Here is a 72,089-nt window from a genome sequence, read left to right on the forward strand (position 1 = left end):
GAACGCTAGTTCAGCGTGAGCCTTAAAGAGAGGCATATGAGCTGTGCATTTCAGACCCAACAGAATACGCCTGGTACTGCATAATTTGAAACCTGACACAAGACCAAGGCTATCAATTTTTTTGTTTCTCTTCAAAACAAAGTTATAACCCATACTTTCTTTGGAAAGGCTTTTTCATACCTAAAAAATAACTGATCTGACAACGACAATAGACCAACACGAATTATAATAAGGACAAAACCAACAGATAATATGACACAGTGGCCCACCAGCATGTATAACTCCTACAAGCCAATAAGCCACCGGTTGGCAATACACACACTGCAATCAACATAAGCATGTAACACTATAGCATCTCAAAATAATGAATGAATGATCTTTCTTACCAGTTAGCAGTCTTCCCTGAACCATTGGGAATTTTAAGAAGTGTCTTTTTTTGAAAGTTTTTACTTAATTTCATCCATAACTGACTGCTAGATTGCCAGGCTATAGCAACTCATTGGGTACAGTTTCTTTCTTCTGGCTTCCCAGTGGACATTGCACATCTATTTCTAATCCAACCTGATCTTAAAGCTTTATGCAAAAACAAACAACAACAACAAAACACAAAAGCCTGAACCTGACCTGACATATTATGTGTCGCTGAATATATGGCTGGTTTAGCGCATTGCAATGAAAATTTTCCATTAATGTACATGAAAAACAAAATAATTAAAGATAGGAACATGCAGAGTTGCATATTTTGTTTGAGGCATGTTAGAATCAATGGCAACCTCCAGGGCTGAAAAATGAAGCCAACACAGAGGTACCAAAAAACTGCAGTTCCTCTAATGGCCACTTGAGGCTGGCTCCAGAAGCCAGTCAATCCCTATAGACCCCTGTGTTAAAATGGCCAACTTTACAGCAGAAATAAACAGGTTTACAGCCTGGTACAAAAAAACAGTTGTAGTCCTTATAGCTAATTTCACCGTTTATGACAAATGCACGGGGGGTGAATTTTTATACAACTTACCTGTTTACATTTTATTAGGGCTTAAAGTTTGACGTATTTAAGAGTAGGTTGCTTTGGGTGACAGGCCGTCAGCAGAACATGTCCTGGCTTCTCAGTCAGATCCACCCCTCAATCTTCCACAGTGCCAGCCTTTTGTTCAAATATGGTCACTTCTGGCTCCAAAAATCCATGATGACAAAGACCGAACTGCCAGACTCGAGACTCATAAACCAATGGCTTACATCATGGCAGATATATCCATTATTTTTACAGTTTATGATAAGAATTCACAAAGAATTAACATGTGATCAATTAGTTAATATGGGTTATGGTTACATTAGTGATCTATATGATGCAGAAATGGAGAGTGTATTTCATGTTGCAATGCCGTAAACATCATGTATTCACTTGGTGATTTTTAGACAATTATTTGCACCGTTTGTACAATGAATTCATGAGATGTGCTGGCTTTACCTTGTTATAACTTTGCAATTTTAGCAGTTTTCCTGTAAATTTACTGGGCTCAACCTCAGAGTCAGTTAGTAAGATAATTGGCCCTTAGGTTCTTGGTCAACTGAGATGTTTGAGTTTATGAGTTGATGTGTTTATACAGAATTAGCTTTTGCTCATGATTTTGAAAAACATCAAAATCTCATTAAACATTTTTTAATTTGTTTGAGAAACGAAAAGAAAAACAGACTAAAGACCTCTTTTAAAAAAAATAAGAACCCATTAAAATAAGAGGATTATTTACTATAATACTTTCACTGTGAAAATGTAAGAGGCTGACTAATTCCCCAGACATTGCTTATTTTAAGTCTGTCTGCCACTGATGAACACAGTGTGAAAGACGTTGAGCTCTGTTTTACTTTGAGTGCACAGAGGGGCACCTCAGCATGAGTCATGTCTCAACCTTAAAATGTGCTGATATATGTTCCCAAACTCTAAACAAATATCTGCTACACTCAGGTTAACTTGTCCTTAAGAATAAACAGTGGTGTAATGTAACAAAGTAGTAATACTTTGTTACATTACATTATCTGTTCTTAAGTTTTTATATTTCTGTCAACTTTCACTTTTACTCCACTACATTACCTAAATAAAATGTATACTTTTAGTCCAATACATTTACATACTGGAGTTAAAGTATTTTTCTCCAGTTTTACTCCAATATCTATGTTTTTCAATCCCCTAAGTAATTTTGTTACTTTGTACTACAAAATAAAATTGGAAGGTTTGGCAAATCAGTGGTCCTAGCTTGCAAGTTAGATCATAGGATAATCACATATAGGGCAAGTGCAAAGTGCTCTCAAAGCAACAGTTACATTTGGATTTTCAGTCAAGCCCAGGCTGCATGTCAGATTAGATGCTACATGCTTGCAACTACAATATACTCAACGATGAGATCTACTTTATGATGGAAGCAGAAAAATATTCCCACAGCGGAGGGGGTGAGTAATTCAAGGAGATAAAGATTTGTGCCAGGTAACTGGGCAGTTAAAGCTCTACTGCAGTGTGTCAGCCCTGGAGGTCAAAAGGTTTCTTTAAATGCTTTTAGTTGTGAAGAGGACCTAATTTTTCTTTAAGTGTAATGTACACTCCATTGTTACGGTGGTGTACAACATTGCATTACATAGCATCACTTCTGACACTTAAGTACAGTAAATATCAGATAATTTAAGACTTTTACTTAACTTCTACTTAAGTCATTTTTAGCAACATATCTGTACTTTTACTTAAGTATGGCTTTCAGGTACTTCATCCACCACTGGGAATAAAGACTGCTGGACTGAGGGTTTAGAATCATTGAGGCATTGCAGCTCTCCTAATGAAACAAAGACAACACAAATGTTTAGATTTTCCTACAAATGTCTTACAATCACAGAAGGGGGACCTGAGGCACATGACTTGACTCGAGGACTTGAAGACTTGCTTTTAAAACAATGAGCTCAAACTTGACTTTGACCTGGTATTCATGCAACTTATTATTGCCACACAAATGACATTATGTACTTAATGTAAACTTTTGTAGGTTAGGTTTAGGAAAAGACACATAGGCCGTCTGAGGGAAAATCCTCTGTTTTGTGACCCATCCACAACCTCAACTTGCCTTCCCATGTGGACTGCTTCCTTGTTATTCACATTTGCGCACTGGTCATTTGATCGCAGTCTAAGGGCCCTATTTAGATGGTCTAAAGTGGACAGCGGAGGGCGCATAAATCATGTCGCAAGTGTCATTGCTATTTAGATGCAGGCTCAGTTGTCATTTTCACGCCCTGCGCCCTCGTTGTCTAACTAGCAAATGAACTTGCGCTTCTCTGGGTGTTTTGGTCTAAAAATGAGGAGTGGTCAGGCGCAGTCATGGCGCATTGCTAGTTAGATGACGTAAAAAGCAAATGTGACCAACAAAAACCTGGTCTAAAGTCAACGGCGCAGTATTTCACTGTTAAACAAGTTAGTAATATGCGTCTCTAGGCGGGTGCACAACGCGCGTACACTCTGCTCAGACACACACGGAGTAGCCGCACATATGCAAAAGATAACAAATAAAAATATGATTACAATGTGAAGGGTTATTATTGTGCACATTAAAATATTTATCAGAAACACGTCTTAATGCTCAGTCATTAATCAGAATGATCTAATCACAGTAATAATGATCATCATAATTTGTAATAATGACAAATGAAATTGTGAAATTATCTGACCAATCAATCATTTTCTTGATTGAAAACCAAAGCCCACACATTGCATTTATTTTAACATGTTATACTAGGCTACATTATATTATATTATTATATTGTTATCTGAGTGCAAATAAGAGGCAGAACACAGCTCTAGGAAACGTGAAAACAATTAACAAACGTGGGTGGGGGAGAAAACGCTGAACAGGTCCTAGCTGCAGGATCAGCACCTTGGGGAGCTCCGCGGTAGTCCTGACAGCTGTGCTCTGTTATATGATGAAAACAGGTTTGAATAATATTCCACAGATATTTAGTAAGATCTTTCTTGTATTAGTGATCCCACACCTGCTTTACCTCGGGGAGCTTGGGTGCCTGTCTGCTGTCCCCGTAGATCGGGCCTTCACCTCCCGCACGAGGAGATCCGTCTCCTCAGCTGTAAAACGCTCACTCTTTCCAGTTGGTAGGTCCGCCATCTAACTAGCTCTCCGCCATGCGCTCCAATCGCGCCTCTTTTAAAGGGAATGAGAGGTGACACTCTGATTGGCTTATTGAATGATACGCCCAAAACACACCCATGACTAATTCACAGAGTAAGTCCAACCTTTTTAGACTCTTAACCATGGCGCACAGTCTAAAAACGTGCTGTCTAACTAGCAAGTGACTGGGACACGCCCATGTGTCGCACACCTGGCACTTCGCGTTTTAGACCATCTAAATAGGGCCCTAAGTGTGTTATACACAAATTACTGATTAATGATTACGTGGCTCACATGCGAATTGTGGGGCACAACTTCTCATACGGATACATATGTACAGTGCATGAGAACAGTCTTTCAGTGTGTGAGACTTGACTTAGACTTGAGACAGATGACTCAAAAAGACTTGACTTTTTGAAAATTAAATATTTGCATTTTCTAGATATTGAGAACCTATGATTGGGTGATTTCTAGTGCAATGCACAAACCTGGCAACCTACAGGACATGGCAGATTAGTGGAGGCAAACCATGAGGCAGCTATTGTGGAGGGGACTAGTCCAAAAATAATAAAATTTGGATTCAAGGATTAGGTTGATGATGAAGGTAGTAAGAGGACAACAGCTGTATGCAAGACCTGCAGCTGAAAGATCAGTGACATAACCACTGCAACATCTAACTTCATCTGTCACAACAACACCCTCAAAGACAAGTATATGAATGTGACTTTTTAGCTAACTTTAACTTATTGATTTGTCATCATCAGAATTTCCTGTAACTTGACTTGTGACTTGTTTGACCCAAGTAATGACTTGCCTTGTCTTGCTTGACTAATAGCAGGGACTTGACTTGCTTGATTCTCACCACAGTAACTGGGGATTTGCTTGAGACTTGAAGATTAGGACTTGAGACCTGCACATGTGTGACTTACTCCCACCTCTGCTTACAATATCCAGGATGGGGGCATTGCTCTATATAATGGATACCCTTGTAACCATTACACCAGTAGAATGGACTGAGACTGTGGGAATTTATCCAATGGCTAACACACTCTTAAATCTACAAAAAACATGTTTCTATTATCAGATTTTCCTTCCCAGATCAAATCAGACTTTGCAACTTGGGCTAGACTTTTCATTTACTATCTAAACATAGAGAGAAAACATGCACTCAAGGCAGAGTTTTAGATATTAAGCATGCCTGCTCTGAGTGGTTTTACTTTGTCTTTGATAGTAGATGGATATCGTGCAATATTGATGGCAGATTCCCTGGGGAGTTTGCTGCTTGTTTCTGCTGAGTGCTCTTTCCATGGTAAAAAGGAGCAACAGCTACAGCATAACAAAAAAATAAAATAAAAATAAATAAATATATATATATATATATATATATATATATATATATATATATATATTATAGTATGTATATACTGTATATACATACATTTACTGAGCCCGTTATGACCAAAATGAAAATAAGAAACTTATCATCATCCAACCATCCCTTTCCACTCAGTTACCTCTACAAGCTCCTTATAATTCTCCTAGCAATGACTTTGTAGGTAAAACATAGACATACGTTGTTTACCAACGGGTATCTCCAGGCCTGAAAAGTAAGGTCGATGCAAAAGTGCCTTAAACCTGCATTCTTTCTAATGGCCAGCAGTGGCCATTAGTGGCTGCAAACATAGACTGCATAAAATAATGGATATAGCTACTGTGACATCACCCACTGGTTTGCCATCTTGGTTTTTTGGGGCCAGAAGTGAATATTTGGACGAGAAGGTGAAGATAACCCTAATGCTAGCTTAGTTAGCACAATGCAGTGCTAATTTCTCATAAATTTAAATGATTTAAAACTATTAAAAACAAACTTTACTAACCAGAAAGATTTCATATCCAACTAAAAGGGTCTTTTAGTAAAAACAAGTGCTGAACAAAACTGTTTAATTGACCAAAACATTACAGTTAACTATCATGAACTAAGAGCTGAGCCAGGAGACAAAGCTTTTGATTTAGTGGTCCATCTACATCCCAACCCTCACCTATGGTGATGAGCTATGGGTAATGACTGAAAGAATGAGATCAAGGATACAAGTGGCCAAAATGAGTTTCCTCTGTGGGGTGGCTGGGCTCAGCCTTAGAGTTAGGGTAAGGAGTTTGGACATTCGCTCAGAGTAGAGCCGCTGCTCCTTCGCTTCAAAAGGGGCCAGTTGAGGTGGTTCAGGCATCTCATCAAGATGCCTCCTGGGTTCCCGGTATGTCCAACTGGTAGGAGGCCCCAGGGCAGACCCAGAACATGCTGGAGCGATTAAATGTTTTTTTTCTGGCCTGGGAATGCCAGGCCTGGTGACCTGTCCAGGGTGTACCCTGCCTCTCGCCCACTGTCAGCTGGGATAGGCTACTAATTTTCTCATTTAAAGTAAAAATCGCTGATAAAGCAGGGTGTGCTGTAGGGCGTGGCTACCTTATGTTTGACAAGTCATTACCACAGCGGTGTCCTCAGGTTCACAGTCAGATCCACCCCTCACCCCTCCACAGCTGCTTCCTCTCGTCCAATAATAGTCATTTTTGACACTGAAATACAAAGATGGTGTTGGCTAAAATACCAAAATGCCAACTTGTGACCATCGTAACCATCACAATGGTTACATCCACTATTTTATACAGTGCGTTTAAGACACATGAGGCTGCTTTAAGGTGCCAAACGATTTCATACCTATTGCAAAACTACAGGAATTAAGTGACTACTGTAATTGCTCTCAAAGAAAGCATTATAATGCATGATTCTTGAAAATGTGCTTTTCATTTTGTGCTTTTAAAAATAAGCATTTTTGGAACTGTACATGTGATCATGCTATATGATCAATGGCATGACATTGGGGCTGCAAAATATGATGCTTACAAAAATGGCAAAATTCCACACTTATTGTATTAAGTATATTTAATTGTACATGTATTTGATGTGACCATATCACCAGTAGTCTTCTACTTTCTCATGATAAAGAAGAGCAATAGTTGGGCCTGGAGGTGATCAGCGAAGCAATCTGCTGCGCAGCTCTACTATGAAGTAAGTGATTACTCTATGCGTTAAAAAAAAAAAAAAAAAAAAAAAATTCCAAATCAAGTACTTGAGAACTCATGCCCATCCTTACAATTCATCTTGTCTGGCTCCTCATTCCTTACGCTGTCATATAAGTCACTATTCAACAATACTTTTATTCTGAAAATAGCCCCAGGCCCTTGGTTATACCAGTTAGCAACTGTTTCATGTTGTTTTGTTGCTCCAGTGGTCCTGAAAATTACTCAGCACATAGAGGACTATTTTATAGGACGTGACAACCTTGCGCTGCACTAGACTGTCACGCCCAGCAACCATCAGACCCACCAATGTCCTGTCAACAAAATGTAATCAGGTTTAGAAAATGAGATTATAGGCTGCACTTTACATATCTGATTTGATTATTTCAACAGAAGTGCTGGATGCGGTGACAAACGATAATTCACTTAATGGCAGCCCCACTTCAAAAATATGCCTATAAATAGAGCCTATAGAGCGTTTGTTAATTAATCTTATGCCAAGACAACTGTATATTAAATAACCTATTAGATTTGTGCCAGCCTGCTGCATCAGAACACCACAATGCTGATACATCAATAAAGACAGGAAAAAGCAATGATACTGCACAGTGCTTTGCAGAGAGGTCAGCACCAGGTGTGAGGGCACAGCAGGGGTGGCCTCACATCTGGTCTACATCTTTACTTTAGACAACTAATGATTTGGAAGTTGCAGTGTGTAACTGTGGAGATAACATTTTATTGTTACATAGAATGGCATCTTGTACATGCTCTGAAGTTTTTACACAGAAAACCTGTAACAATAATTTTAACAATAACAATAATTTTTAATAAAACACTTTATTAAATATCAAACATTTTTAAGGATTATACAAAACAGTATAACAAGTAGTTAAAATCTGCTCCAACTCAATCAACTACAACAGTAAAATGTTACTTTCACATGCATCCATAGTAAAAATAATAGCAAAAACGATGCAATACTGAGATAAATTCTACACATTTTAAACCACTTGACAACAGGTTTTGACTACAACTCAGTGCAAACCAACAGATGTATTTCCTGTGCTGCACATGAATAGGCTTGACAAATGTTGGACCCAATTACAGTAATGCATGTAATAGATTTGTGGTTCTGCATTAATCTGCATTTCCATCTTTTCATGCTTTTATCAGGGAACAGATTGACGGGTAATACAGCTGTCTTGACAAAAAATGTATTAGGACTGAAAGATAACGTGCCTGTATGACATGCTGTAGCTGACAAATCAGTCTAAACTATCACACCGTCTCCATCAGCAGATTGAATTTACATGTTCCACACATACAGCTGAAAACTCCCGAACAAGCAGGTAAGCGCACCTTGAGTCTTGAGCTGAGACTCAACTTCAGAGTCCAATGTCATGAACAAATTGTCACCCTCAACTTTAAGTCAGTATGGATTAAAAGACCTAGAATTGCTCTAACCCAGTTACCAGTATATCACGTTGGCATCGTACATTTTGCAAACCATGGATATATTATATTTGTATTTTTTCCATATCATATCAACAATTCATAGTTCAGACATTGACATAGTTCAAATTACATGTATATGAGCTGAGTTTTTTATCAGGAGACACCTGGTGGGACAGCTGCAAAGCAGCAGACAGAAGCGAACCACTGTTAAAGACCAACAAACAGCAAAAGCAGATATTTTTAACAACACAATGGGACATTTCCCGCTGTGTTTGTTGTGACAAAACCATGTATTTTTTTAGCTGTTTGTGGCCACATAAAATTAAAATGCAAAGTTTTGACATATCCGCTACATATGAAATACACAAATTTAATATATATGATAGGTTACATTTAATGTAACCTATCCATGGTTTACAGAAATGTACATTACCAACATTTATTCTGGCGATTGGGTTGGGTTTAATCTCAATTGCCAGAAGAAAATTTTGGCAGGGTTTGTTTCGGCAAACCGTGAATTGGTTACATTTGCAAGTATCATATCAATGTTGCTAAAGTGATGTAATGTATAAGCTGAGTTTGTCATACGTAAATTGAGGGGATGGTGGATGGTGTTACACATAGGCCAGATGCCTGACAAGCTGCCGACCATGTTCGAGACAAACAAAACTAGTTGTTGTAAGAGAGTCATTATAGTGTTTTCAGCAGGGCTAACTGTGAATGCTGTGGAGATTTAATTGTTGCCATGGTCATCTACATCAAAATCAGTATTCAAATGTTCTGTTTATATATTCAATAATTACCCCTAAGATCTCAAATAACTCATGAAGTATGAAATAGTTATCCAATATTATTCTTTATGCATCAACATGAATTATTTCTAGATACTCTCAGACAAGGATATTTAAACTTAGTTATAGTTTTGTGACTCTGACTCGCTCTAATCTAATGTCAGTCACTAGCACTCCAGCACAACTGTTTGACCAGCCACTTTGACCTCACGTGACAGGCAGGGGTCGCGTTAACTGGATATTCTCGGTCATTGACCAGTTTTTTACAACAATGACTGGAAAATCTGTCATTTTGACCGGTTGCAATTACCACCCCTGCCACTAGTGTTTTCACACTGCAGAGAAAAAGTCATTCATCTGCTTCATGTAGCGTTGTTGACATTACGCCCTGGACACACCGGACGCGGAACCGAAGCAGGGCGCCCAGCAGCGGAGGCAGTTTTCAATCGGTGTCCATGTTAACCTATCTGACTGTCCACACAGGCCGCTGAGCAGAGCGGAGCGCCCGCGGAGACAGCGCTTCAGTTCGACGTCTGGTCTATTTTTCATGCGAGCCGCGAGCGCTTCCGTCAAGCTGGATAGAGCAGATCGTACCAAACAGGAAGTCGGACACAGAAAAACGAGAGAATCCGGCCAATTTTCAAAATAAAATAACAATAGCACGCACTGTGGAACGTGAGGAGAAAATACCGTGTTTATAATTTAAAAAAACACAACAGTGCATAACCAAACACATTTTTCAATACCCTAATCACATTACAATTTTAATTTTGTGTCACCGAGCCATACACTACATAACACCCTGGACACACTGGACGCCTTAGTGCCGTCCGGTGTGTCCAGGCCGAAGCCTAATGGCACGGGTGTGTGGATGTCTGTTCATCTTTTCATTCATGTCCTTATTAATGCACACTTTATAACTTGCTTGTTGGATTTATTAAAAACGAACAAATGAAAACTAAATGTCTTTGAATATCTTTATTATCATTTAAAAACAAAACTTAAAATGACCGGTAAAAATAGATTATGACCGGATTTTTATGACCCTGTCGGTCAAAATGACCGGCGACGAAAAAGTCTAGCGCAACGTCTGGTGACAGGCTTACAGAAAAGCTACAAAGATTTGCGAGAATCCCAAAAGGTGGATGCTAGATATTCTAAAGGAAACTGGCATGTAATAAATCTACAATGAGTTTTGCAAATCACCTGAAAAAACTATTTAGCTATTTTGGCTAATGTGCGACCTGCATGGGACAGCCCTAGTTTTCAGCAGATTTTTAGGTATCACACGTGGGTGTTTTCTTAAGGTGCTGACACACCAAACCGACATCAAAGAACTAGCGGCAACGAAAGCCAACGGTTGCTTCGTCTACGCCACCTCACGTCGCCCTGTGTCAGTTGCATTTGAACACACTACAAAGACTATATATGCGACAGCCAAGTAGCATGTACATTCTGCGCCTGCATGACAGGAAATAACGCAAAAGGGAAACCGGAAGTCCGAGAAATGCATGAGATAAACAAAGTAGCGGAGTGAGAGAGTGGTACATTCTGTCAGCGAGGGGTTTCCTATCTGTGCAGGAAATAAAACCTGAACAGCCAGTCAGAGTGATCTCTCTCACCGACAAGCTCCACCGCCGATTCAACATGCTCAATCGGCTGAAAAGCCGCCGCCGATGCTGAAGTGCCAACGGTGTGGGACACACTGCAAAAACTAGGGCGACAGGCGCTCACAGACGGCCCGACTTTGGTCGACGGACGACCGTTGGCTTGGTGTGTCAGGGCCTTTAGGGACACCTCACTGTGGTTGTTTTTGGGTGAGGCATTGCTGCTTTTCCATTGGGTATCGTACCTCTAAAACCAGGTTCTTCAAACCAAAACATGATCTTTTCCTAACCATAACCATTTGGTTTTGTGCCCAATCCTAACCATGAGTTAACCACAGTATACAGTGAAACTTCAATTAAAAGCCTAGTCCCAAGTAAACACCCAGTTCCTTTTACTAGCTTGGAGTGGCGACACATTTTGACAAATAAACACTTGTCTCAAGTAGATGCCAGTCTGGTTGCCAAGCAGTTAATTTTTTTTTTTTACAGAAGTTCTTTGGATGTATAAAACCTGGTTGGTGACTACCTCAATTATGTGTCCATTCCTTTATTATCCTGTAAGCTATTCATATTCCTTCAGTCCATAAGGGTCCTCAGATCAAAAGAATTAAAATGTTTCTCATAAAAATTAGTTCAAGTTGTGAGTAGTCCTTGAATGTCGCAACTCTCTGTCTGATGCGCTGTCTGACGGAGCTAGATCAAATGAATGATTCATAATTGATATGTAATTGAGGCCTTATTTTTATACAAATAATATTTTTACTGGTTTAAATAAACAATTTGATCATATTTCCCGATTTTTGCTGAGCAACAGTTTTTATTTAAGTTTTTACGGTAATTGAAGTGTAATGTTTCAGTGCATCCGCTATATAAAAAAGTACAAATATATAAGGTAACCATGGTTTGCAGAAATGAAATATTCCAACAAATTATTCTGGTGATTGAGCTAATTGCTCGGGATCATTGAAAGCTTTGAACACCCATTCTCAAATCTGCAGAACATGACTGTGTGATACAGTCACAATCTCCAGGACATGTGATTAAATGGACCACGTGAACTGTCAAGGTTCAGAATGACCTGTCAGTGTTACACAGTACAAATTCACATTTCATAATTACTTAGACATTTTTCATCCTTTGGCCATTCAGACTTACTCAGACATTCCAGGCTGCTAGGCTTTGAAATCCTAAACACCTCCTACCCTAAATATACTCCGGCTTTATTCAGTAGTTTACAGCTTGTTCCCTGCCTGGCTTGATCCAGATGGAAGTTAAGCTTACCTGAGTTCAAGGCATGAATAATCTAGCTGCCGCTGGCTCCATTAAAGATTTAAAGATTTAAGAATATAACATTTGTGATTTTGCCCTTGCTTCCTTACACAACTATCTCAGCCTCCCCTTTGATAAGGCAGAGCGTGCTGAGATTGAGAGCCAGCTTGGTGCATGCAAACAGGAGAGTGGGCATCGCCTTGTGGAATAATTGGGACCAGACACCATTTTGCCGACTGCTTCCATGCCTGCTCTGTCAATGGCTCCTAAAAAGCTCGCTGTGTAATGTCCCGCTGGTCCACTGCATCCTCTGCCTCTCTGTTTTTCTCTTTGTGTTCAGTCAGCCCCGTTTCTCAGAGATGTATGACATGTACAAGCAAGCGGAAAGCAGCGATCAGGCTCCCCGATGAATAAAAGAGAGGGCAGACAGAAAGCAGAGGGCATTAGCCATTTTTTCCTCCTGTTTCTGTCGCTTTGAGACAGTGGGGAAAAACGTACTGTACCTTAGGCAATGGTATGACTCAATGAGAATGCATGCTCACATGAACCCACCTACACACACACACACACACACACACACTGAGACCCTCACATCCAAAAGGGTCTCAGGGGGAAGTGAACATTCACCAGACAGCACATCCCACTGATGCCTGGTTAACCCTGATCCCTCTGCGCTTACCTGGCTTGCTGTGTGTGCACATGCGTGTGTGTGTGTGTGTGTGTGTGCACGTTTTGTTCTGGAAGACTGCCTCTGTCTCTGTGCAAGCTTAGTGTGTGTGTGGGTGTGTTGTTTTGCTGAAAACTGTGGGACCTGAGATTTCTCCTCTGAGATGTTCTTTTTAGCTAATGAAAAATCACAGTGTGTGTGTGTCTTTGTACACGAGTGCAAGTGTTTAAGTATGTGTATGCATGTTCTGCGTGCATGTGTGTTGCATAAAGCTCTATTCACACATTCTTTCCACACCTTGTTTATAATTCACTTAAATCTTTAAGTGGCAAATTTCAGTCCATTTCCAATGTTAACACAGTGATTATTTTTGGTTGAGATTTTTACACTCTGGAAAAACATATAGCACTCCTCAAATTACGGTTGAAGAGACAACATTTTCATGGACACAACTTCTAATATGTTGTATACATATACTGTTCAAGGTGCTATTTTTTTTACTGTAAATTATAGCCTAAAAATATTTTTAATGCTTCTTTTTGTTTGGTAACCACTCTGTTTCTGTAGTCTTCTGTATATGCGCCCTTTTGACACTGGTGATAAAACTGTTAAAGTAACTTCATGCAGAGACTTTATGTAGATGGGTCCAACAAACACTCACTTAAGTCAGGCTATGGTTATAGCTCAACTAGGCCATTTAATTGGACTACTGTTCTTGTCCCAAGATGCAAGCATAGGAGGGCAATCGATTTCTTGACTAATGTATGTCCGACACTGCTTCAATAGGTGGCGATATGCCCCCTTTTAGCTTGTTAGTACTGGACCTTTTTCAGGTTGACCTATTACATCACAGACCAAACATTCAACAAACAAGTTAGCTCTGGTCAGCTGGCAGCAAACTGATACCATGGTGGACAACTTTACAGCTCTGTACATTTAGTCCCTTCAAAAATGCATAGCACTGGATGTAGATTTGGCCATGTTGTTAGTGGCATCTTCTTCTGTTACACATGTAATGCTTTCAACCTAAAGATCAAAGCCTGGGGTGGACATTGTGGAGCATGCGCCGAGCGCCTTGGCCAGTTTGGGTCCAATTGACTGTATACATGAAGGAGCGATTCGTCTCCAAATCACTATATCTTGGTGTGTTAGTCCAACTTTGAGAATCTCAATTTAGTACGATGTCACTCAGACTAACATGTTCACATGTATTTTAAGTGTCCAATTTTAGTCAGACTAACACAATAAACTGATGTGAATTGAAATGATTTTCTTTTCACTGTCATGTAAACATACTGACTGACTTTCACCCAGGAACTTGGTGTTGAGCCAAACCATGATGTTTTTTTTCCTGAACCTAACCACGTGCTTTTGTTGCACAAGGAAATAAAGGTAAATATGTGGTGTTTTACAAACGCTGTTAAGTTAATTTTGAAAAAGACTGCACGCATTTAACAAGCAGAAACTGTACAAATACATCCAGCAAAGCCATTTATAAGGTAAGTGTACATGAGTTTTTGTTTTCATTAAATGTATAAATAGATCATTTATAAATAACATTAATTGATAATGGGAGAGTATTATTGATTTATTAAAGGAGGGGTTGTCCCCACAGAGAAACAAACAAACAAACAAACAAACAAACAAAAAAACTATAGCCATCAAGTAGGGAGGCAGAAGCCAGTTCCAGGCTGTCCAAAAACAAACAAACAAACAAAAAACAAAAATACCAACTATGTCGTGATCACTGGTTTGGTGGCTCACAGCAGCCTGTATTTAACAGAGAGTGTTCATCTCATCGTATAGGGTACAGAAGGCTCAACTTGCTCAGCTCTTGTAGGTGAGTAGGTGGGGACGATGTGACTACTGTAGCCAGACATTGGAAAACTCAGTGGGTGGTGTGATATAATTGTATCTGCCTGTATGATAACAAACTGTATATTTAATTTTTTTGTTCAAATTTGTTTCTAAATATTCAGCCTGAGTTAAGGGTAACAAAAATGTTTTTTATGAAGCTTTGTGAACAGATTTTGACAGAAATTTGTTTGTTTCCAGCTTTGGTGTCGAGTCTGTGTTGAGTCCCTTTAGCTGTCTCCAACAGCAGAGGTCAATCTCTGGTCTTCCCACAGGCTCTGCCTCTTTTCTTCAGGCTGCCTCCGTCTCTGTCAAATTCTTGTTTTACTGAAGAGAGCACAGCTGTTGGGAAATATGTTTCCTTAACACTTCCACATCTGCAAGTTTGAGAAGCTTCACATTTTAAAGTGAGGCAGCCCTCTCTGTGACTTAGTTAAGGGACCTCCTTGATGCTTTAAGTCAGCGTCTGCACCGCTAATGGGAAATGACACCCAGGGACAATAATAAATACTGAATACTCAATGCAACACATAGAATTAGCCAATTTTCTTGCCAATAGGCTTAGACATTGTGCTCAAAAGTAATTTGACAATTACATTGAGGAAATGATTCTACAGTGCATGGACCATAATCTATTTTACTTTTCTACAGAAATAATAGCCTCAAACAACACAGTCTATTTAAGACTATAATGCCATATCATGTATCCCTATCCCTTTCATGTACAGTAAGTATTAAGTCTAAAAAAGGCCTGCAAATAGAAAAAGTGATACTTGTTCCTTTCAGTATTCACACCTAATTAGCTTCCAAACAGCACATTTTAGAGCAGTGACGACAATAGGACTCTTTCCAGACAATATGCCAACTAACTAAAGCCATATTTTTCTTCACATTACACTGGCTGTTTGGCTATTCCGCAATCCCTAATGCTGTCTCCATAATTATGATTTAAGGAATGTGTCTTTTCCTCACATTAGCTTTGATTTGATTAATTTCTTTCTGTCCTTCTTTACTTCCCCCCCAAAAGATGAACTTTGGTGATCTCACTTCCTAAATGTCACGGCAGCACTGCGCAGCCTCAGAGTCTGAGGCTAGAGAGCATCATCGGCCAGCAGGCAGAAAGGCAGACAGACGGACAGACAGACAGATGAGCGTGAGAGACAGACAGGTAATTAGGCTGGCAGGTGGACAGACAGGCAGTCGGGAGAGAAGACAGGCCTCGTGGTCCAGAGGCGATGAATATGATATCCATGATCGTTCTTTAATCTCTGCTGAGAACAAACCAACACACGCACAGAGACACACGTAGACTGATGGACATACACACACACACACACACACACCCACACACACATACACACAAACATGGACAAAGTAGGCGTGTAGTGGCAGCTTGCTCCTGTCTGTCAGTCCAGTTAAACTGCAGTCAGGCTCGTGTCACCCTGAGAAACAATGAGCAGTGTTCCCCCTGTGTGCCCGTGACAACCTCAGACAGCTAACACACACACACACACACACACACAAATTGTAGTAGGCAAAAGAGCATTGTGGTTGTGAGAAGGAGAGAGGAAATGCAGATTTGAATGTGTGACAACATCTATATTTGAGTGTATGACAAAGAGAGAGAGCATAGATGTGGCTCGTCCCCTGCATCCTGCATCTGAGAGAAGTCCTTTTGGCCTGTCATTCACTGTCAGCTTGTATTAAAGGCTGAAGGAAACCCCTGGGAGAGAGAAACAGCAACGGAGATGCAGGGAGGAAAACTGCAGGAACGGCAGAGGGGACGGAGGATGACAAAGACGGAGAGAGAAGAGACAGGAGAAGGTAGGAAGGAGAAAGAAACCATGAGAGAAAGATCCGGTAAAGAGAGAGGGAGGGAGGAAGGAGTGAAAGGGAGAAAAAACAATAGAACGAAGAAATCATACAGAGCAAAGAAAAGGAAGACAAACAAAAAAAGCCAAAAAAAGCACTGACAGAAAAATCAGAAAAGAAGTAAAAAGCTATACAAATGAAAGAAGTGAAGATGAGAGAAAAGAAAAAAGAGGAGGCATTAGAGGAGGATAAGGAGAGGCACATGTTGAAGAGAAATGTGACAATCAAGTCAAAACAAAAGGTTTTAAAAAGTGTTGTCAAAGTTGGTGTGTGGTTTGGTGTTTTGTACAGTATGCATTCACTCTCTTACTTTCTGTTTATCCGTTGACTCTTATCATGACATGTTTTTATTAGCCTACTTCTGTTAGTTCAATGAGACAATTGGAAGCTATTTTTCGATGCTCTTCAGTGTCACTAAACTCTTAACCATCGAAACTGTGGATCTAACTGAGGCTGGAATGGACCTACCAGGCACAGGCCCAGGGGCCCAGAGTGGTCAAAGAAAGACCAAAAAGAGATATCAGGACTACAAAGAAATGTGAAAAAGCTACAAGAAGACACAAAGAAACTCACAACAACCATGAAAAGGGACAAAATAATAACAAAGTGACACAAAATGACTAGAAAGAGACACTTGGCATTTACAAAACATAGCATAACAACTCCAAAAGGGGGTGAAACAATCACAAAAACACACAAATGGACCTCAAAGAGACACAGATAAAACGCAAAGTGACTACAGGGGGGAAACAGCCACAAGGAGACACAAAATGACTACAAAGAGACACTTAACAACTACAAAGAGATGCAGAACAATCCCAAACACACAAAATAACGACAAAGAGAATTGAAATGACTACAAAGAAATGCAAAATGACTACAAAAGCACACAAAATAACCACAAAAAGACACAAAATGACCACAATGAGACACAAAAAGACTACAAAAAGACACAAAATGGCTACAAAGATGCACAAAGTGACCACAAAGAGACACAGAGCAACTACAAAGAGACACAAAACCCCCCACAAAGAGACACAAAATGACGAGACACTTAACAACTTCAAAGGGATGCAAAACAACTACCAAAAGGAGTGAAAAAAAACCACAGAGACTCAAAATGACTAAAAAGACACAAATGGACCACAAAGAGACACAAAATGGCCACAAAGAGACACTTTACAACTTCAAAGGGTTCCAAAACAACTACAAAAAGGGGCAAAACAACAACAGACACCCACCCACCCAATCCAACAGTGTACAATGCAGTACAATGGCTGATAGATTTGTTGAATAAAACACTTTTTGACCAATCTATTTAAAAAGAAAAAAGTGATCACTCTTGACTCACGTGAAGCTATCTGTGGTTTGCAACGCTGCTGACTTAACATGTCAAACTCAGTTTACTATAAATGGAGAGTACTCCAGAGCCTGTGAAAACAGTTGCATAATATTCATTGTGGCTCTGCGGGGAGCTTTCTGAAGTCTGAGGAAACAACTCAGCTTCCAGCACTTGAATAAACTGTGTTCAGGCTTTGATACTACAAATAGTCAATCAAAAGCCTGTTAAATAATATTGAAAGACACGTGTGTTAAAGCTATCCACAGTGCTGCTGTGATGCATTATGGGAAGTGTAGGGTACAACAATTGTGGAGCTTGACCCAAGAGACTAAAAGTCAGTCTCTTCCTCTGCTGCTAATTTGACCATACATTTAGTGTAATACTTATTCACTGGAATAGTCCTTTAAAACTACCTGTCATGTTTGTGTGTCCTTGTTGGATTGGTTCCCAGCGGTGCTCATTTGGCACACTTTCTGCATTGCTGCATCTCCCCGCGGTGTCTTTTACGGCTGCCACGATACCAAAGATGCCTAATGCTTCCTGATATTTGGATATTTTTAAAATCATTATGCCTAAACCGTGTCTGTCTGCGCTCGTTTGCAGCTTTAATTAAATCCCTCTGCAAACTTTTAGATTTTACATAGCTTCAGGAGGTATTTACACACCCTGGAGAGGTTTCGTCTCCTCTTGCTGGTTTGTAGAACAGTTTAACAACTCCGTTTTCAGGCAGTCTTCTGCTTCAGTGATGACGATAATGATGATAATGGTGCTGATGATGATGATGATGATGATGATGATGATGAGTAGCAGAACGTATCATGAGTGTGGACTGTGCTTATGTGTGCTCATCTTACATGGCTCCTCCTCTGTAAGGACTGCTGCTGCTTTCTGTGGCTCACCTGTAAGATGCTGATGAGACTCTGTGTGTGTGTGTGTGTGTGTGTGTGTGTGTGTATGTGTGTGTGTTTGGGTTGGTGGATAAGAGAGGGAAGGAGAGACAGATGAAAAGAAAGAGAGCAAAACGAACACGTGTGTAAGATGAAGGGAGATTGATTTTTAAGAGAAAGAATACAGCATGTGTGTGTGAGGGAGGTAGATAGATAGATAGATAGATAGATAGATAGATAGATAGATAGATATGTGTAAGAAAGACAAGGGGAGGGGGAAAGCAGGGAAGGAGAGAGGGAGAGAGAGAGATGCTAGATAAAGTGGTGGGGCGGGGAGGGGGCGGTCGGCACGCAGTGATTGGAAAATATCGAAGACGCGCACGCGCTAATCCGATGATGGGTCTCAGTTACCGGGGGGAGGGAGGGGTCTGTTTAAAAAAAAAAAAAAAAAAAAAAAAAAAAGAGAAAAAAAGGAGTAGGACCAGGGCGGGAGCATCTTGCGCTCGCGCGCCGCGTCCCTTCCTCCCGAGCCTTTTGTGTTTGAAACTCTCATATCTCAACATATCAATAATTCAAGCGCGCGCGAGAGAGAGCAGACGGAGCTCCCCCCCGCGCGCTATGAGTTCTGCTGCCTCGTCACTCGTCCAGGGCCCCTCCGCACCGCGCGCGACTCCCGCTTATTGTGTTTCCAAGTGACAGAAAAGCTGCTGAGAAGTGAGAAAAGAGGAAAAGAACAGGTTTAAACTGGCGACTCGACCGGAGATACGGGGGCAATAAACTGATTTTCAGGAAAAAAAGGAGAGAAGCCTAAAAATAAACCGTCTGGTTTCCCTTCCGCGAGGGAGAAACTGTTCGCAGTAGGCTAATTAAATCCAAGAAAAACGGAGTGGCAGAGTTGTAAAACAGGTTCATCTGGGGCACGACGGGAAACTCTTCCTACCTTACTTTTCTGGGGAATAGACCCGCGGGTTAAGGTGTGAAGACGACCGAAGAAGTTCATCGTTCTGGTCCGGTATGTTGGCGTTTTGCCTGCTGAGTGCCGTGTGGCTCGCGGCGAGCCCGGCCCGCGCTCAGAACGAGACGGAACCAATCGTCCTGGAGGGGAAGTGCCTCGTGGTGTGCGACTCCAACCCGACCGCGGACCCCACAGGCACGGCGCTCGGGATCTCGGTGCGCTCGGGCAGCGCCAAGGTGGCGTTCTCCGCAGTCCGGAACACCAACCATGAACCCTCCGAGATGAGCAACCGGACCATGGTCATCTACTTCGACCGGGTAGGAGAAATACATTTCTATTCTATTCAATTCTATTCTATTCTATTCTGTTCTAAAATGACAATTGTATCAAAAAAATCAAATAAGCAAAGTAAGTTTATAAATGTTTCAGTCAGTCTTGTCACTTTTGTGTCTGCTTTCATTATAAATGAATTCTACCTGATGAAGGCATGATGTCGATCAGCGCACATAGCCTACTAAGTTTCAGATTGTGTGTGTGGGCGTGTGTTTCATGTGTAGCGTGCTTATTGCTTGGTGTGGCCAGTTGTCAAATAGCCCATGGAGGAAAGACAAATTGATCTATCAGTGAATGGAAGATAAAAGATAAAATGTCACCTATCTTACAGGAAAACCAGAAGCAAAAAAGTAGGCCGTTCTTATTTCTGCGCCACTGACCAGTAAATGACCTCCCGATGACTGTTTCATGTGGTCTTTTTATGCAAATCAAAAAAAGAAAGAAAAGATAGGCTATGTGCAATAAAGGCTGATCGTAGTCTCGGAGCGTGTAAAAATAATAAAAAGTTCATAAACCAGGAACCCAGGTGAAAGTCAATGGCTATAGTAACAGTGGCTGGATATACGCGCAGCTGCATCGCGTGCACCTCTGATAGCTAGTGGTCTCGTGGACAGCAGCGAGCAGCTCCATTCGAGGAAAGTGCAGCGGAAATGAATCCGTCTCGGTAACGACTATTTTTATAGGTAATACATTTCCAAAGTGGCTGGGAAAGTATAGCCTGGTAGGCAAGCCTTTTGAATATTTCAACTTTTCTGAGCTGACAATACGGGATATGGGAACTGACATCTCGCCAAATAATTTAGTAACGGCAGGTCGCGAGGGCGAGGTCCTACCCGCCTGCCGTTAAAGGTTAATTCTCTCTCAAACTGCCGTTCAATTACACGCCATAGTTCGCCTCCATCCATAAAACCAGACATTTGGCTGCAGAAATGCATAATTGAAAATTCTATTTGAATGATTGATTAAGTTCCCTTTCATTTCCCATAAAGTTTGGAAGTTCTGACAGGAGGGGGGAGCCGAGATAAAAGCTGAGAGTTATTCCACTACATGAGTGAATCTGAATGTGTGGTCCCGGGGCCAGAGGGGCCCTTTAAAGTCCTTTATTTAAAAACACATGAGATATCAATTTCAATAGGCTATAATGGACATCATTCCCAAAATAGAATATATAATTTAATGGCATGTGGGTTTAATACAAACTAAGTTAATACAAAATAAACAAATCTTGAGAATTTTGTCAGAAAGCGTCCGCAGCTTAATGTGCGTCTAATTTTTGTTTGTAATGTGGAAACATTTGGGATTATCTGCTTTTTAAGATGCGGGCTATGTTTTTGGTTATTAATGTTCGTTTGGCATCTTTGTAATAAATTCTTAATGCATTCATGTGATCCCGCAGTGACTTAGAAGTGCAAATACTGTGAAAGACATAAGCCGGATAAAGCAATTTTTTCTTTCTTTCTTTCTTTCTTTCTTTCTTTCTTTCTTACTTTTTCAGGTTCTAGTAAACGTTGGGAGGAATTTTGACGAGGAAAGAAGTAATTTCATCGCGCCGCGCAAAGGGATTTACAGTTTTAACTTCCACGTAGTGAAAGTCTACAACCGCCAAACTATACAGGTAGCGCCTTTTGGTGTGTTTGTCTTTTATGTGGATGTGTGTGCTTGTGTGTCTGTGCGCGTGGCCCACATCAGGCGCCCCCGCGCTATCCCCCCCCCTCCCCCGCCATAATAAAAGTTCAGCCGCACTGCAAGTCATTTTGTAAGATGTTTGAGATGTCTTTCCCGGGAGACAACAACGGAGGCGGGCGTTAACAGATGAAAGCCAGTCGCCCGCCACCCGCCGGCCCAATCATAATTAATCAATACATGCAGAGAGGACAGAGCCAAACGAAGCGCGTGCAGCCGGCAGGAGGACGGGGTGCTGTGGTGAGCACGAGGAGGGGCGCGAGGCTCCAGCAGCTTTACTTTCAGCACCGTGGACAGCGACGTCTCCTCCTCTCTCTGCCTCTCCTCTTGAAGAAGCAGCAGCAGCAGGCTGACTAAGATTTTTGATTATTTAAGAGATTAAAACATTAAGTACATTTTGAACAGAGCAAACAGAGACAGGCATTTTAATTTTCCTGCTCGCACGCACAACAACACTCACATGGGTTTTATGCAGAAATAATAATGTTTTCCACTTATTTGTTTCTCGCACACACCGCCTGCAGTATGCCCCATCACAACTCTCCCTTTCATCCCACTAACAACTCGTTTTCACTCTGCCTTAGATGCAGTCTCCATATTCTTTTGATGTGTCAAGTGATGAAGCACTTGAGCAGTCTTAAGCCTATTCCCAGCATTTAACATGCGCGTGATGACGCTTTACAAGGCACACAGCGTTAATTACAATGTATCTCTTGCAAATTAAACTGTTGTGTAATTATGCCGTTGACTCCCCGGGGCTTTGGCATTATGTTTTGCTACTTATACTTTATTATTGGAGTCTTGAATTAATTAGCATGGCAGCAACAATAACAACAACAAGCAGGGCGGGCGATATGTGAGGAGGGGGGGTGTAAGCTATGTCAAGCTTGGCGAGTACTCCCAGTCATCTTTGTGTGACTGAACTCAAATAGACCGTGCATGGCTAACACTTGACTCATGGCACTGAGGTAATTAAGTCTGTCATAACGTGCAGAACACAATGGTGATAATGTCTGTCACATTACCATTAGTGCTGTTATTTGTGCTAATGTGCTGTGTTCTCAATATGAAACTGCGGTGTAGCCGTGACATAATGTGCACAGTCAAACAGCCAAACAGTGACTTTTACAACCAGAATCTTAAGGCTAGAGTGCACCACTTCAGTTTACGTCCTCTAAAGCCCCAAACATTTTTAAATAATAACATTTCAAAACTCATTTATAAACTTTAACTTTAAATGCAAGTAGGAAAAGCTGTGTTCCATCACGTTCCTGACATGAAACAGGTGTAGGTTGTCCTCTCTCCTCCGAGCATCCAGCCTGTGTGCTGCTCACCCTCAACCTCTTCCACTCATCCTCCCATCCATCCAGCGCATCTGCTGTGTTGAAAACTCCCACTGTTTGATTGCCTTAGAGGCAGCTACTGTGGTGAATGCGAGAGATGAGAGACAGCAGGGAAAGGAGAGCGGTAGGGATTGAAGGGGATGGAATGGAGAGGAAAGGATGAGAGTAAATGTAAAATAGTGGAGGGAGAAGAAAAGGTGGACTGAGGGACAGGGGAGGAAGGAAGTGAGGTGGAGGAAAAAAGAATGTGAATAGAAGCAGGGAGTGGAAGAAATGGAAGGCAAATGGGGAGCCGAGAAGGTGGGAGGATTGAGGGGAGGGGCAGAAAAAAAGGGTAGAAAAGAGGGGCACATCAGAAAAGAACAAAGGATGGGTGAGGAGAAAAGAAAAAGAGAAGGGTTAGGCAGGGCAAAGAGAGAGAGATAGTAAGAAAGCCAACCATCATGAGTAACTATTGATCAGTGGCTGCTGGGTAGATGTACAAAGGGAAGGAGAAACAGTTGGCTCCATCTCTCATCAGTCCTTTCCTGTGTCTGTCTATCTGTGAGGGGTAAGAGAAGTAATGTGGGTGTCAAAAAGCATCTAAAAAGCTATCTCTCTTTGCTTTTTGCCTGGCAATTAAATACAAATATTGCAAATTAAATACAGTTTATTCTCTGATCTAAAGTGAGCTCCTTCACACTCCCCATAATGCCACCCATCAGCGATGCCTACACTTCCACTAATGGATAGCTGACTTACATTGTTTTTGAAAATCACTTACAATATACATACCAAACACTTCTCTTTGTTACTGGGTATCATCTCAGGTGCAGCTATTTACATTTTCTCCATGTGCCACTGCTCTCTATTTGAAATTAAATTGAAACAAATGAATTCTATATCCCTTAGTGAACATCTTGTACCTGCAGCTTGGAACAGAGAGCTAGCAGATCAGAAAGACAAACAGATGAGGCGCTGGTAGGATATCAATACTCAACAATGTGAGGTGCTCTCTGGATAGAAGGGTGGGCTTTTAAATCTATTTCAAGTTTCTTTTTCAGTGTTTTCTAAAGACCATAATACTGTGTGTTGGAAATAAATTGAGGTATTCGACAGGGGTTAATGTTCCTTTTGTTAGAACAATGTGCGGCAACTTACACAGAATTTAGACATAAGCAAGCAGTCGTATTGTTACTTATCAGACAGTCACTTGTATTGTTATTAAATACGGCCTTCCACAGAGCACTGGGTGTAAATTTCAAAACAGATCATGGAAAGAAAAAAATCTTATTTGGCCAGGAGATATAAAGCATGAAATAGAATATTATTGAAAATAAATTTTATTGCTGTTTATTATGGTTTTGCAGAGTGAGTAATGGTATCTTACAACATTATTTTGAGCACCTAGCAATCAGAAAATGGCATTCATGAAGGCTCGGGGGTCACAGCAGCTCAGTAAGGGTGAAAGCTACACAAGGAGCACAACTAAAATGCCTCATGCTGTGCGCGTATTAAGCCTTTCTGTCACTATAATTTTCCCATTGAGAGGAGAAACCCTGGAGGCACCGCTTCAAGCTGCTGATAGCACGCTGCTCTGATAATAGGAAATTTTACCTTTTACGTACTGCTCTTTGGGTTATGAGAACTTATTTTACATTTTGACCTGGGGCAGCTGCATCTGTCTGCAACAAAGCAGAATCCTTTCAATATTTGCAGTACCAGCCCAGGTTTGTGCCTCGGTTTCCAATACGCACATTTTTATTCTCTAACTTGGGTCACCGGGGTCGACCCATGTTGTAATGAGATATTTCACTCCTGAGAGGTAGCAAACATGCTCCGTTTTTAAATGCAGAGCAGTTCTTTTAGAAGAGCAAATGCTTCCCCTGTTAATTGTAATTCATTAGGCAAGAAGATTCTTAATACCAAAATGGTGTAATATAATTTCAATTCATTACAATTGTGCCAAGCTGAAATCCGAATGTATGTTTTGCATCAGTGTTTAACCTTTTCATTACTTACTGATTTAACTCATTATCATGCAGTTAGTTCATACGGTACTAGTGTTTTAAAATAAATGATCATAGTATTTTAACAAACAAATGAAGTAAACAGTGCTGAACAGTGCTGGACCTAGCACATTTGGTACCCTAGGTAAGCTTTCTCGGCAGACGACCCCCAAAGAAAGTATTTAGTACAAACAAGAAAAAAGGTAATTAATCAACAATAATGAAAATGAACAAGGTAGATACTTAACAATAATAGTACATGCAAACAATAAAAGAAGAACACCTACAATTTGCACATTACGTCTTCTTCTTTTTTTTGTAATTTATTATTTTTTGTACTGCACCCCAGTGGCTTTTTCCTTTCTCTCTTTTCTCTAACTCTAATGCTGTCCACCATACCCATCAGTGTTTTAGCATGTTGTGTGATAATCTCTTACTGATGAACACATCACATGAACTGCACTGTCAGGACTAGAGGTGGCGCTCCTGTTACAGGCCAACCGTTAGCATTCATTTTTCACTCATGCTCAATTTCTTGTGAATTAAAAAATAATAATTTGCAGCCCCCCATCCCACTCTGAGTGGCACCCTAGGTGGCCCGCTATGTTGTCTATAGAAAGATCTGCCACTGGAGGTAACAAAACATCAGCATGTGGGTGGTAGGATATATTGAACAAAAAAAGCAAGAGACTATAGTTATTAGTTTCATTAATAACTATTGTTATCTTTCATAAGCAGCAAGTGATTTCTGCTGATTAAAATTTTGCTTGTCAACAGCAATCACTTTGAGGGCAGAACTATATGTGCTAAACAGAGCTCAGATAATTGTACCAGTTAGATATATTTTTCACAGCATATAAACAACACAGATACCAAGAAATGAATGTCAGTGTCTAGCTATGTAATTTTATATTTTGAATAATCTATAATGAATGTTGCGTGACTGCATTATATCAGGCTGCTCTGATTAAAATGGTAACAGTGTTGTCGCAAATTGCTTACGCCGTATAAGCACCGCTTCATTAAAGTGTTGGTGGATTCTGTTTAGAAAACACACACTTTTTAAAGATTGATACGTGTGTATAACCACTGAGACGAAACTTAGCAAAAGCCTCATCCCTTCTAGACATCCTTAAATATCATCAAAGGGTTTATTTAATATAGTCTGATTCCCTGTGCAGCTTTCCACTACAGCCAACAGACTGCTAAACACTGGCTAAACACACAAATGGCCAGCCTTGATGTATAGAAATGCAGGAAGCACATATATTAAAGTTGATAATGCTGTTAATTTATACACTTAATTTGTACACTTTATGTTGCTCTTTAAGACAGATTATATCAATGAGATTTGTTAATAACTGTTAAAAGTTACTTTTAATGTGTCACACGGACCAAAGACATCAAACCACATGCCCCTTTGCCCTGTAGGACAAGGCCATCAAGTGATGTGATTTTCTATACTTACCGGACTGTTCTAGCTGCTCTATTTTTTGCCTTTACCCAATTAATCACTGTATCCACATGACTGATTATATAACAATAATCTCATTGTGTAAATATTTTGTGAAAACCCCTGTAGTCAACCCTACAAATTGACGCCATATCGATACAGAGGTATTTAGTCAAAAAACACTGTGATAGTTAATTTATTTCATTTTGCCCAGTCCCAGCATAGACCAGGGACAGTTAATTTATGAAGTGTAATAAAGTGACTGTAAACAGTCTTTGACTAATTATAAAAAAGTGGGTTTAAACTGAAAACACACGGCTGCCATAGTGCAGCATCATATGAGACACATCAAGTGTTGCCCGTAGCACCAATAGGACGCACTGCACTGCACATCAGCAGAAGACCACACACAGTTATTACTACTTCTACACACAGTAATTAAACTTGATTCCTCACCTGAAGAGCCAGTCCTCATAGCTATGGCTCGCCAGACAGTAACTTTTGCCATTATCTTTATCATGACATGATTATGGGTTGTAAAGTTTAGGATATTTTTGACACTAACAGCTAGTCTCACCTCAACCATTCTTTGACACATATGAAAGACAGTGACAGCAAGACGTACAGGCCGGGATGTACAAGCACAGAGCAATAGGGAAAAAATGTTTTTCAGGGGGCGGCGAGGTTGTTAATAAGTCAGTAGTGCAAAGTGAGGCATGAGGGCAAAGTGTCGTGACTTGGCTGGGCATAGTACAATAATAATAGGTTTGTTTGGTGTGTTTTGATGCACAGTGTTGGGCAGCGGTGTGTTTTGGCATTTAGAGTTAAAGTACTCTGTACTCTGCTGAACAGGAAATCAGAAAATCTATGTGCTCTGTAGATTATCTACATATCTATCTTATTATCTCTCTCTTCTAGCTCCACAGCTAGCTCCAGCTCCACAGTAGTGACAAAAACACAAGATCCCTATCAGGCCATATGGGGGGTGGGTCTTTTAGTCTTTAAGCTTTATCTGTGACCGCCTCAACAATACTCACATGGTGTTTAAGACCAGCAGCACTTTGAAATAGAACAAAGTGAGAATGTTAGAGATATTAGGATGTGTCACTACACTCCCATCTTACTACAGCTGTGGGGAAGTGTGCGGCCAGCAGTGTGTTGATGTGTTGCACATGACGATGTGGGAACAGAATGAGGGAGCAGCATGATTTGTGCTATGACAAAGAAAAAAAAAAATAGTAATACACTGGTCCTCTGTTACTGGCTCAGACAGCGTTCATCTTATACACTGGAGATGCTGGAGAATGAGATGGAAGTCAAAGCAACATAAATAACCGCCTTATCTGTTCCTATGTTCTCTTGCCTTTGAAATGGTGAAAGGAGAAAGCGGGTGGGAGAGACGGGGTAATGGAGTTGGTTTGTCTGCAACTGGCCAGAGAGACAGTATATTCTGGGAGCTGGCAGGCCTCACCAACAGACTCTGCGTTTTAGCTGCTTGTTTGTGAGCTTCTTTCAAGGGTGGGCGTAGACAATTCTGCAGTAGTGAGGTAAAGTCATTTTTAGCGGTGTTGTGGCAACATGGCTCTAGGGATGGAACTGTCGGCCGCTCAGCCGGTCCACCACTGAAATGTCTCAACAGCTACGGGGTGGCTTCAATTTTGTACAGACATTCATGGTCCCCAGAGGATGAAGCCTGCTGTCTCTGATATCACCTGGCTTTTCCTCTGGTGCCACCAGTAGGTCAAAGTTTTCACTTATTTGGCTGGAGGCCTGTGTTGCGTGTCGCATCCCTATCCCTCTCCTAGTTTCCTCTCTGCTTCTTCACCACCAGCAACCTAATAAGAGGTGAAATGCACAAACAATCAGCTTAGAAATGTATAATTCTGAGATCCAGATAAACATTGTGTCGTCTGTTTGGGACTTGTTAGCAAAGGATGATTGAGTTGTTGGTCAGTAGAGTGCATGTGAGAAGTTACTTTAGGCATAAACACCCATGTCCTCATTGAAACCTAGTCATAAAAATACTTAAAAGCAGCTCAAGATCAGTCTGACGTTATATGTTATAATCACCAATTCAACCCAAGGAGAGTACTTTATGTCAATCATAAATGTAAAGTACTTACCTCAATTAAGTGATATGGTCATCCAACATTATTAAGAATCCAGGAATGAAAAGTGAGCCCTTTGTTTACTTGTATGTGTATGTGTGTATATTCCAAAAGGTCAAATATAAAAAGTCACATTTCAGCTCAAATTATTCTAGGGCTGGCAAAATCTAAATCATGATTATTTTGGCCACAATTATTTAAGATGATTACATAACACAAAATATTATATATAAATTGAACTTAAATTCAACTGAAAAAAGAGATAACTAACTAAATAAATAAATAAACAAAAATATAAATGCGAGAGAAGAAGGACAATAAAGCAGCATACATGGAAATGAATTATAATATAACATAATTGAATACATTTCTCTCTTTTTCGCTGATGGGCTGAATAAGTTGCATACATTATCGCTAGTCACTTTTTAGAAATAAAGTCACCAAGATGGTCTGAAAAGTCAACAAAACTAGCAAAAAATCACAGTTGGCAACACTCAGTGCACCACTGTAAAGGAAAGTCTGGATTTATAACAAAAGACAAAACGAGAGCATCACTGCAAAACATCCTATGGTATAATAATCATTTTATTTCGATTTTCACAGTCACAGTCTTTTGAAGACAAAATCATAATAGAAAATAAAATTTGATTAATCCCTGTATTACCCCACTGGTTCTCTTGTCTAATATGACATTTTAATGGATTTATCTGGGGGTTGATGCTGTGGTGACCATAGTGGAGACTTATTCGTTTAAATCATCCACTGTCAGAAGTTGAGGGATCTGATTAGAAAAATGTTTGTTTTTCATAAGTGAAGAATATTAAGTCAGGGTGTTGAGCAGAAATGGATGCAAATCAAAGAAATACACTGAATATATTTGTGAAAACATGTTTTTCCCAATGGTGTTGGTTTGTGGAGGTAATTTATAGATACACTAATGTGAAAATTATCTAGTGGAGAAACATTTCTGTGTGTTTGTACATTGCTTTTGTTTTAAGTGATTCACTTCTTACAAAGAGGAAACCTCTCATCTTCTGTTTTTACAATTTATGTCATTGTCTTTTTTGTACAGACACATGTGCACAGTAACACACAGTATCTGCAAGCCAGATGCTTGGTTTCATTTTTATCCAACCAACCTGTGTTCGGTCTCCTTCAGTTTGGCAGAACATTATAGAAAGCTGCGCTGGTTTGTGCTCATGTGTGAAAGAGGAGGTGTGAGAAAAAGTATTCTTTGAATATTCATTGTCTTTTAATTGAACAAGATTATTACAAAGACCGAACAAAAGTGAGTCATTAGGACTCTAGATTTAGTCCAAAAAAGTACATTTACAATTCTTGCCAACTGCTCTTTTGGCCTAAAGCAATGTTTAACTTAATCACTCACAGTTTTTTCCACCTTCTTAGATCAATGATTACAAAAGTCCTAGACAGTCCTAGACACTTCTTGAAGACAATGCAATAAGTCTCTCGGAAGTCTCTAGGGTGAATATTTGAACTTGTAAAAGTTCGAGGAAATCTCATTTGAGTCGTCTTTTGTAATCAAGGTAAAAACATAGTGCTGACATCAGGCTTTCAGGAAGCCTAACAATGTATTACAAGGCATGTGCCCTACAGGATGTATATTGTCTGAAGCACTGAGAAGTGTTGAATCATCCCTGTCCATATCTGTGTATAGCTAAATGCTTCACAGACTGTATGAGCAGCACTTTCAGTCTGTAGCTGTTTGTGAGACAGCGCTGGATTGAACATCTGCAGTTTTGCTGGAGAGATCTTGTCAACCAGTAATATCCGGAAGAAGCCATTTTTTAAATATCCCATGTTTCAGTAGTCTTTCATCAGATTGTCTCCTCAGCTCTTATTTGCCTTTATCTATCAAGCAATCGTAAGTCCAATTCCAATCTTGATCTAGTTGTAAGCTGTGTTCAACAAGTCAGTGTTTATTAGTTCAGTTGATGGGGTACCTAAACCTCTTGCTTGGACAACAGTTATGTTCAGTTCAGAAAACTACATGTTGTGTTGTGTTGCCTTAATGTGGCATTTGGGTAAGCAATGGTGCCAGATTTTGGGTACATATTATATCAAAGGAGCAACTGAGATTTTCCAGGACTGCAAAGTTGGCAAAGTTGATAAAAACTTGTGAAAAGCTGATGGTAAAAGTATTTATATTTTAACCAGTAGATTTGGACAGAGTATTAGGTTTGCTACATTCTGGCTGGTCATAGTGTGCCCTAGAAAAAAAAAATGTGTGGATTAGCAAACATGGGCCTTAGTTGTTCAGCCTGCTCAAGAAATGTCAGACTACTGGCTATTTCAACAGTGGCAGATGCTTGTAAGGACAGTTTGACCTCAAGCAGATTGCCCAGAATTGCCAATCCGATGCATGCATGTACGCACACACTGTTCATTGTTTATCATTAATTAAAGTTGGGTTTGGGTCGGATTTGGGCTAGGCAAGGTTTCCACTCTTGGACTTCGGTTGGGTTTGGACAGAAATATGTTTCCCAAGCAGCACTTAAGTCTACGATATGAAACTTGAATGGCAGGCTGTGTCAGTGCTGCAGAGGACAAAAAGCACTTTGTGATTTCCAGTTGCAGCTTAGCCAGACGTCACAACATGAAGGATTTACAGAGTTATGTCAGAACATTATGGCATGATTTCACCCTTGGTCTGAGGTACCTGTTTTTAAGTTGTAAAGCAGTGATAAAACAAAGCCAATATTATGCACATCATTATATTACAAATTGATTTCATGATTTGATTCATTTTATTCCCAGCTGACAAAGAGTAATATGAAGTACTGTCTTTTTTTATTTGTTGATGTGCTGTGTAAACCTAATGACAAGAGGCCAGGGCCTGCTTTCAGCATCAAATAATGAATTCCTCTAGGTTTTTGGTGCGTTCGATGTAAATACTGTTGAGGGCCATCTGCTCTTGTTGAAGTTCTCAACTGGCTTATCTTAATTAATTTTCCTCCTTTGGTGTGTTTTGACATTTGGCAGCTGATTCAGAGCTACATGATTTGCTTTTTACTAAAGGAGAAATATGATGGGTGAAGGCTTTGCCCAGTGGCTTCCTAAGATTAATGATGTTTTTCCCTTAGGCAGTATTGATGAAGACTGCTGAAGATCTGTTGACATTTGTAGGATCTGTGTTTTTGCCCTGGTCTTAAATGTAAATAGTTCAGAAAAACTTCTGACCTTTTGCTGTGGTTGCCTCCATCCCTTTGCATCATTTCTGCTTGTTTTTCACTCACAGATCTCTTCCCTTGAAACTATCCAAAATGATTTCAGTCTATAACCACACATCAACTGCACAGTAACATCCAATGCTGTATTTACACAGGAGCAAAGCAAATGTTCTTTCCAACTTTGTGCTACAGATGCACTCTTTTTATAGCTATTTAAACAGGAACAATTCAATTGGATAAAATGTAGTTTCTTATTGAAGAAGCACTGAGTAAAATTCAGAGCGTATGAGCAGTCTTGACTTGGTTCTCAATATAGAGGTGGCCGAGCAGGGGGCTAGCAGCTAACGATGCTAAGACCATAAACAGCGGAAAACCATAGCAATAGTGCTGACAGAAGTAAGTGTTAATCAGGGAGGAAACAGAGGGTGGGCATGTCGTCCCAATATCAGCTGTAACCACTGTATGATGGCAGTGTGAAGCGGTGGCAATGAGCGAGCCAATGGGATACACACATGCACTAAAGCCCTGTTTCTACCAAAGAGTCGTTTCAGTTTGGTATGCATTTTTTCTGTTTCCACTGTGAAAAGTTGTGGATGGTACCAAAGAACCATTCCTAACTGTCCCCATTTTTGGTACCTAACACACAGATCTGGTATTAAAAGGTGCAGCTAGAAACACTGCAGTCCGTTGATTGGTCAATAGCGGACATACTCCTGCTCAGGGCTGAGTTGTGGCTGGTTTTGAAGCTTATGTAACCACTGGTCATACTGTAGAAAGATTTACATATATTAGTAAAGTGTAACTACAAAATGAAAGGATGTTCTGCTGCCTCTCGCAGCATGTGGGTCCTAGAGAAAAACAACTTAATTTACTGGACCGACTGCCGGCAACTTCTTAGGTGGAGTTTTTACTTGTAATGTTACTCAATGCATGAGTTGATGGCGTGAATCTATCAGCACATCTTAAATTTCAATATGACAACTTTGACCATTCCATTAGCTTTTATTGTATCTCTTGGATGATACAGACTTTTAGTAATGAGTGGATCTTCAAGTGTTGTTCCTGTGGACTACAGCAAGGCTAAATCCCTGTGCTCTCCTGAGAGGGACTAAATGCACAAACCCACTATTTTTACATACCCGATTGAGAGAGACTCTCACTCTTACCTGTTTTATTGTGTTCTGAAAATGTTGGCGTGTGTCACTGGTGATGAGGAAATACAATGAGTGCTGAATGGAACAACCCTGGACAACAACACTGAAAAGTACTGTTTGCAGTGGAAATGCTAAATGGACTTAGGGTCTGGGTACCATGTCTGAAGGGTTACTTTTACTTTCAAAGGTACTAAACCAAAAGAGTTTGGTGGAAACGGGCTGGGTAGAGACTTCATTCTCTGTTCAGGTCACCATTACTACACTACGTCTTGCCATATTAGCGTTCAGAAAATTGCCCACAAAACCTTTATATTAGATTTATAAAACTCCATCCAAATCCCGACATATGGGCCGAACATTGTTGGAGGAGCGTGTGTTGCCATTTACATCAACGATAGCTTTGTTCCATTCAAGTGTCCCAGTAAGCCATAAATGAGACAGTGAGCCAGCAACATATTTTATTGTTTACGCCTGCGCTTTTCCTTCTGTGACATGTCAAATTTCCTTCTTTAATAGGCCTATGCGCCCACCAATTTATACCTTAAAACATCTGACTATATATGGTACTTAATAGAAAGCATCCCTCCTTGATTGGGTATACTTTAACAATTACACTGTTTGTATTGAGATAAAAATAAGTATCAACGCCTGTCACACTATGCTGGCAGAGGTAAAGAGGCTGCAGCGATCACTGCGGCACTGATGAAGGATGAGGATACTTTAAGACTGAAGAAACACTGACTGTCTTTTGTTTGCAGTAGCATTCTCTACAGTGGGACTGTAAGATTCAGTGCTTGCAAGGAATCTGTTGTAAGGCCAATGCCATATACAACACTTATCTGGAATGATGTTGGCTTGGGGAGCAATGACTTTCACTGTTTAAAACACAGATAAATAGTGGATCCAGAGTAATACAGCAATAATTTATCATCACTTACTGTATGCACTGACTAATGCTGTTATGTAATAGTTATACTAGGTGTGAAAGCCCCCCTAGACTGCACAGAAACATTCTTATAATATATTCAGGATATTCAGGCATTGTAACATGTTAACTCTTCTATTTATGCACCAATTCAATCCCAAACAGAAAAACTGCTTATTGGAAATGGTTACAAAACACAGCAATGCCCCACTGAGAGTTGCAGGGTGGTAATTGCATTTTTTGGATTGAATTTCGAAAAAGCACCTACTGTGGGTTTCCACAATATCTGCACCTCATAAGGTGCAACAACAAAGAATGGAAATCAAAAAATCAAAAAGCTTGTAAAAACCACTGAATAGACACTCAGAGTTGACCTAAATAATCTCCTGGCCAGCTCAGATGTTCCAGATTCTAAATATGAGCAGGCGTGTGCAGCAGGAAAAGCTTTTTTTTTTTTTTTCCAAAATGCAAAGCATTTGCTAGAAATGGTTTCCACATTTAAACTGTTGGCAGCAGGCAATTAGCTGTGGGTAATACTGCATGATTTTAGCCAGCATCACCAGATTTCCACAACATTAATTAAAACTAGCAGTGCTACAACAGATACAGTCGGTTTCTAGTCATAGTTAGGGCACATGGTCAGCAAACCTCCTTTCCCCCAGCATGTAAATGCTGTGAAAGCGCTTATTTCAAACTGGTATAAGAGACGTCAATAAATTTACTAGATAAGAATAATTAAACTTACCATAATATCAGTACACTACTGCAGCCATTGATGCTATGATGTAATAGACTAGCATGTTTTATCGATGTTACATAACACTATCAGCCTGTTTTAATGACGTGCTTCAGCGTTATCATGGAGGAATTCGCAACCTCAAGAACTACAGGTCCTTGAAGGCTCACAACTTTATTTTTACCAGTGGCTAAACAATCTTACATTGTTTGGACAATTCATGAGATCCTTTTTGCTTAACCAGAAACAGCCTCATAATTGCCATCACCAAACCCACCAGACTTTATTTAGATAAACTGTCATTTTAGCCTGTACGAAGCCCACATATTTTTACACCTAAGTGACTAAAATTAAGGGTTTATTTTATCCAAACTAGAGCTGGTGATTGTTAAAACAGTGGAGAGATGAAAATTGTCTCTGTGAGTTTTATTTTATCAACTTTGAATGCAGAGCGTTTTACGATGATAAAATTACTGTTTACTATTTAAATAGAGTCTGGTGGGTTTTATGATAGCAATTTGGGGACTGTTTCTGGTTAAACAAAAACGATCTTATTTAACAAAAAGGTCTAAATCTATAGGGATCCTTTTAATAATCTTATCAGACACCTGACTACAAATCTGAGCCTGTCAGTGGCAAAAACCAGCACTTTAAGTGGAAGTAAATCAACAGTGCAAACATGCCCTGATTGTTTACATTAAAGGCTGGCTGCAGACAAATTTCAAAAAATGTTCCCATCAGTCACTTAGACACAAAAACATTGGAAAATACATTCCAGGTTGAAAAGTGCCCTTAAGTCTGGATTTTTAGGTTTATTTGACAAATAGAAAACCACACAGCAGCTCTTCAGCATAGTAATTAATGCTTTGTTTTGTGGAGGTTCCCATAAATACCGACTGCATCTATCCCATATGCATAATCGTGCTTCATTGATCACTATTTTCCAGCGGTCCTGTCACTCAAACAGCAGGGAGCCTTTAGTTTTTGCTCTGCTAATTTGCTGCAGTAAGATACTGCTGATGAGTAAAGATCTTGTTAGCCCAAACACTGCGTGCTTCCATAATAAATAAATGTTTAACACTGAGGGAGCAGCAAGCCTTTATCGTGAAACAAGAATAGAAAGGGATGACACTGCTAGTCAGGTTAGTTTTTAGAATTTTAGCATCTGTTCCAACATAGTGAGTTTGTCACTTTGACATGGGTGTCTCTGTATGGTGTAAGACAATACAGATCCTATCTACAGTACATATATTACATCCACTGATGCAAGTCTTTGAACACTTTCCCGTTAGAGGCTTGCTTTTGTACTTTGTACCCATCTCCTGAATGACCCTGGAATAACTTTGCTACAAACTTTAGAAAACTTCCACTATAGGAAGCTTGGGCATTTAAAGACAGAGGGTGTCACAGGCTCCAGACAGACACACCATTATGTATTTATCCATCACCACGTTCATCTGCATCAGTCTGTAAAGAAGGAGATGGAAAGGAGAAATGCAAAGAGCGAAGAAGAAAAGGAAAGAGAGGTGAAAAGACAGACATCTTAAGGAAAAGATCTGGAGATGAAATAAAAGGGAGAAACATCAAAAAGAAAATAAGATGTGGAGAAAGAGAGACAAAAAGAAATAAAAACTAGTACAAAAAAAGTATCATTGTCATGTCAAGACAGTCGACTGGACAGGGATTGATGATGCAATAACAGGATGTCATCATGTCGTTGGCATTAAGTGCTGCACTGAGACGTCAGACAACTTCTATTTACATATCAACGAGCCAGATTTTCTCTCTATCTCCTTCTCTCTCCTCCAACAGTCTCCTGCCATTTCATCCCTTTTTTCTCCCTCTGTCTTTTCCTCTTTTTATGTATCTTCTTTCTGCCAATTCTCCCTCTCTCTCGCTGTTACTCCGTCTCTCTCTCTCTCTCTGTTACTCAGCCAGTTAATTGGTTCTTATGAATTAATGAATGCAGATCGATCGAGGCCGGACACGATGTGCAGCCCTATTATCATGCTTTTATATTTATGCTTGGTAATTTTAAGGGTGTAGTTGACAATGTGTGTGAGTGATTGAGGGAGAGGGTGGCAGGCAACCACACACAGGCACAACCAACACGTTCTTTATTCATACAGGTGTGTGTGTGTGTGTGTGTGTGTGTGTGAGAGAGATAGAGAGAGACAGAGAGACAGAGAGAGAGTTTGTGTGTGTGTGCTGACCGCAGTCTCATCCTTCCAAAGCCACTGTCACAGTTTTATTAGAGCTATACATCACTGGCACACACCACGCACTGACCCTGTGTGTGTGTGTGTATGTGTGTGTGTGTATTCGTGTGAGCGAGAGAGAAAGAGATGGTAAGAGAAGATGGAAAGAGAGATTTGAATCCCCCTTAAACTTTCACTGTTTTCTGCAAATCTTCAGCTAATTGTACATGTTGACAAAAATGTAATTTTTGGCTTTTTTTCCCCACATCACTCAGATGTGAGTTAAAGCTGCCATATTGCCAGTAAAGGCATCTGCAGTATTATGGAATCTAATATGGAGATGCCAAGTTATAAATGTTTTGATCACAGCAATAATTTCAAAGCAGCAGCTTTGACTCTAAAGAATGACTTGTGTGCTATTCTACTTTTGTTTTTGTTTTTTTTAAAAAAAGACTGGACTTTGGTGTGATGCCTTATTAAGGACCTGATTGACCTGCTCCCTGCACAAAATATAACAGGGCAGCTTAGCAGGATGTTCTTTATATGATACATAAAGTCCTGACTCGCTTCTTACAGTAAAGCCAGAATTCACAAGCGCTGCTGTGGCTCTGTCTGTTAACAGTCCCACTGTGCTTTAACAGAGCCAACATGGCAAAAAGCCATTACTTAACTTATAAATGGACCAAGCAATGTAACAGATTCCAGGTCTGACTGGCGCTTATGTAAGCAAGACAACAAGGGAGTGTGTTTAAATAATTGACCAGAAGAAATAGAGATTGTTTGTGTATATGTGTGTGTTATGTGTATGGAGGGAAACAATATGAGGGTTTGGGCAAGGGGTGAAGGTTTGTAAGTGTGAGTTCCGCATGACTGACTTGGGCGAATGCTTTGGTAGGTGAGACGATGTATTTTGTCTGCACGGTTTGTGTGTGTGCTTGTGTGTGTGTATCTGAGGGTAACAGAGTGATGTAGTGATGCTGGCTTTTCTTTGTCTGCCATCTCTGTCTCTGTTTGGAAGCATTACATGCACACTGGACAGGAACCATGTCTCCCCCTCCCTCTCCCTGTCTCCCTCTTCTGTTTGCCTTTCTCTTCCTCTTGTTTAATCCCCACTCCTTTTGCTCTTCTATCTATCTGTCTATCTATCTATCTATCTATCTATCTTATTGATGATCAAATAAGGCAAATAAGATGACTGTCACCAGTGGCAGTGGCCAATGTTTTTGTTGTTGTGTCATATCAGTTTTGCACATCATGGAATCCTGTAGACAATAGAAAACAAATTTGGGACAAAAAGGACAAAAAGGACGCAGTTAACTCACTATCCACGTATCAGGGCATGCGCCCTATTTTTTCCATTATAATGCTACATTGTGAACAACAAATCTATGTTGAAATCAAAGACTGTATAACAAAGATGGACGACATCACTGCTCCCCAAAAGTGAAGCCAAAACATCTCAATCTGGTGTCTGGCTGCAGCCCCCCACTTCCATGTTAGCAGATGTGAAATGGGCCAAACTGAAACATCCAAAGTATATGTCAAAGATGGTTTCTGTCATTTTAGGTAGTTCTTATCACACTGATGTATGTTTAAGTTAACATCTTTACACGTGAACATCAATTAGTTACTTCTTTATAGCATTAGTTATTCAATGTCATGACTCACAGCTGTGTTTGCCAATCAGTGTGCTCATGATCATTGGCACTGCTTGTGATTGGTCGGACAGTTGTATGGGTGGGAACTGCTACTGCAGAGACTGCTACTGCACAGATTTTGGCTCCAAATAATGACACCAGCTCAAGATGTTGGCGGCAATATCTGGGATATATTGACTTAATTTTTGCACAGTGAGTGGAGTTAGATATGCGTTGTCCATCTTGATATACAGCCATTGATTGAAATTGGAGGGTGGAAAGCTGGATAACATTAGCAGTTAGCCGCTAGCAGCCAGTGGCTGAAACTAACAGGTACTGGAGCTTGTATTGAGTTACATTAGGGTGAGTTAAAGCTCTATCCAGTAAAAATGAGAATGGGGAAGGTAAATTACACTGTTATAGTCATGTTGAAAGGTAATCTTCTCAAATGTAGTAGTTGGTGAGAATATTGAATGAATGCAGCTGATTGAGGGAGAAATTTGTTGATGTTTTCACAACAACAACAACAAAAAAAGGTATTAGTGAGGAAATTACAGATATGTAGTGAAAAGACCATTGAAGCAGTGATTTAATTTTTTGATGTGAAAGAAGGTAATAGGTCGTTTCATGTTTTTGTATGATTGAATTTGTGCTTACAAAAAGATAGTGTAATGAAGGGCTGAATGACTTCAAAACAGTTGAGTTGTTTTTTGTTACACTGATGTTTCCCCCTTCAACAAAAAACCATCCATATTGGCCATCATCCAAACAAACCATTTCTCAATCAGCGCATCCCTACTATCTATCTATCTATCTATCTATCTATCTATCTATCTATCTGTCTGTCTGTCTGTCTGTCTGTTCTGTCTATCATTCAGTCTTTTTTCTTCCCCCCTCCTCTTCTCCTTTCCTGTCTATTTGACATTATGATCTGGAGGTTAATGAGGCTAACTTGGTTGCATCTCTTTACACACATTGTTCTTCTTAGTGTCCGTTATCTGTATTGTAAGAATATTGTGCTCAGCTTGACATTTTGGGTGGGGGAGGAAGTACTTGATATTTTTAGGCTGGCCTCCTTCAGGTCTTTCTGCTTGATTTGTTACTAGAAAGACGTGGATGGTAAATAAAAGAAGAAGTTTGTCTCCACATTTATGTATGAAATTAGACATGCTGAGAATTGTTTCAAACACACCACAAGTCCCCCCTTCATCTCTCTATCACACTTGCTACATTGCCCCTGAAAAGCCTCCACAAAAAGTGTGTCATTTGTTTTAACTGCGTACTTGTTTCCTTCACTCACCTTTGGAGTGTTAGCTGGAGCAGTGTCAGTTATTGATGATGGCTGCACAGCAGGACGAGATCCAAATCTCATGTCTTGAATTTGTTAAAGTGATTTGTGCTCATCTCCTTCACTGATTGAAGATTTGTAATCAATCAAGAAGGATCCTAATTAAGCAGTGTTTTTACTGTAAGATGCGTTCACTAGTTATTGCAGTTAAAACTGTTACACTCTCGTAAACTAGTCACATGGTGGTATTGCTGGTTTTAATGGTATCATTATCTTCTAAATTGCCCAGGGAAATTATATCCAAAAATGTCAATATCGTGCAGCCCTGCGAAAACAGGTGATAAACCAATTTATTTAAACCAGTTATTTATGCTGCAACTGATTCATCAATTAGATTGTCCACACATTGGCATGTTCAGGGAATATATTCCTTCAGTCTAGTTCCTTAAAGGGATAGTTTGGATTTATGGAAGTGGAGCTGTATGGGGTATTGTATTACATACAGTAGAAGTCTGTTGGCACACCCCCAGTTTGGAGAAGCAGGAACGCAGACACGGAAACTTAGCAATGTACTGCTGTGGAGGGGTCATCAACAAAACATACTCTAGCCACCTAAATGAGTTCCACCTAAAAAAAAAAAAAAAAAAAAAATCTATTAACAGTGCAAGTGTATGCAATATTTACCTTTCCACCAGGTGGCCCCCTCTGACGGGGAAGCCAATAATGACTTTAGTTCCCCATCCATGCGTTTGTCAAAGACACCAGACTCCATTGACAGAAACAGCGACTTTGGCTCACAGAACACGGAAGCTGCTGGTCTACAGCTGTTTCGATTGGTCAGTTAGTTTGTGTTATTGTGTTACTTTGTGGAATCTGAACTAACCCTTTTAAACGCCACACAATAGCACAAACTAACTGATTTAGGCAGCATTAGACAGCAGCTCTTTTGGTGTTAAATCACTGTTTTTCTCAATAGAGTCTGGCTTTGAAGAGAGCAATATAATAGCCTCAGTTCCCCATCAGAAATCGCTCTCTAACATTAAGTTAAAGCAGTGAAAATATTTTGAATATCGTGTATAAGTAAAATGATACATATTTTTTTTCTTTAGTTGGTATTTCTTTTGTAGGATATGAAAATAGGTTTTGCTGCTAAACCTCTCCACAGCAGTACATTGCTTTGTTTCTGTGTTAGACTCCAGCCTCCCTCTCCAAACTGCGGGTGTGCCAGTAACATCAACTATCATCTATGTTATACACTGACTATGGATAAGTACCTCATACAACCCCACTTCAAAAGATCTGAACTATGCCTTTAAATTCGCAATAAAGCTGCTACAAGTACAGTTTGAAACTTGCTGACTTTGGCGACCTCTCCTTGTCCACGAGAAGTGTTTTATGTCACTGTTTTAAAGACTGTGACCAGGTGCCGTCTCCAAACTGCATAGAAAGGGACCAATATGGAGCAGAGGAGGGAGTAAAAAACTGTCAACTGAAGAGTGGAAGTTGAATAAACATGCACAAGGAGGAGAGTTATTTTCCCCCACAGTACAAGATGTGTTCAGCAGGAGCCAAGTTCATGTCAGACAGCCAAAACAATGTTCTCTCATCGTATACTGAGTGATGCCTCCCTGGCCTCATGTTAGTCTCAGTTGTTTACGGTGCATAAACTACACAGTGTACATGAATAGTGGGTAAATAATAATAATAAGCACAACCTCTTTTATTAAATTTGTTGCAGCCTTAACTAACTTCATTTTCACCACAGTAATATGTGAATTTTGCCATGACCTGCACTGTTTCAACCCTGATAATTTAAAAAAATTGTTTAAGTACAGTCTAAGTGTTTTCATCAAATTCACAGACTGGCTGTTCACACACACACACACACACACACACACACACACACACACAACACACACATATACAGTCAGAAGTGCTATGTTCAGTTTGCTATTAAGAGGAGTGCTGGGCCAAGAGAGCCCTTGACTCTGACAGGCTCTCCATCTCTGCACACACACACACACACACACACACACACACACACACACACACACACACACACACATACATATTCCCTCTCTCTCCTGACCATCAGGGTAGAATGAGGTGGATAAGTGTATAATTATGGGATGTTTATGACTGTGTTCCATCACTTAGCAACAGTTTTACAATTACTTACTTCTAGGTGGTAGAGAAATATTTTGACATATTTGGAGCTCAGATGTGAGTTTCTGTGGAATCATGAAACTTGAAAGCTCTGCATGCTGCTTAAATAATGTGAAGAAACAAATGCACTGCTAACATACACTGGGTGAAGTCTTTAATGAAATAATAAGACACTACTGCAGTAAGAAAAAAGGACAAGAAGTGTTAAAAAAAACCACTTTGCTGTGATGCAGACCTCTGAGTGGTGGTTAGAGACAATTCACTCCAAAATCAAAATCATGTTTTTGTTCTTACCTGTAGTGCTATTTATAAATCTAGATTGGTTTGGTGTGAGTTGCTAAGTGTTGGAGTTATCAGCTGTAAAGGTGTCTACCTTCTCTCCAAAGCTCCTTTTCCACTGCACAAAAAACCCACCAACACCCGCTAACATCTGGCTTTTTAATGGAATGTGAAAGTTGACTCTGCAGCAGACATGGGTATTTGATGGAAACATAACACCCTGATGAATGTGCTCCTTTACCAGCGAGATGCAATGATGCGTTACCACGAAATACTGTGTGTCTCCGCTTAAGCAAGACTCAAATATCATTCCAAATTAGTCTGCAGTTTGAAAAAGAGACTGAATGACTAAGAGATATAAAAACGAAGAAACCACCATAAAGTTTTCCTGTGTGTAAAAAAAACCTGCGTACACACGCTGGAAAAGGGGTATAATATAATGGAACTAGATGGCACATGGGTTGTGGTGCTGAGAGTGCCATAAAGATTTATTTAAAAAAACAACTTTACAGCAATGTCTCTTTCCAGAAATCATCACTGGATCACTCAAGATAATCTACACATCTAACACCACTGAGCTAGCTAATGTTAAAGCTTGTACGCTGCGAGGGTCCTAAGGACAGAGGGATGTCTTATGCTGAAAAGCCCTGTGAGGCAAAGTGTGATTTGTGATATTGGGCTTTAAAGTTGAATTGAATTGAATCCATCAGTAGATGAATGCTTCCTTCTGTGATGTGGTTGGTGGCTGTAGTTTGGTAGACAGAAAATAGTTCCTACATGAAACTGCTCCCAACAAGGTCTGTGAATTATCTTTAATAACTTGGTCATGAGATGTGGAAATAGACATTGCTGTTGTTTTGCAAATGTATTTGTTTTTTGGCGCTTTAAGTACCACAAGCCGAGTGCCATCTAGTTACATTTTATTGGGCAGACACCTCTACCAACGATATCTCCAACACTTGGCAACTCATACCAAAACAATCTTGATTGACAAAAAGCCCCACAGGTAAGAAGAAAAATATGTTTTTATGATTTGGGGGAACTTTCCCTTTAAGGTGGATGTCAGCATGGTACATTAGGGTTTGTAATGGTTGTGTCTTTGTACAGGAGACGGACATTTTCTGTGCCATTGTTAAAGTTAAAAAAATGACAAAAAAGTGGTGGGAGGATTATGGACACCTGTTGGTATTGCTAATGCAATCCATCCTTCCATGTGAGCAATTCAATGCAATGAGACCGCCCCCTCAGGAGGAATGACAGCATCAGTTGTTTCGGCAAGTGCCCAGAATTAACATATGTTTTGCATTTAAGTGACAAAGCCTTCTAGAGGCCGTAGTGATTATGATGGGAGCGAAGGAAGGAAGTCATGTGGTAGTATTATAGAGTGTAGGGAGGAGGTCAGTGTGGATGACCTTGTCAACAAAACACCAGACTTACAGGAGACCACCGTTTGCTTGTTTGCACTGTTTGCACTGTTTGATTATTATTGTTTTGTTGTTGTTCCCTAAACAAAACCAAGCACTGTTTTAACATAATGTCTAATTGCAGGTTCTACAGCTACCTGCTGTTAATAAAGATTTTTTCAACAAAGTTACTGGTGCGTGCTTTTCTAGTCTTCCGACAACTCAATGTCACATTCACTCGTGTACACACACATTCACACACTGGTGGCAAACGCTACCATACAAGGTGCCACCTGCTACTCAGTTACCATTCCCTCGCACTCACATACTGATAGAACAGCCATCAGGAACAATTGGAGGTTCAGTATCTTGCCCAAGGATACTTTGACATGCGGGTTGGAGGAGCGGGAGATCGAACCACTGATCTTCGCATCGGTGGACAACCCCTACCACTGAGCCATAGCTGCCCTCTATATAATAATTTATATCTATGCACTCATTTCTTAAATTTTGGTTGACAAAGTTAGGAAAGCCTTGTTTAAGCCCAGCCTGATGTTATCTTTTTAATTTAACACTAATACAGTACTGGTACTTGGTATTGGCTGATGCCCTAACCCTAACTCTAACCCTATCGCCAAACCCTAACTCTCTCCCAAACTCAACCAAGTCATTACAGAGTGGTGCAGGAATGAGTCCTAAAACCCAGAATTTAGATTTTCAGCATTCCTAGTTCCCTCGTTTTGAACTCAATAGGCTTTTTGGATGAGTTTTTGTTTAAATGTTCTATGACATTGAATACTTAAAATAAATGCCCAACAAGTGACTAAATGAGACTACAGAAAAACATCACACCAAACATGGCTTTACCACCTTGTTTTGGTTCTCATGTTATGTCAAGCAACTGTAATGTAGATAGTTTAAAGCCAAACGTTAGCCTTTTACGTCTGTCGATTGCATGTGGGCTTAAGAAATAATTAAAGTGGTGTTACATTGTGAAGATGATCTTGCTGAAAAAATGTGCAAATATCATGAACTTTTGTTTGTCCCAGAGGTTATTTTCTGCAATAATCTGAAACCCAATGAAAAAATCCCATTGGCTTTTTGACGATGAAACCAGGGTGACGGTAACATCTGCATCAGCCTACAGAAAAACGTTTTCCCTGCAGCACCCTGTTGTACCTAAACCTAACCAAACCTTAACCACAGCACTGTCACACCATATTTATCAATTGTGATTGTTATTGTGATTTATACTGATTTTGGAGGGCAAAGCCAGATTATGTCGTCTTGCGGGGCATCAGATCAGAACTTTTGCAGACATAACATTTGTCAAATCAGTGATCCTTCATAAATAGTTCATGCTTTTTGGCAGTCTTAAACCAGAAATACCATTTATCACATTTACAGAGGAATTAGAATATGAGCCTCAATTTACAAAGTGGGATGACATAACTGACAAAAAAATGTTTTTCATATTCTCCCCCTCCTGAAGCTAAATCAGTCATCACATAGTCACAGTCTTGTAGCATACAACCACTGCAGGAGAACACAAACCCCCTGTTGTTCCACCTTTCTTATCAAGGTACAGCGAGTTTGCTCGCAGGAAGCCGAGTAATCTCACAGGTTTTATAAAGTGTGATCCTGCATAAACAGACATTTCTGCAAAATTCATTTCAGTTTGTTTTAGCACTGCATGGGTGCCAGGGGTAGTATAAAACCATTTCTTAGTGAAGCATACGGGGGAAGCAAATCCAGGGAATGCTTGTATTTCTGCTGTTGCTCAAAAGAGAAGTGATGAAAGCCTTCGTCTGGTGTGTATGTTGGCTGGCCTGGGAAAGGGAGGGGACACATCGCTGACAGCTACTTCTCTTTGTAAGACGAAGATGTTATTCCCCATTGAAACATTTGTTGAGTCAGAAACAGTGTGGGTCTGTTGTGTCTTTGTGTGTGAATGTCTCTCTAAGTCACTGTTAAATCTGCTCCAAGTGGTAACTGAAAAAAGGGAAGAACACATGATATATCTATTGATAATGACTGCACAGTAAAAAGCTGCTCCATGCAAATATTATATCCCATTGTATTATCATACACCACATGCATTCTGCATGTACTTGCTAATGAAATTTTGTTTTTTTTAAATCCTGCAGCTCAACAAGAAAGTCTAAAAATATGTCCGTGTTGAGTGTCTGTCTCTTTTATCCTCTTTTCATTCTATAAACTGGCTGTCCTCTCCCGTCTCCTACAGGTGAGCCTGATGCACAACGGCTGGCCGGTGATTTCAGCGTTTGCTGGCGACCAGGATGTGACGCGTGAGGCGGCCAGTAATGGGGTTCTGATCCAGATGGAGAAGGGAGACCGGGCCTACCTCAAACTGGAGAGAGGAAACCTAATGGGAGGATGGAAATACTCCACCTTCTCTGGCTTCCTGGTGTTCCCCATGTAGAGAAAGAGCGAGAGGAAGAGGAAGAGCGGGGGTGGAAACAAAGGAGGAGGAGGAACTGGTGGAAGACGGAAAGTGTGATGATGACGATAGGGGAAAAGGCAGTCGGAGGAAGAAGAGGGGTGTGGGAAAGAGAAAAGAACGCGGATAAGATGGTGGAAAAGAAGAAAAAGAAGAGGGAACGTAACAACGGACTCTGTTCGGGATGCTGCAGAGGGAGGAGGGAAGAGGAAGGATGGGGGATGTTAGAGAGGTGTATGAGCATGACATAGAACGATTATACAATGGTAAAATGAGAGAAGAAATACGAAGCCAGTACATGAAAGTGTATGGCCAGCTTCTTCACTTCCCTTCCTCCTTTCACCCATCCTTTCATCCACCCTTTCCTCCCTCTGTTTTCTCTGTGGCTTGACTGCAGCTTTGGACAGCCAAAACTTTTTTTATTCTCAGCTGAAAGACGCAATTGATCATTTATATGTTCCAGAGTGTTCTAAAGCCCGAGTGTAAAGCCCCCTTTCCCTCCTCCACATTCATTCATTCATGACCTCTATTAACATAAGCTTTGAAGAATGTTTCTTGAAGAACTGCTCCCCTCCCATTTACTGTGGCTTTATTTGTAGTTTTTTTTTTCCATGCTTGACATCAACTGCACTGATTTTGGATCAGCCTCTATCCCAAAGCCAAACCAGAATTTTTACAGGGGAAATACTCAACTCTGATCACAAAATCAGGTGCTTGGGACACATTTGCATTCCCTGTAAAGCTGTGTTTTATAGTTCTCATAATAATTATTGGCTTTTAGGAAACTCTGATACCAAGACAGTTTGTTATTGTCTGGTGTCGAAGTCCTCTACCACACAACCCATGTGCGGTACAAAAAGTACAACCCAGCCTCACTCCCAACTCGTCAAATTCCAGTCAGTGGCCTGTTGGCATCAGACACCGACCCACAGAGGCACCCTTGAGCATGAAGACTATGAGATGCCCCAGGTGGCATAATTTTCTGATGCTCTGGGCAACTGCTATATTATAAAGTAGGAGAGAGTCAACGTAGGGCAGGTGCGAGTGGATGGGTCAAACAAACTTGGGACTTTCAGTCAGGAGCCAGCTATCTTTGTCCCATGTGAAATGAAAAGTCAAATTTAGGGGCCCACGATAAATGGTCCTGCAATGCAATTATTCACATTCACATTTTAACTGTATCGTAAACTATATGTAGTTTACTTTATATTAACATTTGACTGTTTTAATTATTGAAGTATTTAGCATGACAGATACTTGTGGTCCGTGGGATGTGAGGATTCTTAAAATAACAACTGTACAGATGTGAAGCCTTGACTATATCTGACAGATCTTTGATTAAACCTGTTGTTTTGGGTTTTTTTCCTCTGAAAATATTAATCTTATAGTCAGACACAATTTATTTAGCTTCTGTAGTTAAGGCAACAGCAAACTGATATGATGCTGATTTACATGAGAATTCATGTAAAATGGAGGTTGAACCATGAACATAAATTAAAGAGTGCCTGTAAAGCATTTTAATAAATTAATCTATTATAATTAAAACAATTGGGGACTGAGAACAAACTGATATAGGATACTGATAATATTTTAATGATTGTAATGTGTTAAGTAATGCCCAATTTATTGAGTTATAGTCCTGTCCTTATTTACAAACATTTCTGTTTTTGAACGTGTAGCCTGCTATATAGAGATATATTAATACATTTTTGTTCAGTCACAAAAAAGTCTATACATGGGATTTATTTCTTGTTATCTTCAGGAACAGATGAGTAGGCACTATTCATCATCTTATATGACATGAATATGACAGCAGCGTTAGTTCAACGTTTCCATGGCAACGAGTACAACAGTCTGCGAAGGTTGTCTATCAGCCGCTTGCAGCCTCTGTTCACGCAGACTTTACGTGATGACAGTAAATACGTCACACTATGTACAGCTGAAGTCCGTGAGGGCTCAGGCTGCAAGTCCAGAGGGTGGATATTTAGATTCAGCCTCCGACTTGACCGCAGCTTGTTGTCACCGCCTCCTACTACAGCTGCCTGCTCTCGTCCACTTTCCAGGTGATGCGCAGTTCATCTCTAAAGGGCCCACTGATAAGTGTAGATGATGCGATCATTGCGGTTAACTAATCACTCACTCTGGACTTTCCTCCTCTCACTCACATTAGCCTACACTGGCGGACTCCTTGTTTGACAACATAAAAAAAAAAAAAAAATGAGAGTAGTTATAAAATATACTTGCACTGACTCTCCAGCATTTTTTTTTACCTACATTATATGTTTATTTTGAAAAAGACTGTATGCATTTAGCTAGCAGCTACTCCTACTGCAAAACTGATGCAGGAGGGGTACCTAGTTGGTCATATTTTGGTGTGACGTGCCACTGATCAAGCTTCAGTATTTGATGAGCTGGGAGTAAGAATGCGTTGAAATGTAGCGCTTTCTACTATACTCCAGGCAGCAGTTATGCTTCTGTACAAAGTGTAATCACTAAAACAAACGAGTAGTATAGAAACTAAAGGAGACAGGAGGAGACAGAGTTGGTATCTGCCATCTAGAACACTGATACTCAACTTATAGCTTGTGGGCCAGATCTGGTCTGCGATAGGATTCCGACTGGCCCACCTACCATTTTCTTATTCACAATGAAGATAAACTGATAATTTTTTGTACTTTGAATGTAAATAAGGTACCAGAGTACATGAAAAAAGCATCAAAGTAGAGCTTGTTTATCAAAAAGTGACTGGGGTGGTTGCCCTGGACCCCCCAACAGGGGTTTCTGCTAAGCCCCAAATGTCCTGAAATCCTAGAGGCGCCCCTTCATACACCTGACCTGCACAAGGCTGCTTCCACTGGATTTGCCTCTTGGCAAGGATGAGTGAGGACATCAAGAGTTGAGAGACTGGAGACAGGCAATTCATTTATTATATATATATTTATATATATATATATACATATATATATATATATATATATATGTATATATATATATACTGATAAACATTATTAATGTTTGTTTCTTAGCTGCCTTTGGGCATCTGTGATTTTGCAAAAGTGTCCCCTGCGCAAAGCAAGTTGAGTTTCCCTGATTAATATGCTGCAAGCACAATCTTTCCAAAAACATTACAGAAAAATGCAATTTTACATTTCTCTACTGAAAATGTATGGAGCAAAAGTATGACGTATATGTACAGGTTACAATAACAGGAATTTCAGGTAAACTGTTAAATGTAGACTTAATAAAACCCCTATCTCCAGCTGTGTACGCAATACTTAACTCTCTTGTGACTATACCAAGTGAACCTAAGTTTGGTAACAATACAAGTCACACTGAAAGTATTGCTGTACCTTGCTCCTTCAGTGTTTTTGTCATCTCTCTGGTAGCCACGCAAACATTCGAACCACCCCCCCCATCCTGCCCACCCTCCTCTGTCCACACCTTCATCTCCCCCTCCCTCAGTCTGTTTCTCTCACTCCATCACCGCTGCTGTTTCTCAGATTTGTAGCCCTTCCTCTCTAGGATCCTCTTCTCTCTTCAACTATGCTGTTTACCCACAAGTGCAGATTTCTCTCTCTTCTTTTTTTTGTATACTTCTGTTATCCCCTCACTCACCTCTCTCTCTTCCTTCCCTCAACGCTCCATCTCCCTCTCCTTCCTCATGTCTGTACTTTATCTGCTGCTGTACTCGTTTGCCTCCCAGCACGGATCCTTCCTTGCTTTTCTTCAATGTTGGACTTTGGACACTGAAACCAACAACCACGAACTCTATAATATATATATACATATATATGTATATGTACATACATATATACATATATATAAATTTACACAGTATATATACAAATGGATATATAAATATATCGAAATCTAAGCCACCATTTCTATTCTACTGGTATTATGATGATAATAATGATAATACTAATACTGAAAACTGAATCTGGTTGATGACTATAATATCTGTATTTCCGTACTTCAGTGTTATATAAAAGAAAAAAATATTCTAAGAGAAACTTACTAGTGATTGTGTGTGGAAATCTGAGGCTGCCGTTCTGCTCTTCTGATTAAAAACATGCTTCTTGTTTTTGTTTTGGGTCAAACCAAGTTGTGGCGAAAAAGCTGAGACTACTACTTATATAAAAAACCTACCGCTAAAAAAGGTATTTTATTTATTATTATTATTATGATTATTATTATTATTATGATTATTATTATTATTATTATCAATCAAATCAATTTATCTACTGTTTTCTTATTTATTTGCTCTGATGAAATCAATAAAATTTAAATGGTACTTTTATTTTTCTTAAACCTCCTTTAAGCCTGGCCTGGCAGTTTATTTTGTGGAAGCTGGCATAACTTCTGAAAGCAAACAGAAGCACACACAGCCCCAGGTGTGTTGGTGTGTGTAATGGTGGGTGGTGTTCGCTATATGTGTCTCTCTTGTTATTGTCTCCTCTATACTATAATCTTCTGTTTCTCTTTATCTTATTCTCCCTAAATCTAATCGATTAGGGCTCCTTGTTTCTTTGCCTCCCCTGTCCCTTTTGCTCTCTCTTTCCTCCTTTTCCATTTGTTTATGTTTTATTTCCTTTGGATGCTTATCCCTCTCTCTCTCTCTCTCTCTCTCTCTCTCTCTCTCTCTCTCTCTCTCTCTCTCTCTCCACTCTGTTGGTTTTTAAGGTTTTGTGGTTCGTTTCTCTCCAGACTCTAATGAGCTCCAGGGGGAAAATTAGAGCTGGAATAACAAGCAAACATCAACATCATCTCCCCTCTTCTTCCAGATCCCTCCTTCCTCCTGCTCAAACTCTCTTCTTCTCCTCTTCTTCTTTTTCCCCCTTCATCTGACATTTCTTCTCTTTATGTTTCGCTTTCCCGCCGCTTGATTCTCCTTCCTGTCCGTCCTCTTTTGCACATCTTCCTCTCTCCAACATCCCTCTGCCGTCTGTGTCTGACTTGCTGTCCTCTCCCCCTCTGTTCAGACCAGTCTCAGTGGCACTTCCTTTCTTCTACATTCCCTTTTTCTCTCAGCTTTCTGTTGTCACATTTTTTTTTCTCTTTTAGTTCAATTTAACTGCCAAATACTGTATTGGCATAAATATAAGACAGCATTTTTACTCTTAATTATGGTGGAAAAAACTGGAGTCATCTTACTTCCCAGGAGTAGCTTTCAACAAAAACACAAAGAGGTGTCTCTCTTTGTGTTTTTGTATCTCGCAGTCTCTGTCACTGTTTTTATATCTCACTGTCTCTGTCACTGTAGCGGGGGCAGCACTGATGCAACGGGCATCCCGCCAACTGTTCTGCACTTAGGGGGACGAAGGCATCAGGTACCTGTGACAGCCCCAACCACGGAAATGGTTGGCCAAGTGTCCCTCAGACAGGCCGCAAGGTGCGTTTCAAGTATTGATGATAAGTGTGTCCTGCATATTAGTTCTTGTAGCTAGCTGTGTTCTCCATCAACACATGAGCCGAGTGATCCACCGCTAAGAGTTGTCACGGTCTGGTTTTACTTCAGGAGGCTGTGATTCACAGACTCTAACTCCTCCAAACTAAACAACAAAATATGTTTGCATAGAGACGTTACCTTCTAAAAGCACACGTACATGTTTTTTTCTGCTGTTTTATGTTTGATGTTTGCTTCGGCTTAGGCAAGTAAAACTACTTGGTTTAAGCGGAGAAAGAGTTTTAACATCCTCGGAGGTGATGAGAAGATCAGTAACATAAAAATGAAGCTACAGCCAGCAGCCCTGCTCAATCGCCTGAAGAAAATGTTGGCTTACGTTTCATACGTATCCTATCCGCAATTCTAAAGTGACATAAGGAGTTGACTTCAGCCGCTACCCTACTCCACAACAATGAACATGAAACACCAATATAAAGTTTTTTTTTTTTTCCATTTTTAGTGGACACCTTCTGCAACCCAACCTGTCTGAGGTGGATTTCCCCCAGGAGAAAGCTTTATAAACTTAACAGCTAAACTGACCATTTCAGATTATTTTGAAACAAAAATCTTAAGGGGGGTTCTAAAAGTTTTGATGACTGAGTGCCAGCATATGACTTTTTCATGACATACTAACACATTACAAAAACTCTTAACAATCAACAGTGATATAGCCTATGTAACACTCATATTACATTATAGTTTACTAATTTTTAATATATGTAAAATAATGAAATAGAGACAGAACAGTGTTTGCTAATGATTAGTGATGCGTGGTTGCCTTTTGTAGCAAAGCAAATTTTTTCTTTAAATTTTTTATCATTTCATTGGTGAGGAAATCTGCTCCTATAAATTTCGGCAACAAAGTGAATAAGGGTATTTTCTAAAATTTCAAACTATTCTTGTAAATTAAAGGGGCTCTAATGAGTCTGTAACAAATCATATTTCCAGTGAAAGCATTTTCACTAGAGGAAATTAAAGATTTACGTGACATTTGACATATTTGCTAGATAAATGATTTCAGTGACCAATCAAACTGTTGGCTGGTTTTATGTTGATAAACTAATTGATTTAATAAGTAATTGTTTCAACTCTAAATAAGCAAAAAGAAAATTGTAAGACACTTTTGTGAAACTCAACTGTGTATTTCAAGGACAGCTGAAGGTTTGTCAATACATGAGGACGCTGGCTGATGCTGATATCTGAGCAAGTATATATCTGTCTGTCCATCTGTCTGTCCGTATGTGTGTCCGTCCTATTCTCATGAACGTGATATCGCAAGAACACCTTGAGGGAATTTGACACAAACCTCCAGTTGAAGTGAAGAATAAATTGATTAGAATTTGGAGCTTGCAGGTCAAAGGTCAAGGTCAGTGTGATCTCACAAAGGCACAGATTTTATGCCTCCACACCGGCAACACCTGTGGCATAATGGAAAAATATTTTCAGGTTGTCCACCCATCTGTCCATCCCTCCTTCCCTCCGTCCATCCCTCTTTCTCATTCTCATGAGCACCATATCTCAAAATAGCTAAAGCTAATAAGATAAAATGTTGAAACGATGATATCTTATATCTAAAAAGCCAAAGGTCAACTTACTGTGACATCATCATATTCTGCATAAAATAATTTTTTGCCCAGTAATCAAAAGCACATCTCAGGAACAGAAGGGTAGACATTTGGTCAGATACCGAATTGGTAAAACTGTAATAGAAACTTGACTGGTGCACGAACGCATACAACTGCAGTATACCCATTACCTCCTGCTGGTAATTCTAGTTATCATTAGACCTTCCTGGTAAATAATGTTGTTTAGCTATTTTTATTGATGATTGATCGTCATTACGTACATTTGGTTACTCACATGTGGCAACTGTAATGCCTTTCATTGTGTGCCTGTTTGCGTCACATGAAATCAGGACAGTAATAGCTCGCCGACAGATAAGAGACATTAGGAATGAGAATGAGCATAAAAATAGGCTTATCTGTTGTTTGTTTTATTGTGTCATAGTGGAATAAAACCCACCCATGCATCTGATAGCCTGACAAAAAGATGATGATGTGGAAATTTCTTTGCTTTCTCTCGACTACTTTGTCATTAGATGTTGGCTCACAGGAGCACAGGAGCCCTCTTCTATGCACAAATAAGAAAACAGCAGAGCAGAAGTGCAGTCATGTTTTATTTCATTTCAGTGAAGCTGTAACAATTTGACTGTCACCCTTGTGTCAGCAGCATTACAGTATACCAAATTAATCAGTCCTGTGCACATTATACCCTCTTTCTATTGACTGGGAAGGAAAAAGACCACCTTCACTGTCACATGAATATGAATAGTTCCATTCATAAAACCATCTTTATATGTGCACACAACCTCTGTTGGTGCCGTCCAGTAGAGTAAGTCCACGGACTTTGCTTAGTGAATTATCTTACTACTTATTGTCCATGTACATCACACAAGATGTAGAATACAGCAAGCAATGACTAGTCAGGGTACAACATGCAGTCTGCCAGGTCTCTCAGCCAAGTTGCAGTAAAAACGCTGATCACCTAATCTGACACAGCGACCATTTCAAAATACAAAACTGCCATGTAGTCTTGTTCTAGCATTGTCCTGTTGAATTTATTTACTACATTTATTTCATTGACATATACCAATAACTTCAAAGCTGCTTTATACACCATTTCTGCAGTCTTTCTTATTTTCAAAATATCCAACAACAAGTGCTGCATAAAGAAGGGGGATTGTGGTGTTTTATAATCACGCTATTTCATATTCATGCCAGAAGAGTAACTTTCTCACGACATGTGTTTTAATCATATTTTTCTGTTTCTTTGAAATTATTTTTTATAAATCTGTTAACTCATTCGCAGCATTTCCTGTTAAGCATTTACGCCAGTTTGAGTGTATGTGTGTATGATGGAATGTACGTGTGTGAGAGAGACAGAGGTAGAGAGAGTGTGTGTACTTGTGGGTGTGTGTGTTCATTTCCCTCGCAGCAGCAGGTCCAGAGGCCTTGTCCTCCAGCAGTAATCTGATTGTGGCAGAGCGAAGGAGACATAATTGTCTGCAGCAGGTCACCGCATAGCAAACAAAGTGTGTGTGTGTGTGTGTGTGTGTGTGTGTGTGTGTGTGTGCGCGCTCTTCTCTCCTCTTCTCTTTCTCTTTGCTTCTCTCCTCCCCTTGCTCCTGCCTCTCCTTTCCTCTCTCCTGTCTCCCCCACCTCTCCTGCCTCCTCTCTTCCTCTCTAACCTCTCCCCTCTCCTTTCCTCTGTCCTCCCATCTCCCCTCTCCTCTCAATGTCAAGAGAAAGCTGACAGTTGGGTCTGATGCAGCATTATATTTTCAGCTCTATGGAAATGTGCTCACACTTATTTACAGTTGCCAAGAACACACACACACACACACACACACACACGCAAACACACACACACACACACACACACTCTCTCTCTCTCTCTCTCTCTCTCTCTCTCTCTCTCTCACTCTCTCACTGTCAAACTTCCTGCTGCCACACACACTTTGGCCCCTCTTGCCCTCTCACTCTAGCCAGATGGGTACGAGGGCAGATAAACAGTCAACAAGACAGACCAGAGGAGAGCGACTCAGACTGACATCTAGACAAGAAAAAAGAACAGACTAGCAATTCTTTTGACCCCAGATAACCTCTGACCTCCACCCAGCTCACCGCTTCCCCAGGTCACACACAAATGCAGACGCATCCATGGTAGCTTGATCTCTAGCATTTTTGGATCATCTGACATCGAGTCCCTGAGGCTCTCCCCTTTATCTCACCCCGAGTCAGTCAAACAGCACTTTCAGACAGAAAGACAGAGAGATAAAATTCTTCAGGGTGAAAACCTTACAAGTTATGAAAATCCAAGTATGTTACGTAAAAAGAAAGAATGGCAAAAAATATATATTCCCAGAACAACACAATATAACACACCATCTAGTATATATTTCTATGTGGATTTTTGCATGTCTGGGAAAATACTTTTGTTTTTTACCAAATCAGCAAAGTAAAAACATCATGCCTGTGCCTGTATGAAGAGTGACTCTTTAAGGCATAGTCATTCTTCAATGTAAAAACTAGTGTCTTCTTCTCTATTGTGTGGAGATGTTAAGTCGTCTCATCATTTCTTTCATAAGTGTATATTTTAGGCTTTGATGACACACTTCTTGGAAAAGTATTTTACTTTGTCTCCTAACATTTTGGAGGATAAGGCCCTGATCAGACAGAGTAAGTTTTAGCAGCCTGGGGCAGGTTTTTGCTTTCAGTGAGTGCGTTTACATGGACAGTTTAATTCCCTTTTCATTCAGAATGAAAGTTCATTTATTAAAAGTGATCTTGTAAACACCTAATTCGGAATGAAAATGACCAACACGATTGAAAATTCATTCCGATGTAAGGGGCTGGAATATTCTGTTTCTAATTCCGAAGGAAAGAATTTCTCGCACTTGTATACACTCATTCCTCTTTAAGTTCATTCTGGTCTTTCTGTGCATGCTTGTTTCCTTGCCCTTCTGGCATGATGACGTATATAGCGTGCATAGCAATGGGCTGAGACGGAGCAGTCGGACTCGTTGCACTCGCCGGTTTCCATTTGCCACAGCACGGTCTTGTATCTCCCTTCTCCTCCTCAACAGACAAAGCATTAGCAGAACAAGGTTGTCGTACTGCTGCTTCAAGAATATAAGCAAAACAAGCCCTAAAAAGGCACTAAGAACGGCGTCGTCAAGCACCTTGTTATCCGGAACGAGGACTACAGTGTTTTCTTCCGGTAAACGTAAACACGTAACATCCCCTATCCAATCAGAAATCTTCCCTGCCCCAAACCTTGCGTGGAACTGAATACAGGTGATTAAAAGGCGATTAAACTGATCTCCCGTGTAAACCCTCATTCGGAATGAATATTTCCCATGTAAACTACCTGGAAAAACTTTAATTCTGAATAATTTCATTCAGATTTATTTCATTCTGAATGAGAAGCCATCATGTGACCCCACCCAGTGAGAATGAAGGATTTTGCTTGATGAGCTTGCGTGGCTGAGTGCCTCACCTTTTTCCACGCTATGGGCCTTGCATTTTTGCAGGAGTACCCTGAACACCTTGATTTAATAAAACTTTAACTCAGATTGAAAAGCGGCAGACATCATTTGTGTGTGTGTTTTTTGTTTTTTTTTTCATTGTCCAATCAGATAAATTGAGAGGCACAAGTGGTAGGGTACATGGTTTGGGTCAAAGGTAAAGTGTGTAAGTGTGTTAGGGGGATCTAGTGGCGTCAAGCAGTGAGGACTGCAGACAGCAACCAGCTGAAACTTCTTCTGCCTAGAATTCCTTGAGTGTTTATTATTCAGGAGGATTTTAGCTGGAGCTGAATTATCAGCAGAGGTCTCCTCCTCTCCAGAACAAACAGACCAGATGATTAAAACAAGTAAAAACACTCATAAAGCAATATCACATTACAAATCAGTAAATCTCCAGCATTGTTGGCATGTCGGAGATGGGTGGTTTGCCCACCACATTGTGCTTACCTTTATCCTGATTCAGACATTCACAAGGTTTTTACTGGGAGCTGAAATGAGGACTCTTCCTCTGCTAAACAAACAGACCCAGAAACTTAAACCTGTAAAAACACTGAATAAAGCTGTTTCATGTTACAAATCAGTGTTTTTCCCCAGACTGCTTGTTGCAGGCTTCTAAATATGGTGGCTGGCGCAAAAACCTGAATGGCCCTATCTAGAGCCAGTGTTTGGTTTGTCCAGTCTGGGCTACTGTAGAAATATAGCGATGCAACATGGCAATCTTTGTAAACAAGGACCTGCTCCCTATGTAAATATAAATGGCTCATTCTAAGGTAAGGAAACACAAGGATTTTTACTCTCAGGTGATTATGCACTGAAGGACATAGACTTATTGTATGCCATTTCTGCCAATATATCCCCCTAAATCGAACAGACTGGTCTTTTAAGCCAACGTTAGCTCACTTTCATCATCACACTGGGCAACCTGCAAGATATATCTGAAGAGCCTGTAGCCTCAACTACTTTCTATCATTTTACCAACCATAATTAGGCCGGACAGTTGACAGCAGACTGTCAAACTGTCCCTGACTCATCCTAAAATAAGCCTTGAACTGACCATCATCCAGACGAGGCTCCTGGACCAGCTGGTTGTACTTCCTGTGAATTATTTTTCTGAGGCTCTTGAGTACTACCCTGGGAATCCAGAGTTCTCGCAAGAGCACAATTTGAATTTGCTCAGCTAGTCACTCTGGCAATCAGTAATGATGCTCATTACCCATGCCGTTGGAGCCGAGCTGCACCAATCACATCGGTGTATCTGATATAGGCAGGCCAGAGGCGAGTTAAACAGATGACGACAGCACTGTGACGACGAAGTCCGGAATCAGTCAGTAAACATTGCAAGATGACTACGGATGAACACCAGTTGTTTGAAATGGCTTTGGATGATGAACGAGATAGAATTGGCTTTTTCTCTAAAAGAGGAACAGAAGACGGCGCTCGAGTCTTTCCTTAACAAGAAGGATGTTTTGCTGTTTTGCCGACAGGATACGGCTAGAGTCTAATCTACCAGTTAGCGCCACTGGTATCACTCTGGATACGTCACCCTGTGTATTGTTCTGACTGGTCGTAGTGTTATCCAATTGCATGCAGTGATATTTACAAATGCATGCTTGGTGCCGCCCCTCGAGTTGGGCCATTTGCATTACTCATAGCCAGACCCTAAATCTTTCTAGATTTGGGTCTAGATTTCCAGGCTACTCGAGTACCCCAAACTATGTCCGTTTTCCTGTGTCCAGTCCTCAAGTGCCATCCACCTGCCCATATTTTATGCAGATTTTAAGGTACTGATCCTACTCCTAGCAAAATGGCAGTTAAGCTAAGGTTAAGCACAGGATTCTGTGGTTGCCTTACAAGCAGCAACCTGCAAAAGGCACTGGGTCTGATCAGAACTTAACTGTGGGACACCAACAACCTTGGTTTTGTTTCGTCTCATACAGCACTTATGGTCAAATAATATGTCAAATATAATATTATCCTGACCTAACCTTAACCATCGCCATTTTAGTTGCCAGTTTATTGTTAATTTTCTTGGATGTTTGACCTTCACTGTGCAGAATCATGTATGTGCAGACTAGTTTGGCACTAGAAGGATGTTTTCACCTTAATGTGCTGAAGGAGGAAAGTCTCTGTACTCAAATCTGAGTTTAAGAAGTGTAAGATGTGAAGCCAATCATGGTTCAAAATGCAACTTACATAAGTGTGGTAAACTTAAAGGCTCTGGTGCACATACACTGAGACTGAAAAGAAGCCTTGAAATTGGTTACATTTATTTATTCATAGATTCATATTCATGGATTTTTCAATGACAAAAAGGGAGAGAATGCAATTTCAAGTATTTTTGATAAGGTTCTTGATATTTTTTTATTGTAGAAAAATCACATCAGGTACAAATTATTATTCAAAGCAGTATTTTCATATTGGTAAATTATGTCTAGAGGGGATCTTACACATTCCTCTGAAACATGGATAGTTACATAATTAGGGCAAAAAAAAAAAAGTGGTTCTTGCTTAATGGCTCTACGGACAAATCCAGCTTGTAGGTGGAAGCATACAAGCCACCATTTCTGCAGTGGCATCCCACTTGTGAACACATGTATGTTTAATACTGTCATGGATGTAAAAGATTTTAATTATTAAGCACTTTTATGTAAATATACTATGTTTTGGAGATGCTGTGGAACCTTTTATATGTAAATAAAAAAACACAACTCAAATACATGAAATAAAGGCTATAATGTAAAACACAAACTTTTCAATGAAATTTAGTCCAGTTGTAACAGACTTCTTGGCTGGGCTGAGCTGTTATCAGCTGCTCCAACTACAAACCTCATAACAAAGAGGGAAATCCACAAGCCTCTGCTCTGCCCACAGTTCATGGTTGCGGATCATGACCAACCCAAACAGCTCTGCTTCTACTGTCAGTGACAGTGTGTTTAGTTGGCAGATGTGCCACCACAGAAATGATGCCTTGGAGCCAGTGGAGTAGTGGTGTACCCACCTCTTTTTCTGGCTTTCTACAGTATACCCACCTATCAGCCAGAAAATCCCCATCGAAATCCATTGGAGAGTTTATCCAACCCGTCTACCTAGCAGTGCACCCGCCTCATTGATGCTACCAATTGACCTATGGCTAAGCCATGCCCCCCCCCCCCACCCCCACTCACTCGGACAAACTATCAACATTCAGTGACCGGGCGCTATGGCAGGTGTCACAGTACACAGCATTTCGCAGGAGGCAATTGATGATTTTTGGGGACATAAGGATCAGATGCCATTGAGAAGTAAACAAAAGGGCCTAAACTACACACTGGAGGGATATATTAATCATTTTATTGTTGAGAAGGTCAATGAAAAGCTTAAATTACAAGCCAAAATTTACAGGTCACAGTGTACACTTGTGAACTGCATCTCGTTGCCGTCACCATAAAAGACAACAAGTTAAAGTGCCACTGAAGTTTAGGTTTTTGACTCAGAATATGAGAAAAGGATAATGGCCTTTTTACCATCTTTACCAAGAGTGTCTCTCCGTTAGTTTGGTGCTACAGTATTTACACCAAATCATTCAGCATAACGTTTGTCGGGTCCATGTCATTGGTTTGACAGCCCATTGGTTTGACATCCCATTAGTCCGACTGTCCGCGGTGCTGAACGGCAGGGCGTATGGTGTGCCGTGACCGGCTTGAGGCGGAGCAGGCTCACGGCTTATGTGTTTGTCACTTTCTTTATCATTTTAACCCACACCATGATCTTTTCCTGACCCTAACCAAGTGGTTTTTGTGCCTAAACCTAACCAGACCTTAACCACAGGGCGTCATGATGATTTCGGAACGGACTTCGGAACAATGAGTTTAATATGGTTGGAACAATGGGATGTCGAACCAATGGGCTGTCAAACCAATGGGCAGTTCCCACGTTTGCCAACCTTTGTTATCTCTGCGATTACAGATAAGTTAATGGAGCTAAGCTCCAGAAGTTAATATTAGCTTAACTAGAGCCCTCAACAGCTAACAATGATGTATGATCACTAAAGTACAAAAACTAGAACAAAATAGGCTAATGAACTCCCAGCAAACAAGGTGACATGATGAACAACGCAGCTAGGAGCTAACGTTAGGCTAACTTTAGCTAACGTTAGCTAAAGATGTTAAAGATAACTTTATATTTCTTTCCAGCAAAGTGACAATATGTTGCCTCAAACACGATGTTGACTTACCTTAAAACAGATGTAGACATCCTTGTTAATCTTATTCACGTTGAGTTGATGTTGTGGTCTGACTTTACCGCACAACTTTATCCAAAGGAGACACTTTTCTCGGTTGAGATGTGGTTTAGGAAAGGGTAAAAAATACACCTCGTCGCCCAGCTTCTCAGGATACCTTGTGTTGGAGTTGCATGTACCCCATGCAGACTGTTTGACCATTTTTAAACTTCAAATCTCCAAAAAAGCACATAAAACCGAACAAAACTGACTTTCTGTAATGCATTTCAATGAACGTCCAGACAGAGAATTTCGAGTATATGGGAATGGTTATAAGCACTGTGATTGGCTCAGCGCGTTTGAGGGCTGGACTTATAGTCCAGGCAAAATAGCCTTTTACGACAGACTAATTGTAAGAGAATTTTTTTCACCATTTATCATTTCTATGAGGTGTCCAGAACGACATACTAAAAGTCCTAAGAAATCCTCGTTGCGGAAATATGTTTAATTCTCATCAATCCTAGATGTGTGCCAATATGGCCGTACAACAATACACCCAAATGGGCTTATTTTTTTCTTTTACTCCTATCACAATGAAACTTTCCAGAATGAAAGTAAACATGAAAAGTAAAATTTTTTTGTATTACAAGTTTTTTTGAAAATAAATTTGAATATGCAAATGAGCTCAAAACTCATTAAAATATGGCCAAAAATATACCCCAATAGGCTAATTTTTCCCTTAACTCTTATCACAATGAAACTTAACACAATGAAAGTATACATGAAAAGTAACATTTTTTGTATTACAAGTTTCAGGCGCCCCGAGCAGTTGGGGGGTTTGGTGCCTTGCTCAAGGGCACCTCGGCAGTGCCCAGGAGGTGAACTGGCACCTCTCCAGCCACCAGTCCACGCTCCATATTTGGTCCGGACGGGGACTCGAACAGGTGACCCTCCGGTTCCCAACCCAAGTCCCCATGGACTGAGCTACATATTTCCGCAACTAGGATTTCTTAGGACTTTTAGTATGTTGTTCTGGACACCTCATAGAAATGATGTAGAGTGAAAAAAAATCTCTTACAATTAGTCTGACTTTTGGGTCCAAAATGAGCTAGATTTCCTGGACTATTAGCCATAGGTCAGTTGGAGCACACATCACACAAATCAGCCATCATTAGAACAGGTTATTGATAAGCAGAATTTCTGAATTTTCCCATCACTTTTAAACTTGTAAAATTGTTTTTGAATGCTCACTCATTCCCAAAAAACAGATAGATAGACTATTAGGCTAGCTATTGTTCACGTCCTTAAACAACAATTTTCATTTGCTATAGATGAACAAGGTCATATCTCACATCTAGTTAGAAAACACCTTGCAATGGGATCAACTATAATACAGCAATCTGTGACTTAAAGCAAATGTTGACCAGGGTCGTAAGTAGGGGGTCAGATCACCCCTGCTCTTCTTCGTACCCCCCCTACTTTCAGCCGGCTAGCTCGGACCACACCCATATTTGAACTCAACCTTAATTTTGATCTCAGCTCAAGAAACAATACCAGCTGTCACAACATTTTCACAGCTGGTTGCAATACATTTACTTTTTTTTTTTTTGCTGTTTATTTTATGTCCCACAAAATATTACATTTGCAGCATTGTCCTCACCAAAAAAAAGTGCTACATATTTTGCAATGGTAGGAGACGATGTGGCTACATAAGTCTTAACACTCACATGACACTGAAGGATGATGCAAAGTAAATTAACTCCATGGACATTTTATATCCATGTTCACAAAAAAAGACTATACTGAGTTGAAATTGAATGCATTTTCAGGTACTATATAATTTAGCAGAGAGAATGGATGAATGTGACATGTCGGACTCTTCAGTGAGTACTGTGTGGCTATAGTGTGGCAAGCAGAGCCTGACTGTGTTGATTTTGTATTATGAGCTGAGGTGATTGGGGAGTTCAGGTGAGAGAGCAGAACACAGAGTTACAGATAGACATAACACAGAGCAAAGAAAAGACTGTAATGAACACTGACAGCTTCTCAGCAGTGATGTTCAGATAGGAGCACATATGTAGCAGCAACTTTCAAAAAACTCGAAGGGCTTGGTGTTTGTTTTTCATGATACAAAAGTTCTCATACTTGATTTTGACCGATCCACATCCTGAGTAACTTCTTACCTTTCCTACGCAGTCTGTCAGATCCAGCCAGATATTGCTGTAAGAATAAACTAAACCTATTGCCACACATTACATTTCAGTGTTTTTATTCCCATCACACCATGACATTAAAAACAATTAACATCTGTCACAACACAATGAAATCCAAAACTGTGCAAATGATTTCCTGTCTAATGGGAACCACACGGTGAACTGATTTTAGCACCATGTGAATGTGTGAAACCAAGCCAGCTGTGGCAACTGTGTGTGTTTATCTGAACAGTGCAACCATGACACATTTATGAGACACACATTTTCTCTCTGATTAATCAATATGTTACTGGCTTCAGCTGTAATTAGTTTACTTTTCTGGACAAAATGACACTTAAGGGGTAGCACCAGGGGTGGAAGTAACGAATTACAAATACTCACGTTACTGTAATTAAGTAGATTTTTTGGGTACTTGTACTTTTATGAGTATTTTTTTCAAGTGTGTAATTTTACTCATACTTGAGTACAATTTACACCATGTAATCTACTTCGCTACTTTTAAAATCATAAGTCGCTACTGACTACGCCCACAATTTGAATTAATATTCAAACCTTTCATCCGCATCTTTGTAGCCAATAAGGCTGTCTGATCGTAACCGCGCCAATTAATCTATGACGTAAGGAAAGGACAACTCGGCTGCAGCAGGCACAGGTGTCTGGCGGTAACATACCTACACAGCGGAGTAGCTCTAATTTATGGACTGAAGATTTGGAGACAAAGAAGCCAAGGGTGAGTGTCCATGCGCTCCACGCAAATCCGTGAGCTCCGCATTGCAACATAGCGGCTTACCAGTGACAGAGAAGTCCAACTCCAGGTCCAGTAGTTTCCTCTTTCATTGGTGTCATGACTGCCCAGTAGTACCTGGACAACCGAGCCGTGGCGGCACACAGGTATGTGGCGTGTCAGAGGAGAAACGAGCCGTTCACATTTCTCTCTCTGTGGCAGGTAATGGCCTACAAACCTCACCACACTTTAGGGACTGTTCTTTACTCATGAAGGGACTTGTCAGGGGAGGAGGGTGTCTGATTGATTTTTATTTTATTTATTTATTTTATTTTGATCCCCCCCTATGTTAATCACTTATTGATGCTGTTTTTGAAGTATGAATAAGTCAATAAGTAATTTATTCCATTGAAATATCAGTGATGTATTATAGAAAAGTGATTTATCTTTTTATAAATGACAAAAGGCACATCTGCCTCATTTTCGCTGTGGTATCGTGATACTACTCAGAACCGTGATACTTTCACTGGTATCGTACCGTGGGTCCGAATTTTGGTACCGTGACAACACTAGATGTCACAACAATTCCATTCGGAGTCGCGCAGTGAGGCGGCTCGGGTGCCACTTAAAAAAGTGTTCCCACTTTTGGGAGTGGGGGAACACTGCTCTCTCAGAGGCCCAAAGTGTTCCCCTACTTCTAATTTTACAAATTAAGCACTGGTTATTAGTTTGGCTAAGATAAGTCTGCAAAGATATTGTCACTGCCACTGGTTTGCCTGATATTAAAATAAGACGGAGCTAGCTAACGTGTGCGCGTGCGTACATGCATAATTAAGCTACAATTCTTAGAAATGTTTTAGCTTAATATTTGGACAACCACTGTCATTACAATAAATTAAATCTGTAGTCATTTAATACTCACAGGCCTACATTCAGCAGGCCTATATTTTGTGCTAGAGTGACGCTATGTTATATGAAACATTAACGATGAAAATTAACCATGCCATGTTAGCTTGTCGGTAAGGGGGGTAAATAGTGCTCCAAATTCAGGCTAACGTTTAGCATGGAAAACAGGGCACAAGCAAGGGGTCCCTTGTTCTCTTACTTCAAGATACCTGAATGAAGATGTTTTTGTATGATAAGCGTTACCCCTTTACAGACACATCCACTTCACTCTAATCCCTTGCAGTTTTGTGCAAAACACATGCGGTTATTTTTGCGTGCAGTATTTATGTAATTTCGCCTATTCTATTTTATTATTCCTGCATATTAGGGTCCTTAAACAGTATTACAGTTAGATAAATTGGGGCTGACTGGAAAGCTGTGACTCTTGTGGAGTCAGCGAGCCCCATGTATTCATGTGGGTGCCATGTGTTTACACTCTTGCCTCATAATAGGCATCATTGCAGTAATTTCACTGTATAAGGTGAGCTGTTTTTGATATTTTGTACAGGTGAATCGAATCGAATCGAATGCCTGCTCTTGACGACACAATAAAACATCCATCGGTTGAAAGTAATTAATACTCTGAGTAGTTTTTGAGAAGAGTACTTTGTACTTTTACTTAAGTATTTTTTAAACACCAGTACTTTTACTTGTAATTGAGTACAATTTAAGCAATGTAACAGTGCTTGTACTTGAGTACAAATTTTCAGTACTCTTTCCACCTCTGGGTAGCACAGATGTTATTTAGTCTTTTTGTTTTCATTAGAACCAGAATCTTACCACACCAATGCCATCAGCTGATTTTGACCAACAAGTATAACCTGTGTAGCAAGCCTGATATCTTACAGCTTATGCAACAGTGCTATAGAATTCCACTGACATCCAAAAATTGTTGCACTTACACACAAAACAGTGACGCCCTGAATTCTCAAAATGATCACTCTAAGAAGTTCAGTGTGTTCTCTAGGAGTGTTTTTCTTAAATTTACACGCATTTCCCAAAGCAACACTTCAGAGTGAGGGCATGAGCACGCAGTTCAGAGCTTCTTAATGTCGGCTGTCTGTAGTGCTGAAGATGTTGCTGAGTACACTTTAAAGTAAGTCTCTAGTCTGTAAGCTGTGTTGTGTACTGAAAATAAATACATCACAAAGTGTGAGTGTTGTAAACCATACAAAAATGTGTTACATGTGGAATTGTTCGGCACTGTTATTTTCTGTACTGGACCTGCTGTGTGTGAGTGTGTAGCAAACAACAGAAGCAACATGACTAAAAATAAAAGGTGCGATACAGAACCTGAAGACAACCCCATCGGGAAAATGTCATTTCATCCTGAAGAGATGCGTATATTAGGTAAGGAAAACAGGACAAGAGGAAGACAATGATGACAGAAACTGTCAGATTACACAAATCAGTCATTGAATTAATGTGTGTGTGTGTGTGTGTGTGTGTTTTCTAATTTAAACACTACTACCCAGTTTATCATAAAAGTATAGACTTAAAATTGAATAAAAACAAACATAGGCCCAATCCCAATATACCCCTTGCCCCTACCACTGAGGCCTCACTCTCTTTTGCGTGGTCACATCTAGGTGGATGGTGTCCTGATCTTCTTGTCGGGACAGAGGAATAGGGTGAAGTGTTAGGGCTGCATGGCCCTGCAAATGGAGGTTTTTCAGAGGCACACTCTATACCAAGTGTTATGAGAAATGAATGACAAGATGGCTGAATAAGCAACAAAAGAAACCCATAAATGTATTTTCTGCAATAATAAACAAAAAAGAAAAAAAAACCCATAACCATTGCAATATCATAGTTTAATGTTCTTTCAATGTATTAAGGTCCTTTTCTCAATGACAGGTAGGCCTATAACAAAAGAAAGTATGCTGATGTGGGTAGCTAACTAGTTAGCTAGCTAGCTGGTCATTGTCACTGCCAATATGTTATGACAGTCCCATATTTTGACATACCTCCATGTTGCATTGCTACCCCCCTTTGATGGCATATGACATCCAAAATTTAGTCCATCAGCAAAGTTGCTGTACTTGTTACTGCTTCTCTGATATCAGTGCAGACTGGCAGGGTAGGAGCACGGGTTGCTAATGTTAGTCTATGGAAGCCTGCTAGTGGCCCGGTAATGAAGCAGGGTTTTTTTTTTGTTCGTTTTTTTTTGTTAATGACTTATTTTGATCTATTGATAGTGTGAAACCTAAAGGCCCAAACATACTCAGGCGGAACGTACGCGGAACGGACTCCGCGGAGGTCCGCCCGGACTAAAAGCAGACGTCCGCAAGCCCTGTGCGCGCAAAGCTCAGATTTTACGACCGCGTGGACTCCGCTCCGCGCACCAGTGTACACAAAAGACTGTTCGGCATGTATTTTTCACATCGCGGGGATTTTTCACGGACATTTTTATAGGAAACTACAACACGGAAGTCTGCTCGACTATGGAAGCCCGAATGACTGCAGACATTCCTCGCGGAGTCCGCTCCGCTTATAGTACACCCGAGTCTGTGAGCACCTTTAGTTGTGAACAAATTGCAAGCATCCTGACAGCTGCAAAAGGTAGCCTACAGCCCACAGCAAATGGTGGCATATTAGCATTATGTGGCAACACTCGTTACGTATATTTTGAGTGGCACCCTCCGGGGCTGAAAAATGAAGCAGACACAAAAGTGCCATAACTGCAGTTCTTTGAACGGTTGCTTTTAGCTGACTCCTGGAGCTGGTCAATCCCCATAGACCTCCATGTTAAAACACCCAATTTTACAGCAAAAATAAACATGTTTACAGGCTCTACATTTTTGGTCTCTATAGCTAATTTACCCATTCATGAGATGGGTGGACATACAATTTCTAGGGGTGCATTTTTATATAACTCACCCATTTACATTTTATAAAGGCTCAACGTTACGCAAACTTAAGGGCAGGCCACATTGAATGACAGGCCATCTGACTATAGTGTTCTTGGCTTCTCAGTCAGATCCACCCCTCGCCCAAACATGGTCACCTCTGGCTCCAAAAACACAAGATGGCAACAGCTGAATGCTAAACTTGAATAATTCACAAACAGATGCCTGATGTAATAGTAGCTACATCCATTATTTTAAAAGTCTATGGTCTATTAATGTAACCGTAAAGATGCTCTTATACCTCATTTCCACGGATTGGTTTGGCTGAACTTGACTGAAGTTGACTCACTTTTGGTACCAGATTAGCTTGATTTTGTATTCCACTGGAGATGGTACGACGGGGTACCATCTCCTTTTAGGTGATAGCCACAACGATGCTGCGTTAAACGATGCTGCTGTGACGTCATCTTCAAGGCAATTCAATCTCTTATTGCACTTGGCTCCACCTGGGTTTTGGTTCCACTGGTATCCAAACAGAAGAGCATCAGCTTTTTGTTAATCAACCAAGGAGTGGTTTTGCAGATTGCCATTTTTTTTAACATTAGGGGGACTATTAAAAAATGTTGGGTCTGTGCAGGATGTCCTGTTTCGTGAAAGTTATGATAATAGTGCAGAGTCTCTCTGACCAATCCGTGTTCTGCAGTGTTTTAACTCCAAGCAGAGTATTGTTTAATAAATAATAACCTGGATTAAAAAAAATAAATAAAATAATTTGATTCATATTTGCCGTCATCAGTGACCACGGTTACCAGGTTTAATAATTATCAGTTGAGGGATAATTCACATGACCTTGCTTGTCTCGTCTCGTCTCTCGTCTCGTCTCGTTGTCCTCCGCTTATCTGGGTCCGGGTCGCGGGGGCAGCAGCCTCAGCAAAGAAGCCCAGACAGTCCTCTCCCCAGCCACCTCCGTCAGCTCTTCTGAGGGAACCCCGAGGCGTTCCCAGGCCAGCCGGGTGATGTAATCCCTCCAGCGTGTCCTGGGGCGGACCCGAGGTCTCCTCCCGGTTGGACATGCCCGAAATACCTCCCAAGGGAGGCGTCCGGGAGGCATCCTTACCAGATGCCCGAACCACCTCAACTGGCTCCTCTCGATGTGGAAGAGCAGCGGCTCTACTCCAAGTCCCTCCCAGATGTCCGAGCTCCTCACCCTATCTCTAAGGCTGTGCCCAGCCACCCTGTGGAGGAAACTCATTTCGGCTGCTTGTACTCACGATCTCGTTCTTTGGGTCACTACCCAGAGCTCGTGACCATAGGTGAGGGTTGGAACGTAGATCAACCGGTAAATCGCTCCTGGGCGCTCCTGCGGTCTTGGGGTGCCATACCGCCCCCCTTCCCCCGCAGGGCTGGCCCTGGACCCTGGTGATGGTTTTCATAAACACACTGGGAGGGTTCAAATACACGCATGCATGTTCGATACTTCAGCTCCGTGACGCATCGCAAAGAACCGATGGGATCACTCCAAAGGGGCCCACTTGCTTCTCTAACCTACCACACCGCGCTGGCAACTCTTCTCTACAATCGGGCTTTCCCCCTCCACCAAGACTCTCACATTTTTGGTGTTCAGTATAGACTTCTCTTTTGTTTTTGTTTTTCAGTACAGTATAGTAGACATGTATATGTTTATTTTTGATAATCTGCATGGAGCACAACCACCTCAAGGCCACAATACATCAGCTACACTGCCTGTTTCTCCCGGTTTTTTTTTTTGTTTGTTTGTTTATTTGTTTGTTTGTTTTTCCTCCTTCTTCTCCGCATGCACTGTCACTATATAACTCAGGACTTAAGCACCTGCCCCCTCCCCCTTGCTTGTTTCCTTACTTTCCCCTTGACACACTTTGGTGTATCACGGCCCTCTCTGGCTCATATTAGGAAGTTTTTCCAATAAAGGCTGTTAGGCTAGTCTCCAGGGAGGGTGGGTGACGGTCACAACCACGCATTATAGGTATAAAAAACTTGACTGCAAGATTAACAGTGCATCAATCTTCACAAGAACCTTACACCCTTTTGTGGCACTAAGCTATGAAGACCAATGCAGACAAGTAGAAAAAAAAAAAAAAAAAAAAGACCAACCGGTAAATTGAGAGCTTCGCTTTCTGGCTAAGCTCCATTTTCACCACAACGGTCATCACTGCTGACGCCGCCCCAATCCGCCTGTCAATCTCCCGCTCCATCCTACCCTCACTCGTGAACAAGATCCCGAGATACTTAAACTCCTCCACCTGAGGCAGGACCTCCCCTCCCGACCTGGAGTTGGCAATCCACCCTTTTCCGGCTGAGGACCATGGCCTCAGACTTGGAGGTGCTGATTCTCATCCCAGCCGCTTCACACTCGGCTGCAAACCGTCCCAGCGAGAGCTGGAGGTCACTGTTCGATGGAGCTAGGAGGACCACGTCATCCGCAAATAGCAGGGACGAGATCCTCCTGTCACTGAACCTGACACCCTCCGCCCCTCGGCTGTGCCTAGAAATTCTGTCTATGAAAGTTATGAACAGAACCGGTGACAAAGGGCAGCCCTGGCGGAGTCCAACCCTCACCGGGAACAGGTCCGACTTACTGCCAGCCACGCGAACAAGGCTCGTGCTCCTTCGGTACAGGGACTGGATGGCCCTTAGCAGAGGGCCACCAACCCCATACTCCTGGAGCACCCCCCACAGGATGCCCCTGGGGACACGGTCATAAGCCTTCTCCAAATCCACAAAACACATGTGGACTGGTTGGGCGAACTCCCATGCCCCCTCCAGCACCCTGGCGAGGGTAAAGAGCTGGTCCACGGTTCCACGTCCGGGACAAAAACCATATTGCTCCTCCTCAATCCGAGGTTCAACTATCGACATGACCCTCTTCTCCAGCACCCTGGCGTAGACCTTACCGGGTAGGCTGAGGAGTGTGATCCCCCTGTAGTTGGAACACACCCTCTGGGGTGAGGGACCTTGCTTGTGTATCCTGAATTTTCCTCTTTCTGGAACCATGACAGCCATGCTTTGAAAAGAAGTGGAGCTGAGTCAATGTCTCTTCATGTCTGATGTTTCACCATCTCATTTTAACACCAGAACTAAAAGATTTGACTGTCAGAGCACTCTTTCAGTCAATTACAGATAATCTGTTTCATGTGTGAGGTTTTTTTTTGTCAAGTGGGTGATTCCTGTCTCCAGCCCTTCTTCATTTTCTTCTTCAAGCTAGTTTAGAACTATATGTTTGAGCAGCCTCTCTGCCTGAACAGTGTGCTGGGGTTTTGTAGTCTGGAGGCAACATTATCAATAACCAGCTGTCAGCCCCTCTAACTGAAGAGTTGGCAGAAACCTCAAATGAAGAGCTGACCAGACGTGAGAAATATACAGATGGAGGAGACCATAATGAGTGAGGAAGACAGAGTGTGTTTTTATTTGTAATTATCTGCATGTGTGTAAGGACTTCTACCTGTGTTGAAGAGCTCTTGGTCCTGTGTTTGTATCTGTGACACGGGGTGATCAGTGCACAAAGAAACATGTTCTGTGTCTGAGTTGCTTGCTGCTGTTACACGACAGCACTGCAGCAGGTGGATCCCACAGGAACACAGTCATGGTGACAAAGGTGACTGCAGCAATAATGAAGAGGCACTGGTCTGAGGCAGAGGGAAGGACAAGGACTTTGTATTAAAAATATCTTTCCAAATTCATGAACTGAAATGAGATACTGTTCCAGTCAACATTAAAAATGTTGGTAACACTTCATAAGTCAGCCCGCGTTTTAGAGTGTACCTCTCGCCCACTTTCCCGGGAGTTAGCGTATAACTTCCGGGAACTTACATGTACTTTCCCGGGAGTTAGAGCATAATTCCTCGTGGTCACTTACCACATACTTTCCCAGGAGTTAGAGTATCCCTCACAGTCACTTAGCACATACTTTCCCGGGAGTTAGAGCATAATTCCTCCCGGTCACTTACCACATACTTTCCTAGGAGTTAGAGTATCCCTCACAGTCACTTAGCACATACTTTCCCGGGAGTTAGAGCATAATTCCTCCCAGTCACTTACCACATACTTTCCCAGGAGTTAGAGTATCCCTTGCGGTCACTTAGCACATACTTTCCCGGGAGTTAGAGCATAATTCCTCCTGGTCACTTACCACATACTTTCCAGGGAGTTAGTGTATAATGACGCGGTCACTTGGCACATACTTCCCCGGGAGTTAGAGTATCCCTTGCAGTCACATAGCACATACTTTCCCGGGAGTTAGAGTATAACTTGTCACTTATGTAATTTCCCAAAACTTATGGTTTAATTTCCTTATATGAATCTGTATATGTATGAAGTGCAA

At 40.7% G+C, this 72,089-nt stretch overlaps 1 protein-coding gene across 1 annotated transcript; it reads left to right on the forward strand.

Moving 5' to 3' along the window:
* The first annotated feature begins 16,673 nt into the window (after positions 1-16,673).
* cbln1 (cerebellin 1 precursor) lies at positions 16,674-50,565 on the forward strand. The gene is made up of 3 exons (XM_033634144.2): positions 16,674-20,242; positions 21,754-21,873; positions 46,056-50,565. Exons 1-3 carry the CDS (start codon positions 19,985-19,987, stop codon positions 46,251-46,253), a joined length of 576 nt encoding a protein of 191 aa, XP_033490035.1. The 5' UTR covers positions 16,674-19,984; the 3' UTR covers positions 46,254-50,565.
* Positions 50,566-72,089: the final 21,524 nt, after the last annotated feature.

The sequence above is a fragment of the Epinephelus lanceolatus genome, chromosome 5 (assembly GCF_041903045.1).
Source record: "Epinephelus lanceolatus isolate andai-2023 chromosome 5, ASM4190304v1, whole genome shotgun sequence".
NCBI classification, from domain to species: domain Eukaryota; kingdom Metazoa; phylum Chordata; class Actinopteri; order Perciformes; family Serranidae; genus Epinephelus; species Epinephelus lanceolatus.

Bases quoted from the DNA above. Each gene is read 5' to 3' on its own strand.
- cbln1 (XM_033634144.2), top strand. From the start codon at position 19,985: ATGTTGGCGTTTTGCCTGCTGAGTGCCGTGTGGCTCGCGGCGAGCCCG. The intron at 20,243-21,753 runs GTAGGAGAAATA...TTACTTTTTCAG, and splicing joins TGGTCATCTACTTCGACCGG to GTTCTAGTAAACGTTGGGAG. The intron at 21,874-46,055 runs GTAGCGCCTTTT...CGTCTCCTACAG, and splicing joins ACAACCGCCAAACTATACAG to GTGAGCCTGATGCACAACGG.